This window comes from Cryptomeria japonica, chromosome 7 (assembly GCF_030272615.1).
Source record: "Cryptomeria japonica chromosome 7, Sugi_1.0, whole genome shotgun sequence".
Taxonomy (NCBI): domain Eukaryota; kingdom Viridiplantae; phylum Streptophyta; class Pinopsida; order Cupressales; family Cupressaceae; genus Cryptomeria; species Cryptomeria japonica.
The window spans coordinates 579,793,070-579,865,158 of NC_081411.1; positions in this window are offsets into that span (position 1 = coordinate 579,793,070).

Consider the following 72,089-nt stretch of genomic DNA (forward strand, 5'->3'; position numbering starts at 1 on the left):
GACAACCAAACATATATTTATAACACTCCTAGCTTAGACCCTTGCATGGTCTAACTTTATGCAATTAATTAAAAGAATTAAGGACAATAAACAACCATTTGTGCACCTAGGATGAAAGTGATCTTTAATTATGTGCTAAACTATTTTATCCACCTTCAAAAATCAAAAGATAGATGTACTCAACAAGTAAATAGGTTGCCCATGATTTATTTTCAAATGTGTGAAAGCATACAAATCAACATAATCACATACTAGGTTGGCATACAATGGTTGGTGAAGTGATCAACAATTGATAAATTTGAATTTTGAATTTCAAAAGTGAAGGTTGATAAAATCTTGTTGAATCTCACTTTACAAGATGATTTGTCTCTTTTCTTGATATGGGTGGTGTCCAAAGGCTATCTACAATACAAGGGTCTTGGAAGCCTACCTAAGAGTCTCATATTATAGTTAAACTACCAAATTAATACTAATAAGAGAAATGATTATGCATACTAATATAAGAAAGGAAATTAATCTATCAAATTAGATGATGTATAAATAAAAAATGTGTAGACCAAAATTAAACTATTCAAGCTAAATAGTTTTGTTATTTTTTATATGCTTAGTTACTTGCAAATAACGGTAGTAAAATTAAAACAAAACCTTGAAAGAAATTACTTAGATGATTAATACACCTACAAGTTACAAAACACACCTTATATTCACTTGTTTAGAGAAAATATTCACACATTCAACAACAAAAATATTATATAATACTAATCTTTATTAGTAATAATTCATTTTCCTTCTCTTGGGTGAGTGCTTAACTCCTCAGAAGAATGTGAGCATCAAGGATGACAGGCAAATACTCAAAAATCATATAGATAACATGAACTAAAAAAATCATTATGTTGTTGTTTATTGAATTTAATTTCATAGTGTTAAAAATATAGTAGTCATTATTGCAAAACATCACTAATTTTGTGTCTGTCCTTGGCTATATGAAATCTCCTTACATGCAAGCTTGTCAAAATTCCTAGAGCTATTCCTATAATCCAACATCATGCAAATGCACATTTTGTTTTTTTTATTTCACTAGGACTCTAAAACTTTATGAATATAACAAATTGTAATGCCCCGCCAGGAAACCCCGAAGGGATAAGCCAAAACACAAGAATAGAGTGCAATAATTTTATTTTTTTAAAAGTTACACCACAATAAGATACAACAAGATATCAAAGATTCAGATTACACAGTGGAAGACATCAACTAACACCTAAAGAGTTTCCCAACGAGATTACTTAAATTTCACAATTCACTTAACTCACATGATTAATCCAATAAACTGATTATCTTAATAACGAGATAATTCTTAATCAGGATAATTTCTTTCAGAAGATGGAAATATAAATCACAAGCAAAGATTCATCCATTAAGATCCATTCATAATCTTCATTCAAGCTTTTCATTAAAATATAAGCCATACATCTAATATTCTAACACACTAGAATTTCATCATAAACATATGAGATCTTTTCAAGCATACTTAATTTCCTTAACAACAACTAGATATATTCCATTACTCTAAGTTACATTCTTTCATATTCCAATTTATTGCATTTTAAAAGACGATTGCATGCATGCATCTACGATAAATCTCATCTAAACCACTTATGCATTCGATCAAAATGGCATTCAAGAAAGAACTGCATATAAACATTTAAAGTTAATTCCATCTTATCCACTTATACATTCTAACATAAGCTATTCATACATGGTAAAGTTGAATAAGGGAAACATAAGAGAATAACATCACATAACACCATAATGATCTCGGAGTTCACCCCTAAAGGGCTACATCTCTGGGTCAGCTCAAATGCAAGACCCCTCTGATAATTAACAAAGTTAAGAATACAAAAGGTTACACCATTACAATCCTGCCATCCAGGCGAAACATAAACAATATACAAACGACCACATCGGTCAATTAATACATAAACGATCCATAAAAAGAAAAGGATCCAGCTAAACATAATCAAAGCTAATACAAAGGTCCAATGGAGCATCCACAAAACTGAGTCGTCACCACCCAAGGTCTATCATGAAACCAGGTACTTACAAGGGCATAGACAAAAGGACGACCCACAAAGGTACTCCTAACAGGACAAGATGACAACATACTAGCGAATGTAGGGACAAGTGTCATCACACAACCTGGTATGGTTACCATGGCAGGTCTTCATAGGTTCCGACCCCATACACTGGGTTACCCTGGCAACCTAATCCGAGCCTCTGGCCCATCCAAGCCTCATGTGGACCCACACATCCTCTCGTGAAGACAAGATGATGGTTTGCCATTTCAGGCCTTCTCACAACATGTCGAGTCTATGTTAGCACTCGTCCCATGTGTGAGGCACATTTATCTTACTTAGAGATTACATTCTAATCTACTGTTAGATTATCACTTATTAGACTCACTTTCGATGGGTTACCCAGCAGCCACTTTGGGCGCGGCCCCCAATCGAAAGCCACTTTCCCATACGACACTAGACTATACTCAGACGAACTCAAAAACCAAGGAATAGCCATGGTCAGACGAACAGAGTTCAAGAAGGAGGGAACAACCATCTGGTCAAACACGACTCAAAAGTGGTACACTTATTGACGGTACTCTAACTAGAGACCTGACCAACTATGGTCAACCACGAATCATCATTCGACACCCACACAAGGGATATGACCAAATACGACACTTCCACAAAACAACAGTCAACTCGGAATCGAGGACTGAAACAGGTACCCCAAATCAATCCATACAATAGGGTCCTATCAAACAAGCACAACTTGCCATTACATAAGAAAAAGCGAATACAGAAATTAAACTCGCATAGGTAATATTCATCAGATACAATCTTTTCCGAATTGATCTAATCATTAAAAGTCGATCAAGTTTTCTACATGGTCTATGTTTCCAAAAATACACTAGCAGGAAATCATCATTGCAAGTTGAATACAATATCACAATTTGCAATAGTACCATTGTCTATTTCTCAAACAGAGGAAAAAATATAAATTAACCATTCATTTTACTAAATGAGAATATCAGTAACTAAACAATTTTCCCAAATGATACTTAATTAAATTTCCAAAAGCACATCGTTTAAATGATCAAAATATCCAATGATAAAATATTTCACTTACTTCTCAATTACTCAAATGATATGTTCTTGAATATTATTTAACATAATCAATTAGTAAATATATCATATTTCAACAATTTTCCAATAACATAATATTCTATTTTTTTTTTAAAACAACACTTCCTCAATTAGCCAAATACTGAAATTAGCTATTAGGTAAGGTATATATTTATTAATCCAAGATCAATCAAAATATAACCAATCAATATTCAATTGCGAAATTAACAATTCTAGAATTTAATTAGAAAGAGTGCATTAATCATAAAACGAAATCTGAATATTAATTAACGTAAATACCCCATTATACAATTAATTAATATCAAATTAATCATGAATTATAATTTATGCCACATTAATCATAATTAAAAACTTAATTAAAAATTACCATAGAATAATATTAAAATATTATATATATATTTTTTTAAATTAAAAAAATACATTAAAAAAAACATTTTTTAAAAACTAACAAAAAACAATATATTATTAGGGGGCGGTGAAGGCCGGGCCCACCTCCCAACGCGAAGGATTGGGCGACCCAAACCCTAGCCGCAAGGAACCCATGCGGGCGGCGCCACTGGTGGGGGACGCAGGTTTCGCGGTGCCTTGCGGCCACCGCGGCCCCTGCGGCCACCGCAGTGAGCCTGTAGCCACCGCGAACTGTGACCCACGCGGGGGGAGGAGGCGAGTGGAGCTCCACTCCCCGCCCTCCAACCCCAAGCCACATTTAATTTTTTTTTTTTAAATTCGATTTCCCATAAAAGAAATCTGGTTTTAAAAAAATATGTTTTGGTCTCAAATTTCTTTTTGATGGGGTATTCATCTCTCCAAACACAAATGGGTTTCAAACACCCAAGATAAATTGAGGAACAACAACCAAAAAAAAACCCCAAAACAATTTTCTAGCAAAACCCATATTTGGGCAAAATGGCATTTAAACTCAATACTCAACCATTCTTTCCAACAACATCTAATTTCTAAAATAGAATTTGAATTGAGAACACCCAATGGAGATTTAAACAAGAGTTCCTCATGAACAACCATTTCCAATTGATATCCAATATTTGGTTTAAAAAAAAAAAAAAAAAGAACAATACAACCAGAAATCAAAGAGGTGGTTCCAAATCCTACCTTATCTCGCATTCCTAGCAAGATCTGCTGAAGAGCCCCAATCTGCAACTCTAGGAATCCTTCCCCATCCAAAAACCCCCAAATTTCATCCAAAAAAATATTTTCCAACAAACATTTTTACAAAAATATCAATCCTCCAAAATTTTCCAAAAGTCTAGGTTATAAGGAAGAGTTGACCAAAATTTCATTTTTTGGAAATAAAATTTTATTTAAAAACAATTCTCAAAAATAATTCTTTTCTAACTATATCAATAAATTGAATTGCTTTTCCCATTTAAAATTGATTTTCTCACTCAACTGAAATTTAACCTTTCTATTTCAAAAATGCCAAAAGATAAAATTAATTCTATTGCAATTAAATTTAAATCTTTCTTTTTCAACAACATATACAAAATGCATTTAATATTACAATTAACCATTTAATTGAACTTGCTCCCAATTTAAATCGAGCAATTCAAATCAACGATAATTCGCATAACGAAATCTCGATTAATCTAGTCCATTAATCTTTAATGCACAAACACATATTTAATCAAATTAAATACTAAGGACTAATTAATCAATTTAACCATACACACCAAGCACGTAAACCAAGAAAGTCAACCAGACTAACGACTCGCAAACCCAACCAAAAGGGAATACCGACAACGACTGACGATGCTCACTTGAGCACGACTATGGTCAACTAGGGTCTTACGACCACCTAATCCAACTCTGAGGATTAAAGAGGTACACTCAAATCTGCAAATCCAAGTGAAGACGAACCTTGCACTCATGCGGTGTTGTACCTGAAATCTCCTACAACCAAGAGTCATACATGCATACATATATAAACTTAATGAAAGCGTTAGCCCGATATTAATACCACGAAATAGGAACACTAAACACTTGCATACCACTAGTGCGAAAACCACATCAACAACTATGCATTAAAATCAAACATCTGACTATAACATTATATTAAGATAAACTGACCAAGATTAAACCAAGATTATAAATTGATTAGGGCAGGGGTACTACATTCTCCCCCCCTAGGTTCCGACTTACTCCTGGAAGTCGTAAGGCTAGATGGAGAACATGTCGTACGCATCAGCCCTTAAACTCAATTAACAAAGATCAAATTGCACATAGAAATCTTTCCGTAAACAAATGAAATATTATTGCAAAATCCTTTACAAACGCCATTATCCATTGGCAAGATACATCTAAATCCATACATTTCTTATAACATTCTAGAAATTGTCCACAATCATAGCAAAGAAGCAAGAATTTTCTCCCTTTCATTACACCAAATTAAAGCATTACAAGGAGGTAAACAACAATTACCATAATCATCTACCAAAAATGACAAGAAAACATGCCATCATGATCAATTTATTTTACCAATCCATCTTTATCATAACATTTTATTGCATAGAACTAGCTTTAAATATCAATTTCTACAACCAAATTAACTTTCAATAAATAAGAGCAACAAAATAACTCAATTGTTTACACTTGCCAGGCATAAGAAAACCTTTCCAATGACTATGTCCCATAACATAGTGACAAGTTAACACAATTTACTCCATGATACAATTAATAACCATTCACATAACTAGAATGCATAACACAAAAGGCCACATGTGAGCATGTCTAATGCTTGGTCAAAGATAACATGCATGATCAACATCTCTATGCCTGATCTCAGAACAACAATACGATCATAAATATCCAATATCTCACTCAAGGCTCGATGGTGCTAGGCACACCATAGCGGTGCTACCTTCCATACAAGACCTTTGTGAATATCCCTTGTTGAGCAAGGTGGTTAGCCTCCAAGAGATAGTCACCACACATAGGTAGGTAGTGGATCCTAGCTGTATCACAGCCTCACATACCCCCATCCTCAAGGTTCCCTACGTCTACTTCCTCGTACACACTCTACCAAATCTGTATCATACGTCCTTGGAGAGGAATTTCACATTTCAACACAAGACCAGCATCCGAAAACAATAAGGATAAACTAGTTTAGCCACCAAAGTACAGATGAATAAAGATAATAAATCATCAATTCCAACAGTAAGGCAAGAAAATAATCCGGAATTGCAACACCAAATCAAAAGTGTAAAAGATCACAAGATCGTGGCTAAACCTTCAAAGTCAAAGTAAAATAAATTGCTGGTCCCCAAAGAAATACAAAGAATATCACAATTGCACATAACATCACTATGTGACTAGCATCTAGCCACCAACGAGGAAGGAAGGAACAACTGACTAGCTATTGCAGTAGCTCTTCATGTGGTGCGACGTAGTCACACTACCCACATGGCATGGCGGTGTGCACCTCGACATCACCCCGCATCACGTCGTCACGCGGCATGGCAATACCCCAAGCGGAGAAAACACGCAATGGACGTATCTCGCATGGTAGTGTACCTCACAGAAAAAGCACGCGCAGGTCACATCCCGCATAGCGACGTATCTAGAAGGATACTCGCCGTAAGTCAGAGGTATACATGACTAGGGTCCACCCACATGCCCACCAACACATACTAACTGGCAGCACATGTGAATAAACCTACCTTTCATGAAGACAAGGCAAAGGATCCTCCAAATCACACCATCACTATGCTCAAGAATCACCATCGAAATGCTCAAATAAAGGAGAGGAATAGGCTGTCACATATAAACCTATAAATAGATTCATCAAAAGAGAAAGTATTAAGTACACATTTGATACAGTTTCATAGTACAACTATATCATTCCTCAAAGTAGAGAAGCTAAAGTCGCTTCGCGCCGACATTACTCGTACGCCAATCCATACTATTCAAGGAACGGTTACTTCAAATACTACCCCTTAACATACTGAGTTACCCACAACCCGACGTTTGGTACTCAGTAGGGAAACAATTAAGCAACATCACATAAACAGTATGGTTTCCCATACTCATAAGCAGCATATCCTCCATGGTTGATTACTTCACCAATCCATGGGCACATATAATAAGCACTGGTTTCTTACAATACACACGAAAACACCAGTACTGGTTTAGTCACATTTACGGGGAGTACTTTTCAGTACACTAACATCTATTCAAGGAAGATTTTAATTATGCTTTCTACATAAATAACTGAATCAAGTTTACTCTAGATACAAGTACTGAAATTATTAACAATTCACAATTACATAAGGAAATAACATCATTCCTATATCTTTCTCGAATCTCACTAAGCATTCATAACTAAATTACTAAGTATGCAAATTCTTTTCCCCAAAGAGGACTTTCATCTATCACTATGAAGCCAAAATGCAATAGTACAATTTCACATGTTTTATAAACATTCTATTTAAATCAATGCATTCTTTAATACCATTTCTAAAAATCTTATGATTAGGCAAAGAGAAGGGAAAGAGAGTTTGATAACCAAACTATTTCCTACAAAAATGCAAGATCAATAGATCACACTACATTATAAAATTTCTCACTATAAGCCTATCATTTTAATTACATGGTTTTCATTTCGCTGCCATTTAGAAGGATGACAATCAGCCTAACAAAACACTTCCAATAATTATGGTTGCAACAGAATGTTCTAGTTTTCCAACTAACAGAGATCAAAACAGGCAATCTTTTCGATAATACCAGACCTCTTGAGAACACTCACTATAATAATACAATACAGACACATGTCATAAATTGCAACCTATTATAGAAAATCACATTACGATCAAAAGATAAGCAAGGAGTTATCAACTAAATAATACATCTTAATGCATGCACATCAAACAAGCTTTTCATTCGCACTTTCTAAACACATTAAGGTAATTACATATACCGAAAAGCGAGTTCAATGGAGCATTTGCTAAAATAGATCCTTAGTCAAACTGGTTTAATGAAACACATAAAACAATCTTTCGGGGAACACATTAATACTCTCTCGAAGCTACAATAACATGCTTCTTTTAATACTTCTTCTACAAACCAATCAGTTTCACATAATTCAACTATTCGCATAGTAATGCACCTTACTAAGATAGAATTTAATTATGCTACTCCTACAAAATACACATGGAGAATTCTTTAAATGTACACATACAGTTTCCTCCCAATAGCCAATGTTAACTTTCAAATCCAAAGCCCTTTTTATTATTTTAAAAAAACACATAAGCGTCATAAGGCTCACACAAGGGTTCAAGAAGTCACACCCTTTCTCTCACAAACAAGAAAACTCAAATCAGAGATAATTACACCTATCCTAATCATTTTAATTTCCAGAAAGAGAGAGAGGAATGGAAGGGTGATAATCCTTTAATTTTCTACAAAATAAGCATTCAATAATTTCCATATTAGTCCTTCAAGTGGACAACACTAAGCTAGATCATAATCTTAAACAAACACAATTCGCACTTTCAGATTCAAAACAAGCACTGACCAACCCAAATGGATTAGTCTATAGAGTACAACACTCAAAAAGGAAGGTACATACGAATCTCTTTCAGAATATGAGTAATCGTAGACCAAGACATCAATAAGCACACCAAGCCCATATAAACACTCAAACACCAACATCAAGAAGGTGAAAACAAGGTGTGAACACACACGTTAAACACAAGTTAAGGTCTGCTCAGTCACTCACATGCAAAAGGAGGACAAGCATACACATAAGGTCGATACACCTCACACCAATATAGGACACACGTGACACTAGAGATCCCAGTGTTTGCAACATGGGCTCTGATACCAAATGTAATGCCCCACCAGGAAACCCCGAAGGGATAAGCCAAAACACAAGAATAGAGTGCAATAATTTTTTTTTTTTAAAGTTACACCACAATAAGATACAACAAGATATCAAAGATTCAGATTACACGGCAGAAGACATCAACTAACACCTAAAGAGTTTCCCAATGAGATTACTTAAATTTCACAATTCACTTAACTCACACGATTAATCCAATAAGCTGATTATCTTAATAACAAGATAATTCTTAATCAGGATAATTTCTTTCAGAAGATGGAAATATAAATCACAAGCAAAGATTCATCCATTAAGATCTATTCATAATCTTCATTCAAGCTTTTCATTAAAATATAAGCCATACATCTAATATTCTAACACACTAGAATTTCATCATAAACATATGAGATCTTTTCAAGCATACTTAATTTCCTTAACAACAACTAGATATATTCCATTACTCTAAGTTACATTCTTTCATATTCCAATTTATTGAATTTTAAAAGACGATTGCACACATGCATCTACGATAAATCTCATCTAAACCACTTATGCATTCGATCAAAATGGCATTCAAGAAAGAACTGCATATAAACATTTAAAGTTAATTCCATCTTATCCACTTATACATTCTAACATAAGCTATTCATACATGGTAAAGTTGAATAAGGGAAACATAAGAGAATAACATCACATAACACCATAATGATCTCGGAGTTCACCCCTAAAGGGCTACATCTCTGGGTCTGCTCAACTGCAAGACCCCTCTGATAATTAACAAAGTTAAGAATACAAAAGGTTACACCATTACAATGCTACCATCCAGGTGAAACATAAACAATATACAAACGACCACATTGGTCAATTAATACATAAACGATCCCTGAAAAGAAAAGGATCCAGCTAAACATAATCAAAGCTAATACAAAGGTCCAATGGAGCATCCACAAAACTGAGTCGTCACCACCCAAGGTCTATCATGAAACCAGGTACTTACAAGGGCATAGACAAAAGGATGACCCACAAAGGTACTCCTAATAGGACAAGACGACAACATACTAGCAAACGTAGGGACAAGTGTCATCACACAACCTGGTATGGTTACCATGGCAGGTCTTCATAGGTCCCGACCCCATACACTGGGTTACCCTGGCAACCTAATCCGAGCCTCCGGCCCATCCAAGCCTCATGTGGACCCACACATCCTCTCATGAAGACAAGGATGATGGTTTGCCATTTCAGGCCTTCTCACAACATGTCGAGTCTATGTTAGCACTCGTCCCATGTGTGAGGCACATTTATCTTACTTAGAAATTACATTCTAATCTACTATTAGATTATCACTTATTAGACTCACTTTCGATGGGTTACCCAACAACCACTTTGGGCGCGGCCCCCAATCGAAAGCCACTTTCCCATACGACACTAGACTATACTCAGACGAACTCAAAAACCAAGGAATAGACATGGTCAAACGAACGGAGTTCAAGAAGGAGGGAACAACCATCTGGTCAAACACGACTCAAAAGTGGTACACTTACTGACGGTACTCTAACCAGAGACCTGACCAACTATGGTCAACCACGAATCATCATTCGACACCCACACAAAGGATATGACCAAATACGACACTTCCACAAAACAACAGTCAACTCGGAACCGAGGACTAAAATAGGTACCCCAAATCAATCCATACAATAGGGTCCTATCAAACAAGCGCGACTTGCCATTACATAAGCAAAAGCGAATACATAAATTAAACTCGCATAGGTAATATTCAGCAGATACAATCTTTTCCGAATTGATCTAAGCATTAAAAGTCAATCAAGTTTTCTACATGGTCTATGTTTCCAAAAATACACTAGTAGGAAATCATCATTGCAAGTTGAATACAATATCACAATTTGCAATAGTACCATTGTCTATTTCTCAAATAGAGGAAAAAATATAAATTAACCATTCATTTTACTAAATGAGAATATCAGTAACTAAACAATTTTCCCAAATGATACTTAATTAAATTTCCAAAAGCACATCGTTTAAATGATCAAAATATCCAATGATAAAATATTTCACTTACTTCTCAATTACTCAAATGATATGTTCTTGAATATTATTTAACATAATCAATTAGTAAATATATCATATTTCAACAATTTTCCAATAACATAATATTCTATTTTTTTTTTAACCCAATACTTCCACAATTAGCCAAATACTGAAATTAGCTATTAGGTAAGGTATATATTTATTAATCCAAGATCAATCAAAATATAACCAATCAATATTCAATTGCGAAATTAACAATTCTAGAATTTAATTAGAAAAAGTGCATTAATCATAAAATGAAATTTGAATATTAATTAACGTAAATACCCCATTATATAATTAATTAATATCAAATTAATCATGAATTATAATTTATGCCACATTAATCATAATTAAAAACTTAATTAAAAATTACGATAGAATAATATTAAAATATTATATATATATATATATTTTTTAAATAAAAAAAAATACATTAAAAAAAAACATTTTTTAAAAACTAACAAAAAACAATATATTATTAGAGGGCGGCGAAGGCCGGGCCCACCTCCCAATGCGGAGGATTGGGCGACCCAAACCCTAGCCACAGGGAACCCACACGAGCGGCGCCACTGGCGGGGGACGCAGGTTCCGCGGCGCCTTGCGGCCACCGCAGCCCCTACGCCCACCGCAGTGAGCCTGCAGCCACCGCAAACTGCGACCCGCGCGGGGGGAGGAGGCGAGTGGAGCTCCGCTCCCCGCCCTCCAACCCCAAGCCACATTTAATTTTTTTTTTTAAATTCGATTTACCATAAAAGAAATCCGGTTTAAAAGAAATATGTTTTGGTCTCAAATTTCTTTTTGATGGGGTATTCATCTCTCCAAACACAAATGGGTTTCAAACACCCAAGATAAATTGAGGAACAACAACAAAAAAAAAACCCCAAAACAATTTTCTAGCAAAACCCATATTTGGGCAAAATGGCATTTAAACTCAATACTCAACCATTCTTTCCAACAACATCTAATTTCTAAAATAGAATTTGAATTGAGAACACCCAATGGAGATTTAAACAAGAGTTCCTCATGAACAACCATTTCCAATTGATATCCAATATTTGTTTTTTTTATTAAAAAAACAAGAACAATACAACCAGAAATCAAAGAGGTGGTTCCAAATCCTACCTTATCTCGCATTCCTGGCAAGATCTGCTGAAGAGCCCCAATCTGCAACTCCAGGAATCCTTCCCCATCCAAAAACCCCCAAATTTCATCCAAAAAAATATTTTCCAACAAACATTTTTCCAAAAATATCAATCCTCCAAAATTTTCCAAAAGTCTAGGTTATAAGGAAGAGTTGACCAAAATTTCATTTTTTGGAAATAAAATTTTATTTAAAAATAATTCTCAAAAATAAGTCTTTTCTAACTATATCAATAAATTGAATTGCTTTTCCCATTTAAAATTGATTTTCTCACTCAACTGAAATTTAACCTTTCTATTTCAAAAATGCCAAAAGATAAAATTAATTCTATTGCAATTAAATTTAAATCTTTCTTTTTCAACAACATATACAAAATGCATTTAATATTACAATTAACCATTTAATTGAACTTGCTCCCAATTTAAATCGAGCAATTCAAATCAACGATAATTCGCATAACGAAATCCCAATTAATCTAGTCCATTAATCTTTAATGCACAAACACATATTTAATCAAATTAAATACTAAGGACTAATTAATCAATTTAACCATACACACCAAGCACGTAAACCAAGAAAGTCAACCAGACTGACGACTCGCAAACCCAACCAAAAGGGAATACCAACGATGACTGACGATGCTCACTTGAGCACGACTATGGTCAACTAGGGTCTTACGACCACCTAATCCAACTCTAAGGATTAAAGAGGTACACTCAAATCTGCAAATCCAAGTGAAGACGAACCTCGCACTCATGCGGCGTTGTACCTGAAATCTCTTGCAACCAAGAGTCATACATGCATACATATATAAACTTAATGAAAGCGTTAGCCCGATATTAATACCACGAATTAGGAACACTAAACACTTGCATACCACTAGTGCGAAAACCACATCAACAACTATGCATTAAAATCAAACATCTGACTATAACATTATATTAAGATAAACTAACCAAGATTAAACCAAGATTAGAAATTGATTAGGGCAGGGGTACTACACAAATTGTAAATGAAATAGTTTCCTATTTAATGCATGCCAAATACAATGGAGATTGACATTTACATGTGGTTGGTTTCATCAATATTCATTTTATTGTAGTCGTACATTAATTGACCTAGAGGTGAGTTGGTTTGTCATGGTGGTGGAGTAATAGAATTTTGTTTAGAAATTTCTTTGTGGCCATCTTTTATAGAATGAAAGTAGAAAAAAATCTTATTTATGAAAAAAATTGATAGCTTTTAGTCCTACATAAACATATATATCATCATCAATTTGGCACTTATGGTGGTGAGTTTGGAAGTAGGACTACGTTTTTTGATATTAAAAGCAACAAATCAAGGGTGTTGACCCTATACAAACTTAGGTCAAATAGGCCATTAATAGTAGGTCAGAAGACCACTATTAACAAAAAAAAAGCCAAACAAACCATCAAAAACACATTAATAGAAAGCTAGGAACCCAACTCGAGAATGGGAAGAATCACCCACAACTCGACTCGAAAGAATTGGTGGGGGGGAGAGGGGGGGTGGGGAGAAGGGAGAATTACCTTTTCGCCTAAAAAAAAATAGTCCATGCAATATTGCTTTTAGGAACATCATTACAAGTGGTATCAAGGGGGGAAAACCCCTTAGAGCGTCATCACTTGGAGCAGACTGTTGTTGTATAACAAGAGAAATAAGAGTAAAAACCTCAAGGCCAAAGGAGGCCACACTAGTAGGAATATGATGTAAGTGGGAGGAAAAGGCCACAACAACAGTAAGAGGCACAACCTCATCCTGGGAGGAGTCATCATTAACATGTGAATAGTCATCAGAATCAAGAGCATCAATAGTCAAATGATCAACATTTGCATCTTTCCACCAAGTAATAGTACCTTTACACCATGCAAGAGAGAACAATTCATAGCTAAGTGACTAGTTGAGAAGCATCTATGATAGCGAAAGGGGATGCCCTCATAATCCAACGATTGAGTCCATGGCATATCCTCAACCATAAGAACCACATCCCTATGAATAGGTATAGATATGTAAATGTCGATTAGAATGCGAGCAAAATTAGAATGACCCATGAAGGACGTGGTATCATCCACCATCAAGAAGCATATGATTGAGTTGCCAATGACCTCATAATAATAATTCTCCCACTAATCAAGAGATAGATTGGGAAGACAAAACCATGCTAGAGGCACATTGAGTGGTTCAATAAGAGGGTTAAAATAAGTTGGCTAGGGTTTGACTGGGAGAGAGTTAAATTCCCAACCCCACAACTTGCTTAACACTAAGTCATGATCATCAGAGGAAGCAATAGGAAAACCATTAAATCACAAGGGTAAATCTCAATGATACCAACAACCAAAGGCTTCTAATAATCACTCACCCAATGATGTAGATCTGGGAGAGAAGGCCAGGACCCAACAAATCTACACACCAACCCACAACGTTTATAGAAGCCAATATTTTCTACCACATCTTGGCCACAAAACAAAATATGGGAGGTCTTGGCACAAGGAAGAGGACAATATTTCCCCTTGATAGGAAAAGTATCAATAGATCTAACAAGCACAAATATTCGCCCACCAGTAGAAAAAAAGGCTTGGTTGGAGGGGGGAAACACATGCAAATTCCCTAGAAGGACCACCATCAACAATAGCACTAGACCCACCCATAGCTGGGGAGCGAGAGAAGGAACACCAACTTCAGAGGTGAGAGAACCCACACAAGAACCATTAGGCATAGGAGAAGGGGCATGCACAACATTAGTTGAGAAAGGTAGGGGGGGCACAGGGAGATTTGTGACCTAAGAAGACCCAAACTCCACCAGACTGAGAGTGGAAGTAGGACTATGTTCATGTCTCTTTTTTGGTTGATTTCTAGAGGCATTTAGGTAAACATTTAATATATTAAGGATTTATATTATAAGGAATGTGTAATGTAAGTCCCTCTTTCATCCTTTGGAAACTCTAATTAGAAAGGAATCATAGAATTTTAGGGGAAGATTTTGGTGGTTTGGTAGATTTCTTAGAGGATTATTAGTATGATTCAAGAGACTACAACTATTAAATGTGATTGTTTATCCCCTTGGAGACTGGATATTTATAGGTGATGCAAAGGTTGAGATTATTTGGAAATGGTCCAGGGTCTTCCTCGTAAATGGGGATTCAATTCCCTAAAAGGAAAACCCAAGAAGAAGGTAGATGGTCTTTGCCTCCTTTAGGTTTTTTCAAGATTAATACTGATGGCTCCTCTAGGGGAAATCCTAGGCATGTTGCATTGGAAGAATAGGGAGGGATATTATTGGTGTTGTCATCTTCTTTTGTTTCATCTATAAGGGACAATAAACTAACAATATTATGGAATCCCTTGGTATTCTTATTGCCTAGAAAGGGGATGTGCTCTTGCTTGGTGCAAGGCTATTTCTGAGTCATATTCTCAAATTATGATTAATATGTTTTATGAGAAGAAACTTGACGAAGTGAATTAGAAGTTGACTTTGATGATTTGGTAGGTTCTTCATTTGAGTAATTAATTATATTGTGCGTCCTTTTGCCACATCCCTAAAGAGTGTAAAAATATGGTTGATTTCCTAGCTAAATGGACTTCAAAGCAAATGGGTGATTGGAATATTGATGACTAAGAGAAATTATTCCCATATCATTTTTAATTTTTTTATAAAATTATTCTTGAGGATATAGTTGGTTAATGGTTTATCATGTATGGATTTATTGTGAGTTTGGTTCCATCTTTGTCTTATGGTTGTTGGTGCTCTTCTTATTAGACTACTCTAACCCTTTGAGTGCTCTTCTTATTAGACTACTCTAACCCTCTAATATCTTTTGGCTATAGCTCTTTATTTAGCTTGTATTATTGGTTTCTTGATGATTGAATAAATTTTTACCCCTGCTTGATAGATATATAAGCACTTCATCAATTTCTAAGAGGATCTTCCCACATTCCCAAAAATCCATTATCCTCTTTCTCAAGAAAAATAAACCCCAACCCAATATGATACTAAGTTGTTTCTTTTGGTCGTGAAGTTTAATTGTTAGATGGCTAAGGATTTTTTGTGTTTAGTGATGAGCAATGATCTATTCTTCAGAAATGATTGCAATACCAGTTTCTTTTGTGCAATTTCTGCAAAAAGTAAATTCAAGAGAACATTATCTCTTATGGATAGCTACAAGTTGTTTTGGTACATTATTCTCTTTTCTCTAACACAATCCCTTTTGTTGCCGTATTCCCAAATAATTTGGTTCAAGTGTCAATTGTTCACATGTGTACTTTAATGAGCTTCATTTTTCTGTGTTCTATTCAATATGCTTTGATCTAGTGGATATAATTTTTTGGCTTATGTAGTATCATCCTATTTTATTCTTAAAGCATTGGCTCGCTCTTGTTTACTTTTTGGCTTCCTGGTTTCAAGAATGGGCTAAGAGGCTTTTCCATCTATTTTGATTACTTAAGGTAATTTTTTTCAAGTTGTATAAAATATATTGTGGGGTTTAATCCTCCTTATCTTAAAAAAATAGTTAAACTTTTAAAAATAAACCAAAATTATGCTAAAATGTACACATTTTATATTTAATTCAAATACTTATTAGTCATATCAAATATAAATTCTACATAAAAGGTTATCGAAGCAACAAGAAAAAGAAGTTTATTTGGTAGAATCAAATGAGGAAACTATAACCCTATCTATCTCAGAGGTCTAATACATTGTAGGTCCTCCTACAATCTTACTATTTGAAATTTGTAAAGAAGATGCTTGATCTTTCTCTTTATGTACCCCTTTCCAAATTATGGTACAATCATATGAACTCACAAGTATGAATCCTGATTTTCCCTATTTAGGTCTTTATATCCACAATGTCCCTCAATATTAGTCCACCATGTTTCAAATTCCTTGTCATGTTGTTGTTGAGAAACATTCATGGGAATAAAAAGTGCTAGTAGAAGAGGAGGCCTAAATCACATACCAATCCATAATTCACTATGTCATTTGATATAAATCGACCATGAGAATTTCTTTTTCTAACATGTAGAAAAGCGACTTATCTTCTATAGAAATGTTAAGGAAATAATACTTTAAATTTTTCAATATTTTTTCTAATAAGACATAAAAATTTCCCCAAAAATCCAGTGTTAAAATTCAATGAGATGTTGAATCTCTCATTTTAGAAGCTGATTTATCTCTTGGCAATCTAATCAGTGTCCAAGGGCTATTGGTAAAAGTGTTATTGGAAGCCTAACTAGGAATCTCTTATTTTAGGAATGTAACTATGCACACTAAATTTAAATAATTAAAAACTAAACTAACAAATTACTGCTACTAAGTGAAATGCTTATTCTTACTTAACTTTTTTTTCAAATATTGAAAGAAAATTTAGTTTAATGAAATCAATTTTTTTATTAATCAAAACTAAACTATCCAAAGTAAAACATTTTATTTGTTCTTTGATACTTAACAACTTGTAAATACTAGTAATAAAATAAAAAGAAAACCTTGGAATAAATTACTTAGATAGTTAACAAATGTGTGGGTTATGTAACACATCTAATATTCAAATGTACAAAGTAAACAATCTTACTATTGTAGGTTACATAAATACTGAGAAGATGGGGGTAAAGAAGTATTCTAATATTTTTAACTTAAAATCAACAATATCAACAATCCAATCACCAACAAAGTATTAACTGTTGGATATTGTTGGTCATTGTTGCTACCAGGATATGTTGTTGTCATTGTTGTCAACATATTCCTATGTATTGCTCCAGTGACTGCTGATTGGGAAGATCTTATGATCCGGTTTGTAGTGTTGTTTTGTTGATCACTATTTTGTAGAGCTTAGTATTTCCTCTGGTATATTCCAATGTGATCAGCTCTTGTGCTAAGTTTTTGGGATATTGTTTGGGATGGTCTTGTGTATCTTGATTTCAGATGGATCATTATTTGGTGCTTTGCAAGTTATCTTTCTTCATGACATTTGTTGATTGGTTGTGTTCTTGAGCTTTCAGATGTTGATCGATGAATATTTGATAAGTGGTGTTGGTGCAGCTATTCATGATGATTCTAAGGTGCTTGTTGGTGTTTCCTAGTTGTGTCCTATTTGTTTTGGTGATCCGCATTGATCTTTGTGTGAGTTTTTGGTGGTTTCTATGAATCAGTGATGATTTTTCATGTTATGCAGTTTTCCTGGTGGTGTAGCGTGTTGCAGTTGATCTTGGCATGATTTCTGGTAGAGTTGAGTGGTTGGGAATATGTTTTAGGTCCATGTTATGCTATGAAAATAATTATATTGTTCTAGTGGTCTATCCTTGTATTGTGTGTTGTAATTTTGTAATTGAGGGTTAAGGGTTTAGCCGACCTTGTTATCAAGGTTGATGATTTGTATATATAGGTGACATGTTCATATAATTTAGGTGTCGATGTTATGCCTACATTATCAGAGAGAGGTTTATCTGTGAACAAGTGATTCATCCTTCAGTGTTGTGATTGAGGAGGGATTGGTGTTGCATAGAAGACATTTGTGCTTAACTAGAACTGTAATCAAGCATTTGGAGATGTTATTCTTTCAGTTTATTTCTTTCCAATTGTAGTCTAAATCTTATTGTAAGTCAGTGAGACTTCCCTAAGGGTTGTAGCCTTTCAGGCCATTATATTTGAGCAGTGAGCTCTAGGAAATGTGCATGAATGCATGTGCATTCCCCATTGTAACATTTCTACATACTACTTCAGAGTATCATCTTATTGTGGGTAGGTTCCCACTGTGGTTTTTCCCTTAACCGAGTTTTTCACATCCAAATATTGGTGTTGTGTGTTGTGCTCTCAATTTGCTTATCTTTGATGTTACTGCAATTTATCAGATCTATGTTTTGTGATTAAGTTTTATATTCTGGTGAAGATTGATTCACCCCCCTCTCAGTATTCCTTTGTGACCCCTGCTAACAATTGGTATCAGAGCTAGATCCTCTGGTAGAAGCTCAATCGCTTGAGGAGATCTGGGATGGTATCTCAAGGTGTTATAATTAAGAAGGACAGTCTGAGATTTAATGGGAGTAACTATGATATATAGAAGGACCAGATAGAAGTGCACTTGAAATGTCTTGGTGAAGATTATTGGAAGATTACAAAGAATGCCTATGTTTTCCTCTGAATGGACCATCTACTCCTGATGAGATCAAGGAAGTTGAGCATAATATTAGAGCAAAAAAAGCATTGCTTAGTGCCCTGACTGATTCTGAAATGAAAAATGTAATGAGACTTCATACTGCACATGAGATCTGGGTAAAGCTTGAGATATTGTATGAAGGTGATAAACATGTGAAGGTTGCTAAGTTGTAGAGTTTGGAAGGAAAATATGAGATGATGAGAACATACACTCTTTCATGGGTAAGGTGAATGATCTTGTCCTAGGTATCTGATGTGCTAGTGGAACCGTTGAGAAAGATAAAATTGTTACTAAGGTGCTGAGATCTTTGCCTCCTTCTTATAAACATAAGGTTACCATTACTGATGAGTTCCAGAGTGTGACTACAATAACAAGAGATATGCTGGTTGGAAAGCTTGTTGTATTTGAGCTAAGTGAGATTGGAGAATCACATGGAAATTCTAACACTACATTCAAAGCATTTGCATCTATATTCAATAAGCAGAAATATATCCCGATGAGTGTGGAATATCTAGATATGAAAGAGAGAGAAGAGAGATTGAAGAGAAAGAAAGAGAGTTGGATGAACTTGAAGCACTGATCGCCTAGAGATTTCGTAAAGGAGCCAGTAAGTATGATGCAAAATTACCTTTGAAATGTTTCTCTTGTAATAAGATAGGAAATTTTTCTTCTAGATGCCCGGAGAGAATGGCTAAGTATGACAGACTTGATATGTTTGATAAGCATGATAGAAATGATAGATATGAAAAGCATGAGAAGTATGGTAAGCCTTTCAAGCCTAACTGGAAGTATAGGAATTAGAAGAACTGTTATTATGCTGTTGATGAAGGTATTAAAGATGAAGAATCAGAAGGAGATGAAGTTGTATTCCTTACCATTAAGGAAGATGGACTTGTACCTATTGATTCCACCAGCTTTACTATTGAGGAGAAAGCCTTAGCTTCTAAGGTTGAAGAGAAAGATGATTGCGTAATTGGTAGTGATTGTTCACATCATATGAATGGTGATAAAAGAAAATTTGTATGGAAAGATATGATGGTGTAATGGTTAGATTTGGAGATGACAAAGCCTGTGTGATCCATGGGAGAGGTTTTATTTCTTTTGATGGTAAGAATAATACTGATGATATCTTGTATTTTGAAGGTTTGAAGTATAATCTTTTGAGTGTTGGATAGATGGTTGATAAAGGTTATGATATACAATTCAAGGATGGAAAATGCAAGATCTTAAATGCCTCTGGTATAGAGATTGCTTTTGGAACTAAGACTGAAAGTAACATTTTTCATTTGAATGCTGGTGAGAAAAGTTTGTTTGCTCAGATTGATGAGAGTTGGTTGTGGCATATGAGAATGTGTCATGTAAATTTTGATTCAATGATTAAGATCAGTTCTACACAAGTTGTTAGAGATCTACCTAAGATTGTTAAGCCTGCTAATCTGATATGTAAGGAATGTCAGTTGGATAAGCAAACAAGGATTTCTTTCAAGAGAAAATAGTATACATCTAATAGACTACTAGTTCTTGTGCATATTGACCTATGTGCCTACAAATGTTAGAAATATGCAGGGTAATATATATTTTATGCTACTAATTGATGATTATTCTAGGATGATGCGGGTTGTCTTTCTGAAGAAGAAATTGGAAGCATTGGACATGTTCAAGATATTCAAAAAAAAGGTTGAGACTGAGTCTGGATTGAAGGTGAAGTGTCTGAGATCTGATAGAGGTGGATAATTATATTCTGATGAGTTCAATTCATTCTATGACAAGCATGGGATTAGAAGACAATTATATGCTCCTAGAACCCCTCAACAGAATGGAGTTGTTGGAAGGAAGAATAGAACCATCTTGGATTCTGCAAGGACTATATTGATTGAAGGAAATTTTTCAAAGGTCACTGGAAAGAAGCCATTAGCACTGTTGTTTACACATTCAATAGAGTTCACAACAAAGGTGATACCAATAAGACCCCTTATGAGCTATGGTTTGGTCATGTTCCTACTGTGAGATATTTCAAAGTATTTGGTAGCAAATCTTATATCAAGAGAGATGAAGATATAGGAAAGTTTGATGCTAGAAGTGATGAAGGAATTTTCTTGGGATATTCAACAAAGAGAAAATCCTACTAGTGCTACAACAAGAGACTGGGAAAGATAGTGGAGAGTGCAAATGTGAAGGTGGACGAGAACTTTGGAAAAGAAATTAGAGTATGTGGTTATGATGATGGACAACATATTGTTTTAGCTCCTATTTAGACTAAAGAGCCTAAGAAGAACAATCAGAAGACTATGAGGTATGTAAGATTGAATCATTTTGAAAATCAAATTGTTGGTGATAAGAATAAAGGTGTAATGACTAGAAGAAGGTTAGTTGTTGAAGAAGTATGCTTGATTTCTAAATTTGAACCTAAAGATGTTGTTGAAGCTTGCAAAGATGAAAATTGGATGAGAGCTATGGAAGAAGAACTAGATCAGATTGAAAATAATAATACTTGGGAACTTGTGCCTATACCTAAGGATAATAATGTTATTGGTACTAAATGGGTATTCAGGAACAAATTGAATGAAGTCGGTGAAGCTGTCATAAATAAAGCTAGACTGGTTTTCAAAGGATATTCTCAAAAAGAACGAATTGATTATGAGGATACTTTTTCTCTAGTGGTAAGACTTGAAGTTGTTAGACTGTTGCTTGCTTATGCTTCTTATAAAACTTTCAAGGTATATCAGATGGATGTCAAATCTGTCTTTTTGAATGGCGATCTTGAGGAAGAAGTCTACATTGAGAAACTTGATGGATTTTCACTCTCAGATGATGAAGACGTGGTATGTAAGCTGAAGAAATCTCTTTGTGGACTGAAGCAAGCCCCTAGAGCTTGGTATTCTAGACTAGATAAATATTTATTGAAATTGGGATTTAGTAAAGGTGCTGCTGATAGTAATCTTTACTTGAAGATAGAAAATGATAACATCTTGATTATTTAAGTCTTTGTTGATGATATTATCTTTGGAGGTGATGATGACTTGAGCATGAAGGTTTCTAGTGATATGCAGAAAGAATTTGAGATGTGTATGATAGGTGAGATGAAATTCTTCTTAGGTTTGCAGATTTCACAGACTGAAAAAGGTATATTCATATCTCAAAATAAGTATGTGAAGTAATTGTTAAATAATTTTGGGTTAGATGACTCCAAACCAATTGGAACTCCTATTGTGATTGGTTGTAAAATGTCTAAGAATGATGAATCTCCAAAAGCTAATTAGAGTTTGTACAGATCTATAGTTGGTGGACTTATATATCTTACTTAGACTAGGTTGGACATTATGCACGTTGTGTGCATGAATGATAGATATCAAGCTGATCTGAAAGAGAGTCATGTCACTATTGTGAAGAGGATATTCAGATATTTGAAAGGAACTGTGAATTATAGTTTATGGCATCCAAGGAATGATGAATTCATGCTATGTGCCTACAGTGATGCAGATTGGACTGGTGATGTTGATGAGTGGAAGAGAACTACTGGTGGAGATTTCTTTTTGGGTAAGAAGTTGGTTTCATGGGCTAGAAAGAAACAAGATTTGGTGCCATTATCTACTGCTAAAGCTGAGTACATTGTTGCTGCTAGTAATTGCACTCAGGTAGTCTAGATGAAGCAAATGTTGAAGGATATCAGTTATTTATGATGAGCCTATTGTTATATACTATGATAATTCCAGTTCTATTAACATGTCAAAGAATCTAGTGCAACATTCAAAGACTAAACATGTGTCAATCAAATATCACTACTTGAGAGAGAAAGTCAGTGAAGACAAGGTGAAGCTTGAGTATGTATCTACAAAAGAAAAAATAGCTGATATTTTCATTAAACCTTTACCTGCAGATACATTTTTCTATTTGAGAGACAAGTTAGGGCTATCCACCCCTCTTGATGAGAACTAGATGCACTGAGGTGCATCAATTGGGTGTACTTCACAGTCTTGTCCTTTTACCTAGATTGATGAGTTGGTGTTGCTCCTTTGCTGGAGTAGTCTGTGTTTTGGAGAAAGATTCATGTTTCATATTCTAAGGGAGAGAGTAAGTTTGGCTTTATGTTTTGAGATCTTTGGCATTGTTGTCAAAGGGGGAGAGAGATCATGTGAAAAAATTCTTTGTGTCCTGATCTTAGGCGGAGTTCGTTGGAGATATCTTCTTTCTTTGCATTGATTGTTTTTCACATTCATATGTTGCCATCAATGCCAAAGGGGGAGATTGTTGGATATTGTTGGTCATTCTTGCTGCTAGGATATGTTTTTCTCATTGATGTCAACATATTCCTATGTATTGCTTCAATGACTGTTGATTGAGAAGATCTTATGATCCAGTTTGTAGTGTTGTTTTGTTGATCACTATTTTGTAGAGCTCAGTATTTCCTCCGGTATATTCCGGTGTGATCAGATCTTGTGCCGAGTTTTTGGGATATTTTTTGGATGGTCTTGTGTATCTTTATTTCATATGGATCATGATTTGGTGCTCCGCAAGTTATCTTTCTTTGTGATAGTTGTTGATTGGTTGTGTTCTTGAGCTTTCATATGTTAATCAATGAAAATTTGATAAGTGGTGTTGGTGCAGTTGTTCCCGATGATTCTGACATGCTTGCTAGTATTTCCTAGTTGTGTCCTATTTTTTTTGGTGATCCACATTGATTGTTGTGCAATATTTTGGTGGTTTTTATGAATCGGTGATGATTTTCTTGTTATGTGGTTTTCCTAGTGGTGTAACTTGTTGTGATTTCTAGTGGAGTTGAGCGGATGGGAATTTGTTTTAGGTCCATGTTGTCCTATGTAAATAATTATATTGGTCTGATGGTCAATCCTTGTATCGTGTGTTGTAATTTTGTAATTGAGGGTTGAGGGTTTTGTCGACCTTGTTATGAAGGTTGATGATTTGTATATATAGGTGACATGTTCATGTAATTTAGGTGTCAATGTTATGTCTGCATTACTAGAGAGAGGTTTATGTGCAAACAAGTGATTCATCCTTCAGTGTTGTGATTGAGGAGAGATTGGTGTTGCAGAGAAGACATCTGTTCTTAACCAGAACTGTAATTAGGCATTTGGAGATGCTATTCTTTCAGCTCATTTCTTCCAGATTGTAGTCTAAAACTTATTGGAAGTGAGTGAAACTTCCCTGAGGGTTGTAACCTTTCAGGCCATTATATTTGAGCAGTGAGCTCTAGGCAGTGTGCTTAAATGCATGTGCATTCCCCATTGTAACATTTTCACATACTACTACAAAGTATCATCTTACTGTGGGTGGATTCCCATTGTGGTTTCTCCCTTAACCGGTTTTTCCGCTTCAAAATATTGGTGTTGTTGTTGGAATCACCATTGCTATTACACCAAAAGCTCAAGCTATCAACGAATGGGAGAGCGACCATAGACAAAGTTCCACGAGAAGCGAGAGGAAGCCATGTCATGAACCCCAAGGAAGTACTAACCGACTGGCAAATAATCCCTCCCTCAGCATCAACTGGGGTTCCACAAACTTCTTTTAAGGGGACCACAGAGTGACCTCTTGGGATTTGAACTCATAACCCAACGCTTTGATACCAATTGTTGGAATCATTGTTGTCATTTCACCAAAAGATTGAGCTATCAACTAACGAGAGAGTGGCCAGACACAAGGATCCACGGGAGGCGGGAGGAAGCCATGTCACAAACCCCAAGGAGGTGCTGACCAACTGGCCAATAGTTGTGTGTTGTGCTCTCAATTTTCTTATCTTTGTTGTTACTGTATTTTATCAGATCTATGTTTTGTGATTAAGTTTTATATTCCGGTGAAGACAGATTCACACCCCCCCTCTCAGTCTTCCTTCTTGGTTGTTGCTAACATTAACAATAATATAAAAAAACACTATGCAAGAAATGAACACATCCACAAAAGAGTACACTAGATTTACACGGAAAAATTGAAGCGAAAAACCATGGTGAGAATAGATGCTTGGATCTACTACCCAAATCAATCCTCACAAAAATATTAAACTTACAATTGTTTTGTAGGCACCAACTTGCACGAGTTACAACCTAAAGAAGATTCCAGTCCCCTTACAAATTGATTTGTATATGTAGACACCTAAAATTGTCTCATTAATTCTACACTAATTATTTATCTATTTAATTAAGTAATTCTTTAATTATTTGATTAAATTAAATATTTCTTCTAATTATCACATTTAACATTTCTAATAATCAAATTCCTATCAATTCACCATCTAATTAAATATTAGTTGATTGTGACATATTCCTTAGGTAAACAATCTTTATTATTTAATTAATTCAATTTCCTATAATTAAATAATTTCATTTAAATTATTTAATTAATTAAATTATTCTTCCAAATCGCCAAATTATAATTCCGATTAATTTCATCTAGTTTCATTCTATTTCTCCCAAATTCTAATTCCAATTGATTTCATTTCTTCCAAATTCATATTTCACCAAATCTGAATTTCAATTAATTTCATGTGCATTTCAGCATTCGAAAGTCCAAATTCAAATCCAAATTGAAAATAAAAATCAAATTCAATTTCAAAATCCTATAGCACATGTTGAAATCAAACTGATTGATCAAATCAGTTAACTAATCAATTAACTCAGTTAACTCATCAATCACCCCTTTTTCACTCAAAATCAACTTTTTCTGACTAATCAATCAATTCAGTCTTCCAATCCATCTAATCAGTCATCTCCCTAATCAATATAGTCAACCAACTATTCAATTCAGTCTACTGATCAATCAATTGAGTTCACTAGATAATCTATTTAGTTCACTCTCCAATCTATTGAGCTAACAAATCAATCAACTCTGTTAACTGATCAATCTAAATCAGTTATATATCAATCAACACTTTAGTTCTATTTCTCACCCCCTTTGTGTTGCAAATCTATAAATTCAACCTCATTTTCTCAATTCAAGCTAGAGAATCACATGAGAGAGAATCATAGTCTTCAAACAATGGTCTAATCTATGTAGGAATCCCAGTGCAATACCTAAGAGCCACCTACAAGCACAATTCGAAGAAGCACAATGGAAACCTTGCTATGTCAATTGAGGGAGTTTTAGATGGATCTTTCTTTCATTTCAATTGATTTTGCATTATTTTCATTGTAATTTGGGAGTAATATTAATTAGGTTAGAGTTGTATTCGCTCTTTGATATCTGATTATACAAGTTACACTTATTTTACCCCTAGATACATTTGGTGAACCCGACGTGAAGCATCCTAACCTTCACTTTCTATTTTGAATGATTTTGCAAATCCGTACATGCACAGGAATCCTGATTTCGCACTTGCATACGCAAAATTTTGAAATTGCTTATAATACTTCACAATTGCTATCACATAATTTTGCAATTGCTCAGAGGGTGTACTACAATTGCTAAAACATCTCGCATTTGCCTTAAGGGGTTACAAAATTAAAAAGTCTTTTGTCGTTTCTTTATTATGTAATCTTGTGCACCTAACCCAAAAAAATCATTAAATTTTGGAGATTTCATTTTTTGTGTATAAAATGTATCTAATCCAATGGTAGGAAAGGTAACATTCATAATTTTAGGTGCAAGAAGGGAAAAACAACATAGGAGAGAACAAAGAACATATCAAAGACTCCTAAAGGTAGAAAGGGAGCTTCGTGAGATTGAGGAAAAAGAGGAGATCGTCCAATATCATAGAAATATCCACCACTTCTTAGCCAAGTATAAATTCTATGATGACATTGATGCGATGGCTCAGGTGGTGTGGGATAACATAATTGATGAATAACTTCTCTATCTTATGTCTTTTTCTATTATTTCTTATAAATTCAAAAAATAAAAAAGTTTTTTTTTTAACTGATGAGCAATTGATCTTATATTAATTCACTATTGATCAGTCATCACATTGCAATTGCTACAACAGTAATTCACATTTGATGGTATATCAATTCGTAATTGATCTGATATCAATTCGCATTTCCTCAGTACTTAGGTTGCAATTGCTTGATTATATTTTTTTAATTTTTTTAAAATTTAATTATGCTATTTATCATAATTGCTCTCTGTATGCGAAAAGATAGAGCTTTGTAACTTAGAAAAATTAGGCTGGATAGCCCACCATATGTCTACTACTGTTATTTTCTCAACAGGGTTAGAATAGAAAACTTCCTTTTGGTTCTCTTAAAAACAACAAACTCTATTTCCTTTTATCTTTTCTCACACATTTCTATGAAATATAAAACTAAACCCCATGCCTTTTTGGAGAAACATCTCCACTTAGAATAGAAAATAATTGCAATGAAAGGATAAAAAGAACTTTGTTTTTTGTGTCTTCAAAGGGATAGGTATTATGCTATCCCCTTCAATGGGTGATCAGAAAACCAGACTCTCTTCTTTTATGCTTTCAATAAAATTTTGTACTTACATCCTTTAGAAGGCCCACCCTCTTGAGTTTCCCTTAGGGCGCCATTCAGGTCGGCGAGAGGGGAATGACCTAAGTGGAAATGGCTAAAGCCAAGTAATCCAAGCCACTATAAATAAATGTGTATGTGATGAAAATCATATGCGATGAGTTTTATGTGTTGTCACAACAATGTTATGTCTCCCTCAGTGCCTATACGGTACATTAAAATCTATAGAGCATAACCTCTACAGATTGGGAGGCCTCCCTCAACAGAGTGTAAAACGTTGCTAATTGTGACCACTCGAATAGAACTGATGCAAAGCCCTCCTTGTATCCTTCCAAATACTCCAAGGTGTATGACACTAACCCCTCAAAGTAAAAATAGGATCCTATCAAGGCAAGGCTCTACAATCTTAGTTCAACATCTCACAATCTCCAAGACTCATACTTACTCAACTTGGATAATTTACTCCAACATACACTTTGACACCTCCAAGGGTTACTGGCCATTAGCACACTTGTTTTAGGTCAAACATGACTCACCCAGACCAGATCAAACATTGGTTGTAAGGATTCAACCCCATTCCCTATAACCCCTTCACAATTAGGCCTATTTGCTAGTAGCCCTTTGAAACAGGTAAAGGGACCTTAAGTCAAAACTTTTCCAAACACCCTAGAAAACAAATCACAGATTCAAATACCCTTTTGGGTCTTACATGATTACCCAAAAGTAAGGGTCAAGGTATGACAACCAAAGGTCTGAACCGGTAGAAGGTTAATTGTCCTAAAGGGCTAATTAGGTCTCCCTTTGGTAAGCATCTATGTCCAAATGAGAAACCCATAAAATCACAACCCCATGAGCATGTTGGGATCCATAAACCATCATGGATTCCAGGGTTACGCGCCTGGAATCATCGCCATTTGCATTCAAGGGTAACTTTGTTATTTAAGGACTAGGTAGCCACATAGATATGTCTACCTAGGGTCGGTTCAAACACACACCTCCCTTTCTCTTTCTACAAAATTCTTTTGGAATCTTAGAATACATTGGCCATACTTTCATTTCACCCAATCGCATGAGTCTCAGATTGATAAATTGTAAGTTATGGCCATGGAGGAGTAAAATCCTAGGTAAACCTTGGTTTTCTGGGCACCTACAATAAAATTGGAATAATAGGAGAAAACAAATGATCTTAACCTCAAAAAAAAACCAAATAAAAGGTAACTCTCTATTATAACCAATTCACATCATTGGGAATTGATCCCAATCCGTACAATGCCATACTATGTACCAAAACTCCAGAATTGCAGGAAAAACTTAGAATTTCATTAGTTTGCAATCATCAAATCTTTCCTTTGTATAGTGTAACATTGGGAATTAGATCCACAAGGTCTATATACCACTCCACAACTGATCTCAATCAAAAACCAAGAGGTTAGTGTCATTGGAGGAGTTCAAACAAAACAAAAATGCAAAAAGTGCATAAAAGTTGCTTATGACAACTTTGGCCAAAGTTGTCAAAATGTCATCTCTCACCTCCTAATGCCTTGGGTCAAGACTAACCCCCCCTAAAACAACCTAGAAGAACTAAAAATACTAGTATAACTATGTCCTACACACTCTTGATCCCCTTTTGTCCAAAAGTCCTAATTGGCTTATTAATATGCCAAAATAGGAGTTTGGCTTACAAGATGGGGTCTTTTATTATAAACACACAATGCATGATTGAAACACATGTAAAAAATACTAAAGACATGTTTGATGCCTTATCCTTCCTCCTCTGAGCCTAATTTATCATGTTGAAGGGGTGCTCCTCCAACAGAAACCCTTTCTAAACACCTTAGAAATTAGAAGCCCAACTAAGTCAGTAACCAGACACTTAAATTATCAGAGTGCAAGGGTGGGGAAGAATTTGCCCCCAAGACACTCACCATATATCTCCTAGGATAATAGGCCAATTGAGGAGCAATCTTCTTTGGTATAATTTATGGAAAAAGGCAAAAAAATGGGCGCACCCTAGGGTGTGACATGGTTGTATGAGCTGACGGAGTATCAAGATGTGGCTTGTGGTAGTACTTGTGACCTTTTGACCTTAGGAGAGTCTACTTGATGTGTTATCAAATTGCCCAAATACTGTCAAAAATCAAATGGGGTCTTGAAAAAGATCTCAACATTCATGAGGATTTGGAAAAGTCCTTTAAACAAGTGCTCTCTTTTCTTAGTTAGATTATTTTCTTTGCTTGTTGATGTTTCTTTGCAACATCAACTTCAACAAGATCAACACATAAACAAAGTCAAGCGTCAACATCAACATCAATCAAACTTTTGCAACAATTCTAGAAATGGAGAAAACATCTTACATGTTGTGATCTTAGGTCCAAACCAATCAAACAAACATCATGGATTGGCGTTATGAATTTTGTAGGGAAGGTGAATATTTCACCCCTATCCCTATTCCATCACCATCCATAGAAATATTAGCTCAACAAATTAATACTTTGCAACAACAAATGAGAGACATGACTAGTCCTAGCAACCACAGGGGCTGGTTAGAAAATATGATGAGAGAAGTGATAACCATGAGGGAATCCATATCATACTATTAGGCCAACCTTCTTCTTCTTGTGAGACCATTCAAACATGCCAACCTTAATTCTTCAACAAAATCATTCCTACCTTAGTTCAACCAACATTAGATTCATGTCAACCTTCTTTCAACCCAATATATCTATCATACCAATCATATCAACCCAACATTTGAAGTACCCATTTCAACCAAAATCAAACCTCTTTCAACCAAAATCAAACCCCTTTCAACCAAAGTTCAAATCAAAATTCATTCAACCAAAATCAAACCTCTTTCACCCAAAATCATACTCCTTTCAACCAAAATCAAATCCCTTTCAACCAAAGTCCAAATCAACCATATATATCCACCATTTCATCATCCCCTAAAGTCACACAAGACAATCCATGCCATCTCTATCCAATAGCACAATCTCCCAAGGGGTATCCATAGCACAAATCAAATCTAATCCAAGTCATGATTTAGAGAGTCTCATTCAAAATCCTTTCTCATCAAGTCAAAATGTTGAAACCTTCCAAAAACCTCCCATGCAAACTCCTTCCTCGTGTCAGGAGGACAATCCAAATTAGAAGAAAGCAGTCATGAAATAAATCAGGATCAAGAACAAACCCTTTCATCCTACCTAATTTTTAATGAAGACTCCACCTATCAAGAATCTTATGATGATCCCCTCATTCTTTTCTATTCCACTCATAATAACACCCTTGTTTCTCAAGAGCAAGATGTTCTTTCAAGTTCCATCCAACATCCACCTCCTAAACAAGATCAGGACATCCCTTCCATCCTTCCTAATAATCTATTTCCAAGTCAAGATTGAAGTATCCCTTCACATTAATGTCCTAAATAAGATCTCATTATTTCTCTAGATTCTTGTCAAGATTCCTCCATCCCATCATTTTTTTGTTTCATAATCCTCCATGTCTCTCACAAGATTCCATCTCACCAAATGAATCTACCATATCTCCTAGTCTCCCTCATGATCTCAATATCTTTATACAAGTTTTTCATGAACCCCTTACTAATGGAATCACCAATCCAGATCATACTACACAAGACAACTTGTCAAAAATTGTATGTGCGCAATCATCAAATGCCAATGTGGTGACAAGAACAAGCATAGCACCAGTTATTGAAATCAACACCCAAATTGTTTCATCATCCTCTTCAAGTGCATCAATAAAAATAGGCATAACACCCACTCATGTCACAACTTCAAAACCAAAATCTATTTTCCTCATACACCCACACTTGAAAGATTGGGGGCAAGAAGATTTACTACAGTTGAATTGGTTTGAAAATAATGAGTCTATAGTAGAAACTATACATGAAAGGCTCCTAGTTGAATATCCTATTGAAAAAGACAGGTTCATCCAACTCTTCAAACAAAGGCCAATGAATTATCTACACAAAGTTCAAACCAACACCTATTTTCCATCCTTTTATCCTTCCCCAATAACAACATGCACCTAAAAAGATATTACATCTAAGGGTTGGGTTCATTTAAATTTTCAGTACTGCATTTGCATATTTCTTTACTGCATTGCATTGCATATATCCATTTCAGAATGCATCATAGTTGCTTGCATATCATTATTGCTTTCTCATATAGTTGCATCAATAAAAACATGGTAATTTTCTGAGTCATTCACCTGTCTACACTAAAAAGATCGAAGGTTGTCTCATTTCCTAGATACTTGTTCATGAAGTCTTTAGGAGGCCTTTAGTCATTTATCTTCAATGTCACCTTGTGATTAAGCTTTATCCTTGGTTGGGTAGAAGTTTCACTATCAAGTCTTGTTACCCAAAATCTACCAATTGTTATATCTTGCACATTAATCAAAAGCTTTCAATCATTATAGATACCTAGTTGGTCATGTGGCTAGTGAAAAATCCAATATTCTACTTCAGCACCGTTGTAATTGTCATACCCAAGTAGGTTTCATTACTTACAAGTTAAGGAAAGAAAATAAAAGAAAAATGCTATGCCAATATCCATCTCAAGACAAAATAAACAATGATATATTACCGAAATATCATGCATACAAGTGCGGCAATAAAATCTTGACTATGGGAACATACAAGTAACTCCATCAGGGATATGGACACCTACTGGCAATGGAGCAATATTTGACAAATTACACTGCATAACCTCGTTGGATCCCTAAAACCTTGCTGGTAGTGAGGCTCTATCCATGATGCTTTTGAAGTTAAAATAACTCAAGTTAGAATAACTCGCGTAGCTAGCCACATAGGATTCCAAGGGTCTTTAATGGTTATAAGAGTCAGAATAAACTCAAATGCACACACATTAGCGAAATAAGATCAAAGTTTTAAGAATTGATGGAGATTTTTTCCATGCCTCCATTCATAAATCTTGATTACATAGCATGTTAGGCTGGATGGTCAAAGTCTTTTGAGAATGGATTGAACTCTTATCTCTGAAATGTTTCACACCTTTAATCCAATTAGTGCATTTCAGAATGGAAGACACACATACTCATCCTTGTTCGAATGGGAACTGCATTTTTGTCATGCATCTTGTATTAGCATAACTCATATAAAAAATTCATTGTCTCCACCGCATTCTGTAAATCATCATGTTATCATAGATTTGCATATTTGGGGGCATAACTGAAAAAATTCTAAAAAAACATAAAAAAGTCCTGAAAAAATCAATCAAAAACATTCAGATAAAGTCCTGAAAAAATCAATCAAAAACATTCACAAAAATGTCATGAAAAAAATAAAAAAATCACAAAATGTCTTGAAAAAAGCCAAAAATTCAAAAATCAAACAAAAAAATCATAAAATCAAAAACATCAACATACCAAGAACATTTGAAAATCATAAAAATCAACCAAAAACATCAAATACGAACCATCAAAATCACAACAAAAACATTCAAATACGATCTTGAAAAAAGCACAAAAATATTGAGAAAATATCAAAAACCCTAAACATTGAAAAGCTCTTCGAAAACAAACTAAAAATGAGAAAACATAAAAAACTTGCAATAACATGTCTCACAAGAATCAAATATCCTAGCAACTATCTAGCAAACACTTTGCATTAATTTCACAAAGGATATAACTATCTTAAACCAAACATCTATAATCAAACCGAACAAGTCTTATCAATTGACAATCTATCCATATCAACGTGATCATTATCTTGTCTTAAACATAAGAGGATACACTTGAAACCAGATAGATCGGTCTTAAATGAGGTCTGCAACTTTATGAAACCAGACATTATCAACCATTATATCAAGCAATCACATGAAGACACAAATCAATATGGCTGTTGCATTTTGTTCTAGTTGGCTTTATCTTTTATCAATTGGCAAAGATCATGTTTCTAGCTACTCAAGGATGTCCAAAAGTGACTAGAGGAGCCATAATGGGCATGATCCTTTTCTTTGTTTGTTGTTTTTTGTTGTGAACCAATGAAGTTCTGGGGCAATAGTTCCAGTGTGTATCTTTGATTGGTACGTTCATTCGACAAGTATCCCATGAAGGATAATTATGCTTGTGACTGCCGCACATACCTCGACCCCTGACACTATTCCTAGAATAGAGGGTTCACTCCTTGTCTTCTATGTGTTTGTTTATTTACAATGAGATATCTATACATCTTGGTTCCTTATACCCTGATGTACAAAGCTTCATTGTTACATAATAAGGCTCAATGATGAAAATGTATTGTGCTATGAATAAAGACAAGAAGACTATTCATCATCAATCATTTCATTTCTTACCAATTATTTCTGACCTCATCATGTTGATTGTATCAATCAAGATCACTCTCTCATCAAGCATCTTTTCTTCGATCAACCTGATGATTCTTTATATCATTCTTTTATCTAACATGATCTCTCTCATAACTTAATTCCAATCTTCTCATCTATGATTCTATCATTTTCTTATTTCAAATATTCTATCTATAAAATCAATTATTCTGCATTATTCATCATATTTTGATCATCTATCTTCATCTTATACAGGATGTATCCTTCCCGAAACTAGACGTTTTTGATCTATCTTTGTCTTATACATGATTTATCCCCCCTGAAACCAGATGTGATCATATATCTTTATCTTATTCAGGATGTATCCTTCCTAAAACCAGATGGTTTATGTTAGGATAACCGGTGAACAACTGAGAGGGGGCGGGGGGTGAATTAGTTGTTAACAAATTATAACTTTTAATCCACAATACAATCTTAAACAAATCACATACCGATACAACATAAATTGATACTGATAGAAACAGATACTAATAAACAATGCAACTTAACAATTAACCAGATAATCAATGCAAAGCAACCATACCACATAACACCATCATTTGTACGTGGAAAAAACTTAAAGGGAAAAACCACGGTGGGAAGCCTACCCACAGTCAGATGATACTTCTACAAAAAGTATGTGTTACAATGAGGGTCTTGCACTTGCAGAAAGGCAAACTGCCTAGAGAGTACTGCTCATTACAAAAGAGTCTCACTGACTATAGAGAGGCTACAACCTTCTCAAGATAAATGGACAACAATCAAATAAAGTGAACTGTTGGAAATAGCATCTACTATGCCTAATTACAGTCCAAGTTAAGCTCAATGCCGAAGGACTAAATCCTCTTCTGAAACCAATCTGATCACCAATGATCGATCAACTCCTCTGCCCGATGATATTACAATATTCGTATATTACATTCCTTGACCATGACCTTTCCAATAACCATGATATTTTACAAAGAGTTTCTACCTCTTATTTATATAAAGCCTAAGGCCTAAACCAATTAGGTCAGCCACCTAAAGATATTACAATAATATCATTACATAATTTCTTATTACAATGATATGTCATGTTAGCTTAAGATCAAAACAATAATAATAAATCCATAAGACATCTCGAATCATCCAGGTAATGTGTAGAGTACACACTAGCATGATACCAGTCCATAACCTAGATAGGTACCAGACCTATTCTGGGTCCACCATGCCAAAGCAGTGTCTTCAAGCAATTTAAGAACGATCAATGAACATCTTCAGCATCCTATAATCCTCGAAAAAGCTGCACCAACACCAATTGTGCATCTTGTCATGATTCCTCAATGAAAGCTCTACCGATAAAGCCTTCAACTAGTACCGGTAAGGGTTTACCAGTGTGTATGATAACATAGAATTATCAAGCCAATACCAACTGAACAAAACATTCTTATTGAGCATATAACACATGAAATCGAATATACTTTTCTAATCCAAACATGTCGGAAGTGTCCAACAAATAATCTCTTATGCCCGTAACACTAGATCTTATACCGAGAACCATCTATATCAATCAGTGTAACTATCTACCGGTAACAACTAGTGTTGACATCAATGCCACACATAATCAGTTCACCCATAATGCTAACAATCTCCCCCTTTGGCATTGATGGCAACACTAGATGTGAAAAACATCTTAGTACCAACAAATGCCAAACAAATCTCCCCCTGTGGAAGACAACCAACTATCAATAGCTCTCCCCCAGTGAATGATATCGCTGTAAGGCTCTAAAAAAATCTCTCTCCCCAATGTATACAACTTTTATTTTATTTTCACATCAATATCTCTCCCCCTTTGACATCAATGCTAGAAACCTGACAAAAATATCAAAGAAATGATATAAACCTCTGAATCTCAAAGCTGGCTACTCCCCCTAAGTAGTAGCACCATTCATCAGTGCCAGAATGAATAATGTTTCTGATAATACATGTCAGACTAATGACAAACTTCATCAATCAAGTCTCTGTCAGAGGGGTAGAAACCCCTAACATGTCTCTCAAGTATTCAAATGATTCCTTAGACAACGGTTTAGTGAATATGTCTAATCTGTTCTTTAGTGTTCACATAAACCAATTTGACTTCCTTTGCTTCTACCTCGTCCTTCATAAAGTTATACTTTATTGAAATATGCTTAGTCTTAGAGTGAAATACCGGATTCTTGGACATGTCAATAGCTACAGAGTTATCAAAGTAGATAACTACCAGTTCACTACAATTTATCCTGATATCCTTCAACATTTGCTTCATCCACAAAACTTGAGTGCAATTAGTTGTTGCTGCAACATACTCAACTTCTGTAGTAGATAAAGAAATGCATGACTATTTTTTGCTTATCCATGAAACCAGTTTCTTTCCAAGAAAGAAAGCTCCACTAGAAATGCTCTTCCTGTCATCAGTATCACCTGCCCAATCCGAGTCAGTATATGCACATAAAGTGAAATCATCATTTCTAAAATAACATAAGTCATATTCTGTTGTTCCTTGCAAATACTAAAATATCCTTTTTACTACACATTCATGATTTTCTTTAGGATTACTTTGATATCTTGAAACAATACTTACTGCATTCATAATATTAGGTCTAGTCTGAGTTAGATATAACAGACCACCAATCATAAATTTATACCTTGTCATATTTATCGGTGAAGAAGTATCCTTAATAGATAATTTCTCACTTGTAGCCATAGGAGTACTTAATAGTTTGGAATTCTCCATACCAAACTTTTTCAACAATTCCTTTAGATACTTAGTTTGATAGATAAAAATGCCTTTTTCAGTTTGAGTAACCTGCAAACCTAAGAATTTTTTTATCTCACCAATCATGGACATTTCAAATTCATTTTTCATGTTGTTAACACATTTCATGCACAGTTTATCTTCTCCTCCAAAAATGATATCATCAATAAAGAATTCAATAATCAAAATATCATTATCAGTGATTTTATAATATAGATTACTATCAACATTGCCTTTAGTAAAACCAAGCTTCAAAAGATATTTATCCAACCTTGCATACCAAGCTCTAAGAGCTTGTTTCAAACCATATAAAGCTTTCTTCAATCTGCAAACCATGCCTTTGTCATATGTCAGTGTAAATCCATCAGGTTGCTCAATGTAAACTTCTTCCTCAAGCTCACCATTCAAAAATACACATTTGACATCCATTTGATAAACCTTATAGACCTTATAAGCTGCATAGGCAAGAAATAGTCTAATAGCTTCAATTCTAGCTACAGGTGCAAATGTCTCACCATAATCAATTCCTTCCATTTGAGAATATCCTTTACAAACCAATCTATCCTTGTTCCTTATAACTTGACCATCCTCATTCAGTTTATTTCTAAAAACCCATTTAGTTCCAATAACATTCTTATTTTTAGGCCAAGAAACTAGAGACCAAGTTTCATTCTTCTCTATTTGATCTAATTCATCTTTCATAGCCTTTAACCAATGTTTATCCTTACAAGATTCAATAACAGTTGTCAGTTCAACTTGAGAAATAAGACATACCTCTTCATTTGCCAGTTTTCTTCTTGTCATTACTCCCTTGTTCCTATCTCCAATAATTTGATCTTTAGAATGATTTAATCTTACATACCTTGGAGTCTTTTGAACTTCAGGCTCACCACTCTGATCATCAGCCACAGTTGAATGTTCAGACTGTTCTGGTGTAACTATTTCAGCTTCCTATATCAGTTGAGGCATTGCTAGTTCAATTATGATCATTTCCACTATAGATTCCTTGTCATATGATATAGAATGATTTCTATACTATTCATCCACTTTCACATTAGCACTTTGCACATTTTTCTGCAATCTTTTGTTATAATATCTATACACTTTTCTCTGAATTGAATAACCAGGAAATATCCCTTCATCACATCTAGGATCAAACTTTACAATTGAATCATCTCTTTTAATATAGCATTTACTTCTAAATTTTTTGAAATACTTCATAGTAGGTGTATGTCCAAACCATATTTCATAAGGGGTCTTACCGATTTCATCTTTGATGTGAACTCTGTTGAATGTGTAGACTGTTGTACTCACTGCTTCTCTCCAGTATATATGAGGCAATTTGGCTTCCATCATCATAGATCTAGTTGCATCTAAAATAGTTTTGTTCTTTCTTTTAACTACTCCATTTTGTTGAGGAGTCCTCGATGCAGATAGTTGTCTCCTGATTCCATTTGTCTCACAATAACTGTTAAATTCATGAGAAATGAACTCAGCGCCATGATTCGATCTTAGACATTTGATTTTCAATATAGTTTATGTTTCAAGCTTCTCTTTAAAGATCTTGAATTTCTCAAAAGCTTCAGACTTCTCCTTCAGAAAAGTCACCCACATCATTCTAGAATAGTTATCAATAATCAACATGAAATACCTATCACCTTGAAATCTTCTAGTCTTTGTTGGACCACAGTGTGAATCAAATCAAGCACATCATTAGATTTATCATGTATGCTTTTAAAATAACTTCTGACTTGCTTACCCAATTAACATTCCTTACATACCGGATTATGAGGCTTCATAATCTTAGGTATATCTCTGACTGCCTTAGTTGAACTGATCTTAACAATACAATCAAAATTAACATGACACAACCTCTTATGCCATAGCCAACTCTCATCAATATGAGCAATCAAACATGTCTTATTACCAATGTTCAAGTGAAAGATGTTACTTCCTATCTGAATACGGGTTGCAATTTCCAAACCAATTTTGTTAATGATTTTGTATTTTCTATCCTTAAACAGAAGTTGAAAACCCTTATCAACTAATTCACCAACACTCAAAAGATTAAACCTTATACATAATAGACATTATCAGTGTTATGTTTGCCATCCAAAGAAATAATACCTCTACCTTTGATCATACATGTCTTTTCATCTCCAAATATGACTTTATCACCATTGTATTCTTGCAAGGATAGAAATTTCATTTTATCTCCAGTCATATGATGTGAGCATCCACACTATCAATTACCCATTCATCCTTATCTTCAACTTTTTCTACGAGGGCCTTCTCTTCATTTTTGATAGCCGATTCTAGTTCATCTTCCTTCAAAGCATAGAACACCCATTCCTTTCCATTTTCAAATCCACTAGCTGAGTTTTCTATCGGTTCATCTCCAGAGTCATCAGTAACTCCTTCCTCATCTGCTATGTAGCAATGTTTGTTTTTCTTGAATCTATATCTGTTTGGGTTAGGCTTAAAAGTTTTCTTAACTCTTTCCTCAAACCTTGTATTCCTTTCAGGACATCTAGATGCAAAATGATCAATCTTATTACATGCAAAACATTTAAAAGGTGCTTTTCCTTCATACTTACTTCCAGTTGGACCTTTAGGCACTCTTCTAGCAAATAAGGCTTCAAGTTGTTCAAGATCTTCATCTTCTTTCCTCATGTCTTCCAATTATTTTGCATATAGGGCTCTCCAATCACTTTTTCTGGTAGATGTTGATGATGATCCATGAAAAGCAGGTTCAAACTTTACAACTCCAAAAGATTCAAATTCTTCAAGCTCAAAAGCATATAATTTCCCAATCAGAATGTCTCTATTAACTGAAGTGTTTGCCATTGTTCTTAACTCATTAATTGCAGTTGCCTTCATCTTGTAAGTCAGTGGAAGGGCTCTCAAGACTTTGGAAACTATTTCATCTTCACTTAGAAATCATCCACAACATTGAATTCCCATAAAAATCTCATTTACTCTTTCCATAAACACAAAAAAAATTTCATTTTCTTCCATTTTCAAGTTTTCATACCCTACCCGGTAACCATCAAATTTAGCAATTTTGATAGTAGGGTCACCTTCATTCAGAGTTTGTAATTTGTCCCATATAACCTTATCCAATGATTTGTCAGTCAATCCCATTATATGTTGATCAGTAAGTGCACACAAGAGGGCTTCTGTAGCTTTGCAATCATTTTCAATATTCTTGTCCAGGTCTGCAAGAACAGGATTGCCGGATGCCGGATCATAAGGTGTGTATCCTTTCTCAGTGATCTCCCAAATATCCTTGCCAAGACATCTAAGATGAGTCTCCATTCAAATTTTCCATATCCCATAGTTTGTTCCATCAAGCTTAGGGATTTCTCTTCTAAAAATAACTGCCAGCGGATTAGAAGTGTTAGCTGCCATAGTATCTACCTCAAGCAGTTAAGCTTCTGCAAAAGAGGACCAAAACTCTAATACCAATTGTTAGGATAACTGGCGAACAACTGAGAGGGGGGAGGGGTGAATCGGTTGTTAACAAATTATAACTTTTAATCCTCAATACAAGCTTAAACAAATCAAGTATTAGTACAGTACAAATAGATGCTGGTAGAAACATATACCAGTAAACAATGCAACTTAACAATTCAATAGATAATCAATGCAAAGCAACCATACCACATAACACCATTATTTGTACATGGAAAACATGGAAAGGGAAAAACCATGGTGGGAAGCCTACCCACAGTTAGATGATACTTCTGCAGAAAGTATGTGTTACAATGAGGGGCCTGCACTTGCAGGAAGGCACACTGCCTAGAGCATACTACTCATTACAAAAGAGTCTCACTGACTACAGAGAGGATACAACCTTCTCAAGATAAATGGACAACAATTAAATAGAGTGAACTGCTAGAAATAACATCTACTATGCATTATTACAGTCTTGTTTAAGCTCAATATCGGAGGACTAAATCCTCTTCTGAAACCAATTCGATCACCAATGATCAATCAACTCCTCTGCCTGATGATATTACAATATTCACACATTACATTCCTTGACCATGAACTTTCCAATAACCATGATACTTTACAAAGAGTTTCTACCTCTTATTTATACAAACCCTAAGGCCTAAACCAATTAGGTCGGCCACCTAAAGATATTACAATAATATCATTACATAATTCCTTATTACAATGATATGTCATGTCGACTTAAGATCAAAACAATAATAATAAATCCATAATACATCTCGAATCATCCAGGTAATGTGTAGAGTACATGCTAGCATGATACCGGCTCATAACCTAGATAGGTACCAGACCTATTCTGGGTCCACCACGCCAAAGCAATGTCTTCAATCAATTGAAGCATGATCAATGAACATCTTCAGCATCCTGAAATCCTCGAAGAAGCTGCACCAACACCAATTGTGCATCCTATCATGATTCCTCAATGAAAGCTCTGTCCGTAAAGCCTTAAACCAGTGTCAGTAAGGGTTTACCATTGTGTATGATAACATCCAATTATCAATCCAATACCAATTGACCAAAACATGCTTATTGAGCATATAACACATGAAATCCAATATACTTTTCTGATCCAAACATGTTGGAAGTGACCAATAGATAATCTCTTCTGTTGGTAACACTAGATCTTATACCGGTAACATGTCTGTTGGTAACCATCTATATCAGTTAGTGTAACTTTGTCTACCGGTAACAACTAGTGTTGACATCAATGACAAAACATCAATACCACACATAATCAATTCAACCATAATGCTAACAATTTGATCATTTTTGTCTTATACAAGATGTGTCCTTCCTGAAACCAGACTTTTTCTTTATCTCATCAATCCCATCAATCCTATCAATATTATCTACAAATCATTCTAACCATTTCCTTTCTATAATCAAACTCATTCATGTCATCAACTAACCATTCTTCCAACTATCATATAACATTATTCTTCTTTCAAGAGATCATTCATGCCTTTAATGCACAAACAATCTCTCAAGTAACCAAATATTTTCAAATGTGAACTAATATAATTCAATTGTAAATTTGTTAATTTTTGCAAATTTACACATCGATGAAAAAATTGGAAAAAAGAGACAAAATATGCAAAAAAAAATGGCTCACTAAACTTCACATTATCACTTTCTAGCACATTTTCGAAAAAGTGGTTTTCATTCCACAATTTTTTGACCACTTTTTCTGAGGGGGCATTATACCCTAGTGTCACCGAAGCATACTGGGGCATAAATTTTTCGTTTTCTTTGAAACAACGTCATTTCAACATTGTCTCATTAATTCTATATTAATTATTTGATTAAATTAAATATTTCTTCTAATCATCACATTTAACATTTCTAGTCATCAAATTCCTATCAATTCATCATTTAATTAAATATTAATTAATTGCGACATATTCCTTAGTTAGATAATATCTATTATTTAATTAATTCAATTTCCTATGATTAAATAATTTCATTTAAATTATTTAATTAATTAAATTATTCTTCCAAATCCCCAAATTATAATTCCATCTAATTTCATTTCATTTCTCCCAAATTCTAATTCCAATTAATTTCATTTCTTCCAAATTCATATTTCACCAAATCTGAATTTCAATTAATTTCATGTGCATTTCAACATTCGAAAGTCCAAATTCAAATCCAAATTGAAAATGAAAATCAAATTCAATTTCAAAATCCTATAGCACATGTTGAAATCAAACCAATTGATCAAATCAGTTAACTCATCAATCACCCCTTTTTCACTCAAAATCAGCTTTTTTTGACTAATCAATCAATTCAGTCTTCCAATTCATCTAATCAGTCATCTCCCTAATCAATCCTGTCAACTAGCTAGTCAATTCAGTCTATTGATCAATTAATTGAGTTCACTAGCGAATCTATTTAGGTCACTCTCCAATCTATTCAGTTAACAAATCAATCAACTCTGTTAATTGATCAATCTAAATCAGTTATCTATCAATCAACACTTGAGTTCTATTTCTCACCCCCTTTGTGTTGAAAATCTATAAATTCAACCTCATTTTCTCAATTCAAGCTAGAGAATCACATGAGAGAGAATCACAGTCTTCAAACAATTGTCTAATCTATGCAAAAATCCCAGTGCAATACCTGAGAGCCACCTACAAGTACAATTCAAAGAAGCACAATGGAAGCCTTGCCGTGTCAATTGAGGGAGTTTTAGATAGATCTTTCTTTCATTTCAATTGATTTTGCATCATTTCCATTATAATTTGGGAGTAATATTAATTAGATTAGAGTTGTGATTCACTCTTTGATATTTGATTATGCAATTTACACTTATTTTACCCCTAGATACAGTATGCATGAACTTATAGGAGACACTATTTCCCTTTACAATTTGATTCACAAGTACCAACCTATAGGAGACACTAATCCCCTTAGACTGAGCTTCAACCTCACCTTTGATAACCAGCTCGATTTGACAAAATGAATGATGTAGGAATAACAGATAATTTTTCATAAGGTTCTTCACAAATTCAATCCAAAAACATCCAACTTTGATTTAATTCAACTTAGCAAATAAACACACACAGGCACACATACACACACACACCTTCATTTTGGACAAATGATCAGATATAAGTATCAATATAATCATGTTACAAATATATCAATGTTTTCTTAGAAAAATTCAACACCATTTATAACTCTTTATGTCTACCATAGGTCAATCCTTAATTCAAGTAATGAGTAGTCATCTGAACCTTAAATCACATATGGAAACACAAGAGTGAAGTAATGGTTTGCACTTTTTATCATAAGCTTAACTGGTCCCAATTTACTTTCACACACTTTCTCTAGCTTCTACATGTTACCTTTAGTTAGTAAAAGCTTCCAAATATTTTTGGATCATCCAATAAACATAGTCTTTATTTTGATGCCTCTAGAAATCTCTTATGTAACTCAAATCTTTTGAAACTTGAAATTTACAAACTTCTTGACTAGATCCACCTATCCACCAAGCTATAGGCCAAAAAAAAACTAATTATGGTAGAATGAAACACCCAAAACAATGACAATATAATATGGTACAAATACCACCTTTGAGCAACAATCCTAAAAAATATAGCACAAGATCATCCATTCTTCAATAGATGTAGTATAAACTCAAAAACTATTAAGTCTAATAAACTTCCCAACTCATGTATGAATAATCAATGAAACATCTTCCTAGAGTACTTTCTATAGAGATTTTATAACTTTAGTTCCTAGATTTTACTCCCATTTCTCTTGTTCTACAACAAACTTCTATTGGTGCTAATCGACCCTCTAAAGGGATTTCAAACTCCTCAAGCCTTGTTTTTCTTACTCATGTTGCTCTTGTTCTGCAACAACATTCTGTTGATGCTGATAGACCCTCTAATGGGATTTCACCCCTTGATCCCACTTGTAATGATATTCCTCACAACAGTATTACTTGGGCTGTTGTTTGACATAGGAATAAAGGTAATTATCCCCCCACCCCCAATTAATCTTCCTTGAGTTGTCAATTGATGAGATTTCTTCCCACTCTTGAGTTGGGTTCCTAGATGTATTATTAGTGTGCAGTTCAAGGTCTATTTAGTGTTTGTTTTGCACATTAGTCTTGTGACCTATTGTTAATGTGTTGTTCGACCTGAGTTTCTATTGGGTTAGCACCCTTGTTTTGCTAATTATTTTTTAGCGGCCTACAGGTCGTTTGTTTAAAGGGTCCACACCCTTGTTTTGTTACTTTTAATATAAAAAATATTAGTTCCTGAAAACCTTTATGCAAAGAATATTCAATATAAATGATAACATTTTCAATTCTTAACACCAATGCAATTTTGAATTAACATCAATGAGAATAATATGATTAAGATATTTTCAAGAATCTCCCATGTTCCTTTGACATCAATAATGACATCTACAATAGCCTGTTAATGGGTATGGTCAGGTGCACCTAGAACTTAGTCATTCAAAGGAGGTGACATGGATGAAACCAATGAAAGGATAGTATAAAATCATTTTTGATGGAGCATCTAAGGGAAATTTGGGTCCATCAGGAGGAAGGTTTGTTGTTAGGGATTGGCAAGGGAATATTATTGCTTTGGGAGAAAATAGGCTAGACGACGAGATGAATAATGTTGCAAAAGCTAACGAGTTCTTTTATCTATCAAACTTGGTGGACAACTAGACATTTCGAAGGCACACTTGGAGGGTGACTCATTGAAAATTGTAAATGTGATCAAATCAGAAGAGGCTCAGGCTTGGCATTTAACAAAGTACATAAATGCAATAATTTTTTTTTGGGAACCTTTGATTGTTTCCAAATTTCACATGTATGACATGTGGGGAATGAGGTAGAAAATGTCCTTAAAAGTGGGTGTTAACATTTAATGATGAGGGTGAGATGAGAGTCGATGATTTTTTTAATCTTCATGCAAGCGATGTATGGTATTCGCAGTATGCTACCACATGCAGGATGCATTTATGACTAGTGAAGGGAGGATGAATGATGGGACATGGGTCTCTATGTGTATTTAAAGGTGGCAGAGAGTAGTTGATAAAATGAAAAGAAGAAAAGGTTATCTATGGCAGATCAAAATGGAGGCAAAATTCAGGCCGTATACGACAAGGCAACAAGCGACTTTTTTGGGAAAAATCTCTGCGAAGAGAAATAAAAGCCTTTTCAAATTTGATAATTTGGTGTTTCTACAAATAATGGAAATGCTACTAGGAGATTTTTTCTTCAGTATTGAGCATAGATATCGAGCCAACTTGGACATAGTTTCCATGTTGGTTGTGTGGGAATTGGAACTGGGGCAGAGGGAGGAGACCATTGAATGGGTGATGAAAGAAAGTTTAGATGAGGATTGGATTCATGGGCATAACTCTATGATGGAATTGGCCACTCATGTTGCTAGCTTTGATATTAGAAAATAAATTGAATGTGGTGATGCAGATGAAGTTTATAAACTAATACACTTTATATGTCGGTCACTTGGAGTTAATAGAGAGGAAAGAAGGGTGGAGGCCTTAATTGGATGGGATTCATTGAAATCTTTTCTCTAGGAGAAAGAGGTGGAGAAGAATGTTGGGATTGTGAGCAATGAATTGGGTCTCAAGGAGAAGAAGAAACGAATGATAAGGAAGAAGATGAGGGATCTTCCTTTGATTGATATCCATGATTTTATTTAAATCTTTTTGCAAACTCTGTTAAAATATATGTATGTATGGATTTTTGGGTGGTGTCAGTAGTCTAAAGAAGGGAGTTTTTGGTTTTTTGTACATTCCTGGAATGGTGGCATCACTTCGTTTGGCAAGGGATAGTAAGGTTTTGTTTGGTATATTTCCCTATGTGGCAAATTTTGATTTAGTAGTTTGAATATAAAATAAATGTAAATGGTGGTTTATGGGGGAACTGGGTAGATAGTTTTTTAATTTGGAAACATCAATGTACATGCTATTTAAAGAATTAATAAAATTATCTATTAACAACCAACAACAAAAATAACAACATCTACAGTTTTGACATTTTTACTTGACATTAATGACAATATTTCTAGCAATACGGTGTTCCCATAACAATGGGTTACAAACCCAAGACACAGAAAAATCTAAGAGGAGGAAGAAATTTTTTGCAAACATCTTCATTTGAAGGTTTACCTTATTTAAAAAGGGTCTTGCAATCACCTTCGTTCGAAGATCTACATTCATTCAAAGGTGATTTTTATGTCACCTTCTAATGAAGGAACATATTTTTAGTTTTTTTTTATAAGAGTTTAAGGCCTAAATGACAGTTGTTTTGTCATTTTTGGCTTACAAAAGAGCATAGAATAAAGAAAAGTTCATGCATGCACTAGAGGAGAAATAGAATGTCATGCTACCCAACCACATTAGCCTATTCATGCCAAGTGTATTCACCCAAACCTATTATTCCTACCATGTCAGCTTCAAACGAACATGTGCCATCATGTTGGTCTTTTGGTCTCAAACCCTACTGTTCATTTCTTGTGAGTGTAAAAGTTTGACTTATTTTCCATGATTGTGGTGTTAGGGTTTTAGGGTTCTTGATATTGTTCATTTTCATATGAGTATTGATATTATTCATTTTCTTTAAATATTATTAATATAATAACTCCAAGTTCTTTAGAAATAATCACAATATGGTTGGTAATAGAGTGAATAAATCTAAAGATATTTAGATGGTTCAAAGTCTTGCTACCATTTCAAATCCCACAAGAAAATAACAATAGGAAACCAAACATAGATAGTTCACTTAGGAAAACCATTAATTTTATTTCATAAAATGGTAAGACAAAACATGATAATATAAACTAAAAACCATACATTTTGGTGAAAACAAATCCAATCCAAATTGGTATAAAGAACATGAATATTAGGAGCACCATAAGGATCAGTAACTCTCAACCAATAGATGTCTAAAACTCAAGAACTATTATCAAAATCTTATTAATAAAGAAAATATCAACATTTAAAAAAATGTATCTATTTCACATAATGAGCAATTAAATATTTATCAAGATACCTTCCCAAAGAATGAATGGTCTTGCACACAAACTAACAATGCCAATAATTTTTATACTTAAACTCTTACTCATGCACATAATGCAATTATGGGACGTACCAATAAATACATTTCTACCATTAAAGTAAATAGAAATTCCTATGATATTATAGTGAGATGTACTAAAATATATATTTAGGGACATTCTTATTCAACTTCTAAAGAATGATAGGAAATTATCTAACAACTTCAGAAAAATATAAAAATAGGTATCATTATTGGACTTGTCAAGATAACCACTATTCACAAAAGGCATCCTTCACAAAATCCTACAAGAAAGAAAATTTCCTAACATATAGACCCAAATGAATTCCAATATCTCATTAGGAACTTAGCTTCAATCCATTGCCTTATGTTTAGCTAACATAATACACCTCTAGTTGGACCATCTCACAACCTCCCTTTACACATTGAATTATTCATCTCTAGGAACAGAGTGAAGAGGCTTCTTGTAGACAATTTTTTTTTTAATATCTATACCTCTCTTTTTATAAACACCTTGGTTCCATAAAGACATAATTGAATCCCTAAACTATAGCCATATGAAAATGTAAAACCTAGGAAAATTCAAAAGAGCCAAAAGAAAAGTTTAAACATGATTAAGAATATCACATCTAGAATCAATTTCAACTCATTATTCTTTACATGAGTATGCATGACCATAAAGAAAGAAAATCCATTAAACTATTGTAGCATCGTAAATTGTATCCTTATACAATTCCATCCTAGCCTAGCCCTCACCTTAGCGTTCCAGCCTCCAATGTTCAATGTCTACCTTGAAGCTATTCATACCATTTTGCAATTTGTATTTTTAATTGCCGATTTAACCACTATCCCATTTTGAGTCTAGATTGACAAGACTAAGATGCTTGGGTGTCCTGGTATTCCCAATCAAAACCCAAAATAAGACTCACAATGGTCATCTAATGTGGGAAATAATTATTCTGGATTAGGTTTGAAATGAGAGGGGTGTTCCTCCATTTATACAAGCTAGTTGAAAAATTAATTTTCTGACGTTGGGCAGCATGAGATCTTGGTTCCCACTCAAATCATGTTACCATTATGAGGCCCCAAAATGGTCCCTTTTGCAGAGGACCATGGTGTTGGGTTCCCTAGTCCTTAAGGCCCATGGCGCCTAGCACCATGGTCCTAGACATCAAGGTCCCAGGATATTGGGGAGAAACTACATATCATGAAAATTTGAACTTGATATATGGTGTGAGTAGAATTAGGGCTTCAATCAGGCCTTAGGAGATGAACACCAAGGTGAGGGCCCAAGTGAGGACAAAATTTTAAGGGAGTACAATTTAGGATGCTACACTTTTTATGCATTGCACTTAAATACATCAAATTAAAGGTCAAATTCATAAAACCCTATATATTGTATAAAAAATGAATTATGGATGTGATGGATGAAAATGGAATCGAGTAGTTTTAGGACCTAACTCCGCTTTCATTCATACACTGGAACACGAAATCACCTAAAGGAGTAATCATCTTTGACTAACTCTTGTAAAAGAGATTCAAGGGATACCTCTAGGGGTTTTATTCCTTCATTGCTGCAAAAACTGAGATTAAACCAATGGCAAAGAAACTGAGCTTAAACCAGTGGCAAAGAAACTAAGCCTAAATTGGCAAAGAAATTGTGAGACGTTGTAAGTTGGAGGGATAAATTTTGAGATTGTCTGAGAACTTCCTGTGAAATTTGGAGCCTACTGAGGAGGACCAGGGCATGGAGCACCCTATTCCTAGAGGAATAGGGCAAGGGGTGCCCTAGTTCTTGAGATCTACGTCCATATTTTGTAGATGGGCCTATGTCTGTCTGCTGAGATCTCTCAAAAATTTGTTGCTTCGATGGAATCCTGTAATTGCACTTGTAAGCTAGAAAATAGTGTATTTGTGGCTATATAGGGTTTTCCCTTAGTCAAACCCCTTGTTTTTTTAATTTCCTCCTTCACAAATAGCCAATTTTGTACTAAAAATGTGTGTGTGCCCTAGAGTCTCATGTGTTTGTAAGATTCCTATGAGCTAAATGCAAACTAGTGTTCTACCCTATGTTTTGAGCAAAACACTAAAATGTGTGTAATGTAAATTCTTCAAATCACTAATGCAATATGGATCTAACTAATAATGCAAATCTAAAAAATTAATATTATGTAGATCTGAAACTCAAATAGAGATATGAAAATAACATGAAATTATACCAAATCCTAAGGAAAAGTTACAAGCTAATCAATAGTCATTGATCTCCTTATTATTCATTATCTCTTAAATCTTCCATAATTGGGGAAAATGTTGATAAAGACTTGATTGATGGACATGAATTTTCTGATTTTAGAATTCACAAAAAGCTATTATTTCACTTCACAAGGATCTCCCTTCAAAATGCTTAATTCAGATCCTCAAATGAAGGAAAGAAAGGCTTCATATATGAAACCCTCATTTTAATTTTAAAAATAGGTTGCATTAGAATTGATAAAAAAAATGACACAAAGTGGGATTTGAACATTATAATACCACCAAACTAAGCTCCCAAATTTTGGCAAAAAAATTTCAAGACCATGGCAGTGATCACTACAGTCCTATCAACTTTTTTCTGAATTTCTAGAGATGTGAGATATCATGATTGTAAAGTCAAATGCAAAATGATAGGTAAATCCAAGATGTGTAGATATGCAAAAATGTGCCTTGAAGATTGAAATTAGAACATTATTAGGAATAATTTAAAATAAAATAAAAACAGGCACACCTAGGGTTAAGGGCTCAATTTTATGATTTATGAATTGATGGGAGATGACTTTATATTTAATTAAATGCCTAAAGAAGCCCTATAAATGCCAGATACAATGGGACACACTAAGGTGGATGCTAACCTAAGCATGGAATTCGACAACCCTAATTAGGGGTCTACAATTTAAAATGCTATATTTTGTTGGCATATGGACACTCCAATGAGACATTGTATGTGATTGAAGGTTTTGTCATTGATGGCAACCTTGCAATCCTATGGCATTGGCAAGACATTATACCAGCAAAGCATTACACAGACAACCTTGCAATCCTATGGCACAGGCAAGACATTATACCAGCAAAGCATTACACAGACAAGATAGTGCACCGACATCAATAGATCACTCTACACCGGCACCGACACAGACGAAAACATGTGTACCGGCATAGAGGCCGACATGATTTTTGTTATGTAATATTTTGTTTATTATTGTAAGCCGACTTGGCAAATTGTAAAATGACTCTTGTATATAAAGGAGATCATTGTAGACACTTGGAGAAGTGATGTAAGAAGCATAAAGGAAATTATTAGGTAGACCTAATGTGTGAAATATAGGTCAAGGGTATATGTAAAGAACAGAGCATGAACCGGTACTGAATCTGGCATTGAAGATGCTATTGTAAAGCAGTACAAGTCATTGGATTAGAATAATCCTTATTGTAAGTCAGTGTGACTTCCCATTGAGCAGTGAGCTCTAGGCAGTTGGCCTTCCTGCATGTGCAAGCCCCTATTGTAAGTAATATTCTCTTATTGGCCAATGAGTGAATATTGTGGGTCACAAATCCCACCGAGGTTTTTTCCACACCGAGTTTCCTCGTTAAACATCTTGTGTTATGGTGTACTCTTCATGTGGATATTCTTGATTCTGTTTATTGCATTATTTCTTGCATACTGGTACACTGTTATATTATGTTCTGCATGTTTTAACTTAAGAAATTCTCATTACCGGTTAGATACTGATTCACCCCCCCCTCTCAATATCTATGGGACCTCTAACAATTGGTATCAGAGCCTGGTCCTCTATTTTCAGAAGCCTAATAGCTTGAGGAAGATCTTGACACCAGTAAAGATGGAAAATCTGATGAAGCAACTTGAAGGAGCTCTTACAGACTATGATGCAGAGAAATTGAAAAATATCAAATTAGAAGATGATTTAAGAGCAGCTCAGGATATCATTCAGGCACTTCAAGAAAATTTTACTGTTGCAAGAAATAAGAGAAGAGAACTTTGTGAAAAACTGCAAAATGAGAATGATGAAAAGGAATCACTTAATGATATGATAAGCATGTTGAAACAAGAAATCATGACAACAAAAAATGAAATGCAGGATATGACTATGAGATTTTGCAAGGAGATTGAGGATAGGAAGAAGAATGAAGAAGAATTGACCAGAAGACTAAGTGATGCAGCAAATGAGAACACAAGACTTAGATATGAAAATGACATGTTGAAGACAGATTTGATGCATACTCAGAATGACTCAAATGAACTGATGAGACAAAAAGAAATCTTGGAAAGGGAACTGGAAACTGTAAATCAACACAAAGAAAAATTCAAGAAAAGCTCAGAGGAACTTGGTACCTTACTGAATAATAAAAAACCTAAAGGTGACACTTTTGGAATTGGCTTTGAAGTTGGTGAAAGCTCCGGTACTACAAATACTCAGGATCACAGCAAACCGGTAAGACAACCTAATGCTTATAAATTCAATGGAAGATGCTTTAACTATAATAAGTATGGTCATAAAGCAAATGTATGTAGATCTAGGAATTATCAGAATATCAATACACCCACCGGTCAATGTTCAAAATGCAACAAAGTTGGTCACAACTCTGAAAACTGTAGAATGAATGTGAGATGTTATGTTTGTGGAAGATTTGGACATTTATCAATTCAATGTAGAACACAAACTAGCATAGATTATGGGAAAGCTATTCAAAAGAATAATGTAACTTGTTATGCATGTAACAAGATTGGGCATATTGCTAAATTTTGTAGACGTAAAGGAACACTGGTAGAGAACAAAAGTGCTAGCTTGAAAGGTAAAGAAAAAGTTGAAGAGGTTAAGAAAGAATTCTCAAAACAATGGATTAGAAAAGCTGATCTAAATATTGGGAATACTTCTCCATCGGTAGAACCAACCAATGCTTCACTGGTAGGACAAAGTGATGCTTCACTGGCAGGACAGAGCAGTGCTCCACCGGCAGGAAGTTCTTCATCTAATTGAAGAAAATTTCCTTGAGGGTTTGGCAATCAAATGACACATGTGCTAATTATTCCCTCGGTTAGAGATAAGAAGTTGAAATTACTTATTACCGGCAGACAATGTTAAGTGAATACTTAATTGGCATGCAATAAATGTGGTAGATGGTGAAAAGACTTTATAAAATAAGGTTTTGGCTCCATTTCATTTCACCATGATTTCAAATTTTCAGAGAGCGCGAAGATTCCGAGCTAAGGCATTTTGAGCAAGAAGCAAGCACTCTCCAAGCAATCATCCACCCAAGGCAGAAAAAGGTATTTAATCATGGCATCCACCTCTGCAATTGAATACATAGCAAACCCTACTGTTGTTGAAGTAATTAAAAGACCTAGGCCTGTATTGCAATTAGTTCTCGAGATAGCAAAGAAGGATGATACCCTAGGTGCTTTTTCTCAAATCCCTAAAGGAGTTGTATATGCTAAAGACCCTAGAATGTACATCCACTACAACATTGAAGAGTTAGGAGATGAGGAAATCAAAACCATGTATAAAACTATGATATGTGATGATACCGACAATGTTAAAGATGAACACAAGGTTATTGAAACCCTAGGATTTACAGAAATCCTTAGCATTCCTGAATTTCCTAAGGATGTGATTAGGATAGTGTTAAGCAGAGTTCATGGAGAATATTTCTGTTTAGATGCAATCCATAAGATCACCAAGGAAGTTTTGAAAGCTGTCACAGGGTTACCAACCATCGGTAAGAGACCAGATAAAACCAAGAAGTTTTCCAATGACCTAGTTATAAATTTAACTAGTGCAACATTCGATAAGAGATCTCTAAGGGTTAATGATGTAAAAGATATCAATGCGAGATTCATAAGTATGATATTAGGTTACAAGGCCACTCATGCTAATAGACTTAACTCAGTTTCAATTTTATGCATTAAGAGTGCTTATGATATGGTAACAGACAATGCAAAAATTGACATTTGTGAATGGTTAAAGGATGAACTAATAGACAACCTTGGAAAAATCAAGAAGGACAAGAAAGGAACTTTCAGATTTGGAAATTTGTTAGTATGCCTAATGCTACACATAACAAAATAGGTTCCCGGTATAGGTTATAAAGAACTTGGATATGACATACCGGTAGGAAAACAATTGACTGAACTGTTCAATAATATGGGTGAGAACAATGAGAACAATATCAATGACTTTTTCCAAGCATTGAAGACCAAAATGAAGCAAAGAATAAGGTTATCTCAAAAAATAGTAGACAAATACAAAGATGATATATGCTTTGTTATTAAGAAAGATGAAATCTGGATGGAAGCGGTCATCCCAAGGACAATTTGGTTAACCAAGATGGGCTATGAGACAGATGTTCACATAGTTGAAACTTATGCTAAAGCACTTCTGGAAGCCCCCAATGAACCAAAGGAGGAAGTATTTGGTAGTGCTGAGACTATAGAAAGTCAAATACAATCAAAGAAAAGAGTAAAGAACGTTGAGGCATTTGTAAGGAAAGGATCCAGGCAAGCAAAAGCCATTAAGGAAGATGTATTGAAGAAAACCGGCATAATAGAGGATGAGTTGGCAGCTCCACAACTTGAAACTCACCTAACACCGGTAGGTACTTCTTTAGAAGGTGACATGCCAGCAACTTTTAAAAGAGTTGTTAGAAAAAGAGATCCCTCACCGGCAACCACTCCTTCACCTAGAAGAACAAGGCAAAAGCAACAAGCAGTGAGATCTCCGGTTAGAAAGGCCACACCCAAGAAGAAGTTGACACCAAAGAAAAAGAAAAGGACAAACAGTGACTTGGCACCTCTTGATATATTGTCAAATGAAATCACAGAGGAAGGAAAACTAAAAAACATAGAGAAAATTTATGACACTCTATCTACTGATGAGAAAGAGCAAGTTGAGAATAGTGTTATACTGCATATGGACATGTACAAGAAATTTTTGATGGAAGTAGCAAATGAAATTCCTGATGATTTATTCAAAAGGTTAGAAGCTAGAAGGCAAGCAGTGATTGAATTAGATAAGAAAATAAAAATAGAGAAACTACTTGTTGTATATCCGGTAAACTCTCCAAAGGAAATTGATGATTTGATTGCTCAAGCAAATTGGTTAGTATTCTCTACTACACACCGGCATATTTCACTAATGGCAAGAAGAGTTACTGAAGAAACAAAGGAAATAGAAGATGGTTGGGATATATTCCTCGTTGACAAGGAAAAACAAGAAGAGTATAGGAACCCTAAACCTATAAAGGTATATCAGAAAGATAGAGACAAGGGGAAAGGCAAAGTGGGTGGACCACCAAGCATAAAAGTTAAAGACAACCTACCCCCACCAGTGAAAATAACAACTATTGAAGATTAATCGGCAGCAGAAAGTATGGATGTAGAGGATAGCAATCCTAATTCTAAAGTTATATATACTGTAAATGTTGATACCCAAAAGATCAACATAATAGTAGATAAAGATACAAATGACAAGTCAGATATGGCTAATGAGCCTCCGGTAGCAGGGGAAATAGAGAAACCGGCAGAGGATACAAAGAAAAAGGAAGAGACTGAGGCACATACTGAGACAACACAACATAGAGAGAAACCAACAAAGCTAAAGGCTCCGGAACAACAGGTTCATAAGGAAATAGTGCCACCGGTAAGTAGTGAAGTAGGAAAACCAATGCTAAAAGAAATGTAGACACAAACTGACCTACCAGAGGTCAATACAAGCATGGTTACTTCCACCGGCACTCAGATTGTTGGATCATCATCAACATTCAAGTCAACAAATGTGACTGAGGTATTACTTGATTCTATCAAGAAAATAACTAACTGCAGTTCACAGGCTTACAAAGCAATTGATGATTCTATACCAATTTTGAAGGTAATAGCTCCAAACTATAATATAGATAATAAATATTCTTTAGGACAATTGGATACATTGTGTAAATATATTTCAAAAAACATTGAGAAAATAAAGGAAGAATCAGTAAAGGATAAGGTAGAGATTGAGAAACATAAATTCTTTGATGAGGAAATAAAGAAGTGTAACAGAGATTTTGACACACTTCTACCAGAACTATGTAGTTTGTTGAAAGAATACAAAAATCTGTATAAAGATGCATGTAAAACAAACTTTTTGACTGCAGATATTGACAAGAAAATAAGCAAGGCACAGGATGAGATAAATAAGCTTGCAGACAATTTTGTCAACTCACCTGATTCATTATCAATTTTTGAAGAGAAGATAGAAAATTTTGAGGAAGAATTACTCAAATTAGAAAGAGAGAAAGAAAGAATAATAAATAAGGCAAAACATTTGAGATCTAAACTAAGTCCAAGATTGGACTATTTAGCATCTCTGTAGAAGGAAATTTTAGAGGCACTAATACAGGGAAGCAAAACATCGGCAGAGCATTTGCAACATCTCACCGGTACAGTGAAGAGAACTGAGACAACAATAAAAGATAATAAGAAGTTTATGGATAGTTTAAACTTAATTTTGGGAGATCTTTTTCAGATAATAACTACCCAGCTACAAGGTTGAGGATATGGATAGATGAACCTACAAACTCTACTGACATCTTGACAACCTTTTTCATTGATGCCAAAGGGGGAGTAGTGGGATGAGAAAGTTCAAAACATAGGAACCATATGCTCAGGGGGAGCTCTCACATTTTTGGTAACATTTTTTGGACTACACATTTTTGGATACTTTTTGAAATTTCTCATGAGTGTTGCCATCAATGCCAAAGGGGGAGATTGTTGGCATATGGAAACTCTAATGAGACATTGTATGTGATTGAAGGTTTTGTCATTGATGGCAACCTTGCAATCCTATGGCACCATCAAGACATTATACTGGCAAAGCATTACACAGGCAACCTTGCAATCCTATGGCACCAGCAAGACATAATACCGGCAAAGCATTACACAGGCAAGATAGTGCACCGACATCAGTAGATCACTCTACACTGGCACCGACACAAAAGAAAACATGTATACTGGCATAGAGGCTGACAAGATTTTTGTTATGTAATATTTTGTTTATTATTGTAAGCCGACTCGGAAAATTGTAAAATGACTCTTGTATATAAAGGAGATCATTGTAGACACTTGGAGAAGTGATGTAAGAAGCATAAAGGATATTATTAGGTAGACCTAATGTGTGAAATATAGGTCAAGGGTATATGTAAAGAACAGAGCATGAACCGGTACTGAATCTAGCATTGAAGATGCTATTGTAAAGCAGTACAAGTCATTGGATTAGAATAATCCTTATTGTAAGTCAGTGTGACTTCCCATTGAGCAGTGAGCTCTAGCCAGTTGGCCTTCCTGCATGTGCAGGCCCCTATTGTAAGTAATATTATCTTATTGGCCAGTGAGTGAATATTGTGGGTCACAAATCCCACTGAGGTTTTTCCACACCGGGTTTCCTCGTTAAACATCTTGTGTTATGGTGTACTCTTCATGTGGATATTCTTGATTCTATTTATTGCATTATTTCTTGCATACTGGTACACTGTTATATTATGTTCTGCATGTTTTAACTTAAGAAATTCTCATTACCAATTAGATACTGATTCACCCCCCCCTCTCAGTATCTGTGGGACCCCTAACATATTTGGCCCCCACTTTAGTCATCATATGACACTGTGTGTATATGCAAGCTAAAGTACCAAAAAGTAAATATTCATGGGAAAAAGGATATTTCCATAAGATTTTGAGTGAAGCCCCCAATGGTATTTGCAATACAATGTTAGGAACCACATCCTACAAAATCACATTGTTAGTTGAAATTACAAAATCACCTAAAATGCTTACTAAGAGTGATGAAATTTGATGGGAGCTATATGCCCCCCTATTTCAACTTGCTAATTAGGAGGTTGAAATAGGGTATCATGTTTACCACTTCAAACTACGAAAAATGATTGAAGAAAAATGATCGCACAAGGTTCAATGCAAAATCAATGTTGGATATTGATGTTGCTAGGATATGTTGTTGTCATTAATGTCAACGTATTCCTATATTGTAGAGAATTGAATTGGTTTCATTTTCTGATTAGGATTTGTGGTTCAATAATGAAGTATCTCTAGTATCTCTACCTCATTCTTTATTGATTCCATGATGCTATCTGGTGATTTGGGCGAGTTATGGATATTGGTATGGATTTTAGTTTTCAATGTTCAGTGTTCTAATATTTGATTTGTTGTGCTCTGGTATGATCGTATCTTTCATTGTGGATTTGGGAGTGTTTTGGATGCTCATGTGTATCTTCACTTCATATGGTTCATGATATGGTTCTTCGTAAGTTATCTTTACAGTCCGAATTGTTGTTGTCAAATGTTCTTGAGTGCTAGCATGTTGATCGATGAAGATTTGATTAAGTGGTATTGATGCAGCTATTGTGGATGATCCTAACATGCTTGTTGGTGCTTCCTAATCGTGTCCTATTTGTTTTGGTGGTCCACATTGATCTTTGTGCGCATTCTTGAAGATCTTAAGGGTTTGGTGATATTCTTCATGTTATGTAGTATTTTTCATGGTGTAGCATGTTTGAGGAGTTGATTTGGATCCATGTTATGTCATCTATGGCATTATATTGGTCTGGTGGTTTATTTATGTATCGTGTGATGTAATTTTGTAATTAAAGATTGAGGATTTGGCCAACCTTGTAGTCAAGGTTGATGAATTGTATAAATAGGTGTTAGATTCATATAATTTATGTGTTGTGGTTGAGTTTGCATTATCAGAGAGTGGTGTATGTGTGCATAAGAGAATTTATCCTTCAGTATGGTGTATTGAGCAGAGATTGTTGCAGGATAGACAAATGTGCTTAACTAGAACTATCATCAGGCATTAGGAGATGCTATTTTTTTAGTTCATCTTAACCAAATTGTATTTCAAACATTATTGTATGGTAGTGAACCTTCCCTGAGGGTTGGAGCCTTTTGGGTCATTATATTTTGAGTACTAAGCTCTAGGCAGTGTGCTTGAATGCATGTGCATTCCCCTTTATAATATTTACACATACTACTGCAGAGTATCATCTTATTATGGGTATTTTCTCACCATGGTTTTTCCCTTAACTAAGTTTTCCACGTCAAAAATCTTGGTGTCATGTGTGTTGTTGTTATTTTGTTTATCTTTATTTGTGTTGCAGTTGATCAAATATGAGATTGTGCTTCATTTGTTTAATCTAGTGAAAATTTATTCACCCCCCCCCCTCTTAGTTTTCCTTCATTGTTGTTGCCAACAAGTGGTATCGGAGCTAGATCCTCTAGAAGAAGCTTGACTGCTTGAGAAGATTCAGAATGGAAACTTATGTGTTCAAGAAGGAGAATTTGAGATTTGATGGAAGAAATTATACTGCATGGAAGGAACGGATGGAAATTCACCTAAAGTGTCTTGGAGATGAGTATTGGAAGATTACAAAGAATGTCTACAATGTTCCTCAGAATGGACCGGTTACTGCTATTGAGATCAAGGATGTTGAACATAAAATAAGAGCTAAGGAAACATTGTTGAGTGCCTTGACTGATTCAAAGATGATTAATGTGATGGGTTTGTAGACTGCACATGAGATTTGGAAAAATTTAGAAACCTTGTATGAAGAAGATGATCAAGTAAAAGTAGCTAAGTTGTAGAGTTTGAAAGGAAAATATGAGGCATTAAAAATGGGAGAAGATGAAAACATAAAATCTTTTATGGCTAATATGAATGAGATTGGAAAGAACATCAGATGTGTTGGTGGAACTCTTGAAGAAGATGAGATTATTGCTAAGGTGCTGAGATCATTGCCTCCTACTTACAAGCATAAAGTAGCTGCTATTGATGAAATATGGAGTGTGACTACTGAACCAAGGCAAATTGAGCAAGGTAGTAGAGGGTTAGTTTAAACACAAATGATATGAAAACCAAATAAAAAGCATAAAACTAACACTATTAACTTGCAAGAGAAGATCTCTCTTGTTCCTCCGATTGAGAAAATGATGAAGTAGAGGCGCCCATGTGCTCCACTTGTTTGGATATTCTCTTCTTGATGGATGTGGAATGCTCTCCAAATGCATAACTAGATTTGTGGATAAGGATTGGATTTGGATTATGATGGGTGAGGAATGGATAGATTTGGATGAAAAGGGATTTGTCTTGGATGAGGGATTATTTGGATATTATGTAGACATTATGTGGATATGATAGGAGAAGCGAGGAAGAAAGGGGTAGCATAAGATTAGAAGAATATTCCCTATCTAGTTTGTGAGGAAATGAGACTCCAATTTACAGGTTGGAGGAGGTCAATGGAGGGTCAAGATTGATTTGGGTATGGAGGGTTGAGATTGATTTGGGATGGAAGACATGGATCAAGATGTTTTGGGAGAATAAAAAGAAATATAAAATTCCTTGGGGAAAGGAGAGGAATTAATAATTCAAAAATAAAGGATGTGTGGGAAGACTAAATGGATAAAGGAATTAAAAATTCCTTGGGAAGAGGATGCATGGGAAGATTCAAGGAATTTGAATTTCCTTGAAAGGATCAAAGGTGATGTGACATGAGTGGAAGAATATAAAATTGGAGAAATAATGATAATTAGGCTTCTAGAAGAATTAATTAGGCTAAGTGAGGATTAAAAGAAATGACTTGTATGAATAACACGACTTAAGTTAATTAATTAGAGTTAATTAACTAAGAGGAATTAATGAGACTTAATGAAGGAATAAAAACCCTAGAGGTATCCCCTGAATCTCTTTTAAAAGAGTTAGTAAAAGAGGATTACTCCTTTAGGTGCTTTTGTATTCCAATGTATGAGTGAAAGTGGAGTTAGGTCCTAAAACTACCCGATTCCATTTTGATCCATCACACCCATAATTCATTTTTTACACAATATCTAGGGTTTTATAAATTTAACCTTTAATTTGATGTGTTTTAATTGCAATGCATAAAAAGTGTAGCATCCTAAATTGTACTCCCTTACAATTTTTTCCTCACTTGGGCCCTCACCTTGGTGTTCATCCCCTAAGGCCTAATTGAAGCCCTAATTCTGCCACAACATATATCAAGTTCAAATATTCATGATCTGTAGTTTCTCCCCAATATCTTGGGACCTTGATGTCTAGGACCATGGCGTTGGGCACCATGGTCCTTAAGGACTAGGGCACCCAACACCATGGTCCTCTGCAAAAGGGACCATTTTAGGGCCTCATAATGGTAACATTATTTGAGCGGGAACCAATATCTCACGTTGTCCAGTGTTAGAAAATTAATTTTTCGACTAGCATGTATAAATGGATGTCTATCAGTTACTGCTACTAAGATCAAGGATGCTAAATATAATATAAGAGCTAAGGAAGCATTGTTGAGTGCCTTGACCTATTCGAAGATGACTAATGTGATGGGTTTGCAGACTGTGCATGAGATTTGGAAAAATATAGAAACCATGTATGAATGAGATGCCCAAGTAAAAGTAGCTAAGTTGCATAGTTTGAAAGGAAAATATGAGGCATTAAAAATGGGAGAAGATGAAAACATAACATCCTTTATGGCTAAGGTGAATGAGATTGTCATGGACATCAAATGTGTTGGTGGAACTCTTGAAGAAGATGAGATCATTGCTAAGATGCTAAGATCATTCCCTCCTACTTACAAGCATAAAGTAGTTATTATTGATAAAATGTGGAGTGTGACTACTGAACCAAGGGAGATCAAGCAAGGCAGTAGAGGGTTAGTTTAAACACAAATGATATGGAAACCAAATAAAATCATTAAACTAACACTATTACCTTGCAAGAGAAGATCTCTCTTGTTCCTCCGATTGAGAAAATGATAAAGTAGAGGCGCCCATGTGCTCCACTTGTTTGGATATGCTATTCTAGATGGATGTGGAATGCTCTCCAAATGCATAACAAGATTGGTGGATTAGGATTGGATTTGAATTAGGATGGGTGAGGAATGGATAGATTTAGATGAAAAGGGTTTTGTCTCGGATGAGGGGTTAGTTGGATATTATGAGGACATTGTGTAAAAATGATAGGAGAAGCTAGCGGAAGAAAGGGGCAGCATAAGATTATAAGAAGATTCACTGTGTAGTTTGTAAGGAAATGAGACTCCATTTTATAGATAGGAGGAGGCCAATGGAGGGTCAAGATTGATTTGGGTATGAAGGGTCGAGATTGATTTGGGATGGAAGACATGGATCAAGGTGTATTGGGAGAATTAAAAAAAATATAAAATTCCTTAGGGAAAGGAGAGAGGAATTAAAATTCCAAATTAAAGGATGTGTGGGAAGACTACATGGATAAAGGAATTAAAAATTCCTTGGGAAGAGGATGCATGTGGAGATTAAAGGAATTTGAATTTCCTTGAAAGGATCAAAGATGATGTGGCATGAGTGGAGGAATATAAAACAGGGGAAATAATGATAATCAAGCTTCTAGATGAATTAATTAGGCTAAGTGAGGATTAGAAGCAGTGATTTGTAGGAATCACATGACTTAAGTTAATTAATTAGAGTTAATTAACTAAGAGGAATTAATGAGACTTAATGAAGGAATAAAAACCCTAGAGGTATCCCTTGAATCTGTTTTATAGGAGTTAGTCAAAGAGGATTACTCCTTTAGGTGCTTTCATATTCTAATGTATGAATGAAAGTGGAGTTAGGTCCTAAAACTACCCGGTTCCATTTTCATCCATAACACCCATAATTCATTTTTTACACAAAATCTAGGGTTTTATCAATTTAACCTTTAATTTGATGTGTTTTAAGTGCAATGCATAAAAAGTGTAGCATCCTAGATTGTACTCCCTTACAATTTTTTCCTCACTTGGGCCCTCACCTTGGCATTATCCCCTAAGGCCTTATTGAAGCCCCAGTTCTGCTCACACTATATATCAAGTTCAAATTTTTATGATCTGCAGTTTCTCCCCAATATCCTAGGACCTTGATGTCTAGGACCATGGTGATGGGTGCCATGGTCCTTAAGGACTAGGGCACCCAACATCATGGTCCTCTACAAAAGGGATTATTTTTGGGCCTCATAATGGTAACATGATTTGAGCAAGAACCAAGATCTCGTGTTGCCCAGTGTCAAAAAATTAATTTTTCAACTAGCATGTATAATGAAGGTCTACCAGTTACTACTGCTGAGATCAAGGATGTTGAACATAACATAAGAGCTAAGGAAGCATTGTTGAGTGCCTTGACCGATTCAGAGATGACTAATGTGATGGGTTTGCAGACTGCACATGAGATTTGGAAAAAATTAGAAACCTTGTATGATGGAGATGCTCAAGTAAAAGTAGCTAAGTTGCAAAGTTTCAAAGGAAAATATGAGGCATTAAAAATGGGAGAAGAAGAAAACATAACATCCTTTATGGCTAAGATGAATGAGATTGTCATGAACATTAGATGTGCTAGTGGAACTCTTGAACAAGATGAGATCGTTGCTAAGGTTCCGAGATCATTGCCTCCTACTTTCAATCATAAATTAGCTACTATTGATGAAATCTAGAGTGTGACTACTGAACCAAGGAAAATCGAGCAAGGCAGTAGAGGGTTAGTTTAAACACAAATCATATGGAAACCAAATAAAAAGTATAAAACTAACACTATTACCTTGCAAGAGAAGATCTCTCTTGTTCCTTAGATTGAGAAAATGATGAAGTAGAGGCGCCAATGTGCTCCACTTGTTTGGATATGCTCTTCTTGATGGATGTAATTCTCTCCAAATGCCTAACAAGATTGGTGGATTAGGATTGGATTTGGATTATGTTGGGTGAGGAATGGATATATTTGGATGAAAAGGGATTTATCTTGGATGAGGTATTATTTGGATATTACGAGGACATTATGTGGATATGATAGGAGAAGCTAGAGGAAGAAAAGGGCACCATAAGATTAGAAGAAGATTCCATGTGTAGTTTGTGAGGAAATGAGACTCCAATTTATAGATTGGAGGAGGCCAATGGAGGGTCAAGATTGATTTGGGTATGAAGGGTTGAAATTGATTTGTGATGAAAGACATAGATCAAGGTGTATTGGGAGAATAAAATGGAATATACAATTCATTGGGGAAAGGAGAGAAGAATTAAAAATTCCAAAATAAAGGATGTGTGGGAAGACTAAATGGATAAAGGAATTAAAAATTACTTGGGAAGAGGATGCATGGGGAGGTTCAAGGAATTTGAATTTCCTTGAAAGGATCAAAGGTGATGCGACATGAGTGGAGGAATATAAAATTGGAGAAATAATGATAATCAAGCTTCTAGAAAAATTAATTAGGCTAATTGAGGATTAGAAGAAGTGATTTGTAGGAATCACATGACTTAAGTTAATTAATTAGAGTTAATTAACTAAGAGGAATTTGTTGGCAATTTGGAATTGATTGTGTTGCATTGATGTTTTCTTATTGATGGCAACACCGGTTGTTTTGGTTGTTTACCAGTTTCCGATTGGTTCTAGTAGAGTGGTTGATTATGATATTGATCCGGTAGGATCCAATATGTTTTGGTTTAAGGAATTGGTTTGGATCTATCATTCATGCTAATCAGATGTGTAGCATGATCATTTGGTTCAGGATTTGATGACTCAAGAGTTATCATTTGTTCTAGTAAGCCTTTTGGTCATCGGTAAGTGTCTTACCAGCAGAGATTTGTTGAAGATATTTTTATGCACATGATATGTGATGCTGGTGAAGCTTCTAGATGGCTTTTAGGATACTATTGGTTATATTGTTCATGTTCCAGTTCATCGATGGTGTTGGATTTGGTTTATGGTGACCTATTTTGAGTCTAGTGTTATCTAGGTTATGGACCAGTTTCTGTAACATGTTGGAGGATGTTCCTGATGCTTTATCGACGAGATTTATTGATTGGTTTACATTTTTTTTGGCCTAAGTCGACATGGTTGATCATTGGTTTATGGGTTTATGTTATGAATTTATTGTATTATCTTTTATGTAGCTGACCTAATTGTTTAGGTCCCGGGTTGGTATAAATATGATGTAAGATCTCTTTGTAGATCATAGATATATGTTGATAGGTTGATAGATATGTTGGGTGAATATTTTGTCACTAGCATACTAAAGACAAAATATATAATTAACACAAAGCTATGCTGAGAAATTAATCTCTCCTCTCATCAAGGGGAGGTTCCCTATGAAATTTCTCCTTTAATTAATAAGAAATTAAATTTATTGGTTGGTGTTGGGCATATAACTGTTTTTTTTTTAGAGTTTATGTATTCTCCCTTCACCTGGTTACAATTTCTCCATCTCTTTAGAAACTTAAAGAAAAGAACTATGAATCTAACAAACTACACCAAGAGTTACTATTAAGAAGCACAAAGTCTCCTTGAAGGTAACACTAACTCAAACTGATTATTACAAATCAAATAATTAGAAACTTAGCTTGTAGCTCAAAGTCTTCAAGTATAAATTTCTAATCCATTAAACTACAAGTAACTACAGCAATACAAATCTTACCACTAATTACTTAATTTATCAAAAGATTTCCCAAATATGCTAAGAGCACACAGTCTACTTACATGATTCAGGAGCTCTTTAACCCACATACCAATATCTTCAAGATCAAATAAATAAAGAACATATATATATTCAATGGACATAGGAACATTAAATTATATAAACAATTTTCTTGATACAATACAAGTTTGAGATCAACAAAACTATTTTCTTTATTTGCTTGATAGAATTTTTACCACAAAAGCCCAAAGTCTTAGTTGGGATAAAAATTCTGTAGAGTTTTGCTAAGCATGAAAAAGATATATATTTACAAATAAGGTCCTCCTTATATAGGAAAACAAGTTGAGAAAAAGGTGGGCACAGTTGACTTATTCAACTACACAGTCCCATTTTACTACAACTACAACATAAAGAAAACATGCAGCTGCATAAAAATTGACAGCATCTATTGGTGCAACTACATAAATAGAAGGTGCCAAAAGGGGCACTTCATTCTTCATTCTCCTCCTCATTGGATTTCTAAAAATCTTTGAACTTAGTCGGGATAGCTTTCATCTCTGCTTCATTCGGCATTGGGGTAGAACTTGTGATTACTCGGATGCGAGAAATTGTATCTTCAATCTTTACCTATTTCTTTCACCTGTCCTTCAACATAGATGCAAGGACTTCAAAACTGACCTGGATCTCCAATAGCTTATCAAATGTGTCAAGTGAGAAATCATGTCTTGTGCAGTGATCTATTAAGGCAAGGAATTCTTGTGTGATAGCTTTGCTAGTAATGAGATTTTGATCGCCATCATATAAGTAACAAGGAAGATCGACGACTTTGGCAAAAATGAGATCAATCTTGTCATCACCTTATTTCTTTTCTCAGTCCAGTTCTGCAATCATCAACCTTATTGTCTCTTGCCTATGAGACAATAATGACAAGATTTGGATGTATTTCTCCCTTGTGGGAATTACCTTATTTTCAACAAGGACATCTATCCTAAAGTCCTCCATTTTGCTCCAAAAGGTAGTACTTTTCACAACTTCCTCAATCTCCTGTGATAAAGAGATTTTGAGTCCTTGCATTTGACTCTGGATTACTTCATAATCCGACAATAGTCCCATTGTTAAACTCAGAAGATGAGAGCCTTTTGACCTTGGCCATGAAATCCACTCATCCATCACTCGACCTTTAGCTCCTACCTGTTCAATCTTCTTTAGAGCTTCGGTGTCGATTAAGGATCCTATGGGCTCAATTTCTTGTGAAGATTGTGTGACTTTGAGAAGAACATTGGTTAGTTGTTCACACTTTTTCTTTAATTCATGCTTTTCATCCCTCTCCTGATCAAATCTTCTCAACAAGGAATGAAAAGCTGTCTGAGAGTCCAATTTGACACTCTCATGTGTTTCCACCCCGAGTTCTACGACTTGCATGGTATAATTCTTAGGTTGTATGTTGCCTTTGTCTTTATCTGATGATGGCACGATGACCTCAAAATACTTTCTTTTAGAAGCCGGGTCCACCAACACCTGAGATACGATCTTTGGCTTCTTTATTCCTTTTGGCTTTGGAGGAACCAACTACTCGAAATCAAACTCATTTGGAGAGATCACTTGGTTTTTCCTCTTAGGCGCCACTACTTCCATCCAAGGGGGTAATTCTAGATTGGCCGATGGAGTAGTAGCTCCTTGTTTATTTTGAGTTGAAGTTTCGGGAGCAGGTTGACTGGAGCTCAGAGAAGTTATGAGTGTTATTGATGGCATCGATATTGAAGTCTCTAGTGGAACATTTGTTGCTGTTGATACCTCTTTAGTTACATATGGGAGAGTTGAAGGAGCCGTGAATGCAACTTCAACACTTACCAATGGTGGAATTTCTGTGGTGGTGGTGGTGGTAGTGATAGGTAAGTCTACTGAAACCTTTTCTAAAAGTGCCTCTTCCAAGGCTTCATTAAAATCCATCATGGATTCAATGGTAGATGAAGGGATATCATCTAGATTGGATAAGATGGTTATTGTGAAAAACTGATTAGCGGCCTCCGATTGTGTCATGCCCATACTTAGATCCCCATCCAGAAAATACTCATCATCTTGGTCAGAGTTAGAGTCAATAGAGTGGATGATTACCTGTGAGGTGATCAGGGCATCGACTTTAGTTGGGTGTGATGTTTCTTTGGCCTGTACTTCCTCTTGTTGAGGAATTTCACCTTCTTCAATCTCCTTGGCAAGTGACTATTCTAGCTCTTTAGTCACTACTTCTTGTACTGTGGATGATGATTCACCCTTTTTGGACCCTTTCACTATAAATTTAATCTTGGGTCATTTCCTTTTTGATTGTATCACAGGAGCTGAGGATAGTGCTTGCAGGTCTGCCCTGCTCTTCGTTCTTGTCTTGGTTGTAGCTGTCTTGCCGATTGGGCCATCACTATTATCATCATCTCCTGAACTAGCAGGAAGCTATTTCATCCTAAGATTATTCTTCATTAACCATGCATTGGTGTTTTTTAGGATAGGAGCAATCCTCTGGGTGATTGACTTGCTCTCCTTTTTTGACCATTGTATAGGAGGAAGAGGAGAGTCGGTAATTTTCTTCTCATAATAGACCAGGTCTATTATGTCATCTGTATTTTCCATGTTCATTGCGATCTTTGCTAAATCTAAGTTTTCAATTTGTTCCAGACTAAGGCGACTGAAATCCATCATTCATATATCCTCATCATTTTGATAGTCTGCCCAAACATCTTCCAACCTATAAACATGAGTATAACTCCTTTTGAGTTTGTTCTTTATGCCATGAAAATCAAAATTGTTTCGGGCCTTGAATCTTCTCATGGTATTCCACTATATTTCTCCCTCCATGTTTTTGGCCTTGGGGTTGGTTAGCACTGAGTACCCGCTGATTGATTCTAGGAACTTTAGCCCAGTCTTATGTGCTTGTGATTGTTTTTCATGTACATTAATTAGTCGTCTGCACAACTCCATAATATTATTTTGTCTGAAGGAAACCTTGGTAGAATAAAGGGCTCGCCTGAAAAACATCCAATTTGGAAGAATAAAGGGCTCACCTGAAAAACATCCAATTTGGATGTAAGTGAATGTGGGAAACTATAGGAATACACACCCAAAATGAGATACCCTGATATAAGAAGCCTCTGATATTCTCTGCTTCTACAGGCCTTTATCAAACATGCACTTCCATACAATGAAGAAGGCATCATTAACTCTTCTGTAATGGTTACCTTGATTCTTGATAGTAAGTTGATCATAATACTCCCAAATAGGTACCAACCTCCTATCGCCCTTAGTAGATAAGCCTGGATATTGCCTCATTGAAGTAGCCGCATAAACTAGGTATGAGGTCATATAAAATTTTAGTGTTACTTTGACCTCCTTCAACTGAGCATAGAGGGCATCGCTGATCTGTTCACCCAATCAATTCTTGCTGCTCCTTTCCTAATTATTTTCATGTAGTAGCACATCTAGCTTTGAAAGTAATGAGAGTCTTTTAAGCCCCTCATCCTTGATAACATGGTAAACATGTCATTGTACACCTCATTGAAATCACTCCTGTGAAAGCCCTTAGGCCATCGTGAGGTTAGGGAACCTCTTGCAGCAAAGAGGGGAACAATATTGATTACCTTCTTACATTTATCCTTGTTTTTCTCATAGTACTCTTGAGCACTTTCTTGAGTAATATCAGCCACCTCTTTAACTTGGGAACCTTTGAAGATACTATTGAAAAATACACTATCCAGGGTCATGATAACATTCTGATCTTCATCTTTCACCTGTCTTGTATTTGGATCAAAGTGATCCGCTACTGCAAGCACAAATTCAAGATCATGAGCTGCAACTGGAAAAGATGCATATTTATGCAACTCGGAGTTGATCAGATTAGTTAGGCGAGCAGGAGCCTTCTTAACTCGATCAATGAATTCTTGCATATTTACATGCCCAATTTTAGTGTCTCTGATCTCCTTGATATTTGAGTCTATTGAACTCTTTGGATACAGATTCAAGTACTTGTCGTACTTGTACTTCATCTTTCTTGATGATGTTTTACTCAGAGGAGATTCCAACTGACTTGAAGAAGGCTTGGATTTGTTGTGAGGGAGCTTTGACAATCATGATGACTACATTCAACACTGAGGATTAGCTCTTCATCATTATCAAAATCATTTTTTCTCAAACGGATCGAAAAAGTGGACTCAGAACAGACTTATGAGTAAAACTGCCAAAAAGAGTAGGTCGGGGAAAAAAGTCCGACATGCTTTTTAGAAAACAAAATTTGCACATCAAACTTTAAAGTTCGATGTGCAAGGATAAACATCTTGATCAGCACATCGGACTTCAAAGTCTGATGTATGAGGGTAAATAATGTTGATTAGCACATCGAACTTTAAAGTCTGATGTGCAAACTCAGGGTAAGTTAACAGCGCATCGAATTTTAAAGTCCGATGTGCAAGGGTAAAACCTTAGGAAAAACTAGCACATTGAACTTTAAAGTTCGATGTGCAAGGGTAAAAACAATCGGTTGACATGTCGGGTTTTAAAACCCGACATGCCAACCAACCTTCACATCTCTGCATAATGGACTTTAAAGTCCGATATGCGAAGATAATTATCTGCATATCAGACTTTAAAGTCCGTTATGCAGATACGTTTAATCCAACTGCATAACGGGCTTTAAACCCCATTATGTAGCTTTAGGAAAATAAGGAATAAGGGGGGGGGGCAATCGGAGTTTAAAATCCAATTGCCCTCCCCACACACCAAGCAAAATCCAAAGGAAATAAAACAAAACAAGCGGAAAAGTAAAATGCAAACAAGAAGGAAAATTTTGAAAAGAAAACATGAAACCCTACCTACTCTGCAACAAGTGATTTTGAAAGATCCAAAGATGGTGCAAACAAATCCACGAGATGGCGAGAAAAAATGATAGAGGAGACACGCGGAGGAAAAATGTATAGGCGAAAATGAGAAAATAAAATGCAAAAATGGATTAAATAAACCTCGAGATTAGTCATTAATGATGCATTAATGACCAACTTGCAGTGCATGTATGACTTTAAAGTCCAACATGCAGGCTTAAAACCTGTGCAAGTCAGACTTTAAAGACTACCAGCAGGTCAGACTTTAAAGTCCGAACTGCAAGCTTCAAAACCTAGCAAACGTACATCAGACTTTAAAGTCTGATGTGCATAAAGCAAAGAAAGACCCTGCAGTTCAGACTTTAAAGTCCAACCTGCAGGTAAAACTGCAAACTTAGAAAAACTAAGAAAACACTAAAAATGGAAAGCAAGAAGCTAAATGAGATAACCAACGAAGTTGATTAAGCTCTCTCGAAGACCGTAAGGTATGAAACAAACCAGTTTCGTAGGGTTTCCTCACAATTTTGGCTGCACTGAAATTGAGGTCAATAAGATACAGGTTACTGGATGATTTGTGTGTGAATAATGTTGTAATCATGTACAAAAGGTTTGGTCAATCATAGGTGATTGAATTGGGTTTGTAAAAGAGGTTAAAGGCCTCCGGTATTGAGCTTAACTTAAACTGTACTCAGGCATAGGAGATGCTATAATTGCAGTTCACTTTTTTTTTCCACATTGTAGTTTCATGTTTATGTAGTCTGTGAGGCTCCTTTTTGTGATGAGAAATGCGCTCTAGGTTGTTGGCCTTCCTGCATGTTCAAGCCCCTCATATTGTAATCACATACTTACTGAAAAGGTATCAGTATTATCTGACTATGGGTAGGCTTCCCACCATGGTTTTTTTTATTTACCAAGTTTTCCACGTACAGATCTTAGTGTCATGTGTTCTGGATGGATGATAATTGTATGCGGGAAAAGTGGTTCAATGAAATTCCAATTGTGAAAATAGTCAAAGACTTTCCCACACACCCACGAGACTCTTGGTGCAAGTTATGGAGCCATGAGGAATAGCTCAACTTCCCAAGGATTGTTCCATGGTTCTCTATCTCACAAGTTCCCTCAAGCCAATGCCTCTGCTCTCAGATCACTGAGCAAAGTGACTTAGGGATGACAAATGGAAGAACAAGGAATGCTTTAGATCAAATTTAGTATGAATGCATCCTATTTATGTATGATTTTACCAAAAGAACTAAACTAGATGATAACATGACAAGGTTAGTAAAAATATTATCCTAACATGATATACTAGTTATATGATTTCATCTAAGATGATAGAAATATTCTAAAATGATTATTAGATTTATTTCTATTACAAAGAGAGGCTAAATGCTTGCTACAATTGAGTATAAGTATGATGCTAAAAACTTGGATCCTAGAAATGGAGGAATAAGAGCTCTATTTATAGAAGAAACAAGGCAATGGATGGTCAGGATTGAATGATCTTATCAAGGGCCATGATTGAAAGTTATGAATCCATGTTTACAATTCTCACCAATGAAATGGTGACAATTATCAACATAAGACTACTTGAGAGGATAGGTAAGAAGCATTAAATGCTTGAGAAGACATGAAGGTTACCTTAGGAGGTAAAAGTTAAGGTTAGGTTAGGGTTATCCAATGGATAAAGGTTTTACCCAAAGGATAAACTCTTGTGCAAGGGTTAAAGGGATAACCATGGTCAAAGCAATGAATGCTTGATGAGACCCCTGGGTTAGATGAGGGTTGAGTTAGGCAAAAATTCTCTAACCATGCCACTAAGGGTTAGTTAACCATTAATGGTTTGAAAGACTTTGGGGACAGATTTGTAAGAGTCCTTCCAAATTTGGGGGTATTCAACAAGTTAGCTTGTTGAAGGCATAAAGGCTTTAATACCTTTGGAAGACTTTACTCCAAATTTGAGAAGTGACCTCCTCAAATTTAGGGAAAGGGGATAATTGATGGCTTTAGGTTAATTGATTAGGATTAGAGGGATTCTAGAAGAATTTAGGAAGAGGGTTAGGAGGAAAGTGGGAGATGTAGGAAAATGCAAGTGGGTGAGGAATAATAGGATTTAATAAATTGCTTTATTTTAATTTGG